Here is a 71870-nt window from a genome sequence, read left to right as displayed (position 1 = left end):
GTGCTACTAAATGTTGTCCCTCACACCTATTTTCCTTCCTTCTGGCTAACACCTTTCCTCTCTCTTCTCCATCTTGCAACCATGAGAATAAGTCATGCTCTTCTCTGTCTTCGTCCATCATAGTTTAGCTAGTCAGTTGAGAATGTTATTTCTGTTCTGCCTAACAAAGCGCTCTGCCTAACAAATCTTACCTTGGTTACAAGAAGTGGAGGGTAGTTCTATCCAAAGAGCTAAAAGCCCCACAAGGAGGAAGGCAGACAGAGTCTTCATGGTGCAGAACTACTTGAGAATGACCAGAACTGAATCAGGCTGATATTTAAGTAGATGTAGGGGAAGGGTTAGCTGAGGGAGTATACATTTTCTAGACTTGCTCATACAGTGGCATTCCAGTATGAACAAGTTGTAAAAATCACATGCCAGACAGTTTGCAACAGCACCAGGTACTTGTGTCAGTGGGAGTAGAGTCCTGCAGCGATGCAATAAATGTTTCTTCCTTCCAAGAACTTCTGGGAGTGACACCCTAATTACAAAATCAAAAAGAGTCCAGTAGCACCTTTAAGACTAACCAATTTTATTGTAGCATAAGCTTTCGAGAATCAAGTTCTCTTCGTCAGATGCATGGTACAGAAACTGGTCAAATATAGAAGAGGAGGGGGGAGAAGGGGAGGAGAGAGAAGATGCAGTTAGGGGGGAAGAGAGAGGGATGTAACCAAAACATTCCTTTGCTAGTAAATGTAAACATCTCCTCTTGGTATGGAGATTAATTGGCTTGTGTGAGGCTTCAAAGCCAATTAATCTCCATACCAAGAGGAGATGTTTACATTTACTAGCAAAGGAATGTTTTGGTTACATCCCTCTCTCTTCCCCCCTAACTGCATCTTCTCTCTCCTCCCCTTCTCCCCCCTCCTCTTCTATATTTGACCAGTTTCTGTACCATGCATCTGATGAAGAGAACTTGATTCTCGAAAGCTTATGCTACAATAAAATTGGTTAGTCTTAAAGGTGCTACTGGACTCTTTTTGATTTTGCTACCACAGACTAACACGGCTAACTCCTCTGCATCTATGGCCCTAATTACAGCCTCCTTTAATATATGAAGAAATCTTATCACCTTCCATGAATGAAAAATGGGTGGTGCTTACTATGTAAAAGTGTAGGCTTCCTATGTGCTAGGGGTTAATGGGACACAATTATGCCTGTCCAATTTTTCAAGAAAGAAAGCAAAGCATCCTTGGGGTAGGGCTCATACAGGCCAGGCAGGGTTGCCAACAGGCCTGGAGAAAAATGACCTTTCCTTTTAACAAAGGTTTGATCTATGTAAATTGGAAGGTGAACTTTTCATGCCACAGAGGTAACGATCACCTGGTAAATAACATCTTATTAAGTATCTCTTAAAAGGGCAGGATATTTTTTCCCAGTCCTATTGGCAAACCAAGACAGGATTCAAAACTGTATTGGGAAAGCTGGGTGGATGAATAGGGGAGAGAGCAATTAACCCAGTGCCTTAATTACTATAATGGGAGATTCCTAAGTTACACCTGCCTGAAAAATCACTTCCTCCAACCTAGAAATGATTGCTAACATCAGGCAGATAAATGTGTCTCATTACTGTCTAGTGAGGGGAAAGCACTCTGTGCATACATGAAGTGTTCACAGATTTGGCATTCAGAGAACTGATTATTCTCACCACATATTCATTTAGATAATTCTGGGAGATCTCCAGGCTTCACTTGGCGGTTGGCAACCCTGTTGGTGAATAAAAGGCATTCTGCATGTTTTCAGCAGCTTATAGCTGCTGTAAGATAGAAGGTCTGCCATGTAGTGGAGCAGGGCGACTGAAGAAACAGCAGCTGGTATCCCAGGGTTCTGCACTCCCCTCTCCAATCTTGTGACAGGCAGTCTGCTTGCTTTGTGGAGGAGCCTCTGAGCCTTGCAGTCCCCAAACTAAATGACCAGTTTATATATAATTAGATTCTGAGGGTGAAGCCAGGAGCTTGTATTCTTTGGGTTCCAAATGCTGTATTGGTACATTACCCAATGAAACATTTGCCTCTGGAAAAGCCACCTGACAAGTATAGATTGGTAAATAGGGTTGTCGTTGTTGTGAACCCTTTTGTTCTGCCTGTTTTTATTGCTGGTGTTCTTGATTCATTTGTGGCACATAAAATAAAGATTCATGAGCTTGATTCATCCAACAAAGAAGCAAAAGCAAAACAAGTTCAACCAGCAGAGATGAGAAATTCAAAATCCTATGTTTCTGTGTGTATGAGTATTTATTTCCTTTTTCTCCCCCACTAGTTTCTCCCGATGTCTCAATTTCTTCTCCTCCTCAAAAGAAAACCCAAAAAGAATGCTGATTGAGCTCCTGGTGAGACCAATTGGGAGCCCCACTGACCACTGAAGGGGGGAGGAGCAGAGTTATGATATTTGTTTTAACTTGGGGCAGTATGAAGGGGACATCAAGGGATGTTTGTCTGGAAGATGACAAGGATTCTTGGCAGCCTTAGGACTGCATTGTCTGTCAATCTGCCCTTACAAAACTAGATTGTCATCCTGCAGAGAAAGAAAAAATGGCTTAACAATCACTCACAGCCAAACTCTTTTGAGAATGCTTATAAGTTATCTTAAATCATGTTTTAGACAACAATGGAACTGACCCTACAGAAAAGAACCCTCATCTCATCCTCGGTATAAAGTTACTCTTTCCTTCTTCCTAAATGAGACAAAAGATCCTTTTCTGATGCTGTGAAGTTTGTTCACAAAGAAGGAAATTTATTCCAGGAAAAAATGACAGAACATTGGGGAAAGTTACATTCTGCCCATTGTCACTTTGAAAACCATATAATCATTTTTAAAGAGTAGAAATTGGGGTTGTCAGCATGCCTGGAGTAATAAAATTGACCTGCCTCCTTGACAGAGGCTTAATAGGATATTATTTAGCTGATTATATTTACCTCTATGTTATAAAAAGCGTTACCTGTCTATTTCCACATATTAAGCCTCTATTAAAGGGTGAGGGTATTTTTCTCCAGACCTCTTAGCAATTCTAGAATGATTACAAAGTGTTGCATGTTAAATATGCTTATGGTTTGGGGCACACAAAAAGGAATTTGTGTAACAGATGACAGTAAACTATCAACTTATTCCCCCCCCAAACTCCATCAGCAGCAAGCCATCTTACAAAGGAGAAAGTGGGGCCTTTTAATCTACATTGTGTGTGGCTGCTTAAAAGTGTGATGAAATTAATAATAAAGATAACATTTTCCACGCAGAAATCTTTGACAGAATTCTTCCCTCCAACAATAATTTGATGCCTTGGAATACCAGCACCATCTACTGGCTGGCAAGTGAAACAGCAGGTGAGGGCCTTGTTAGGAACCAGTAAGCTATTTATTTATTTAGATATTTATACCCTGCTTTTCTTCCCAATGGGGATCCAAAGGAGTTAGTGTTCTCCTCTACCTCATTTAATACTCACAACAATCCTGTAAGGAAGGTTATACTGAGATAGGGTTGCCAGTAAAGATGGGCACAAACAGGAAAAAAACCCAAACATAATGTTTGTTGTTCATTGCCATCCACGGACAGGGATTCACGAACATCAACGGACATGACATGTGCACGAACATGTTCATAGTTGGAGGTTTGTGGGAGCCAGAACGGCCCCCTTGGGACTTAGCTGAACTTGAGCTGGGGAAAGGAGAGTCCATGGGACCTTCCCAATGTCTAATACCCATCAAATTTGCACGGGAAATAGTCCTCGCTGTCCTCTGAAGACCCCCCCCCAAGTTTTAGAGAGATTGCACCCCAAGAAAGGCATAATCCATGGGTCTCCCTCTTTCATGTCATGTTCTCTTCACAGTGGCAAAAACAGGACTCTCTGCTGGAAGCTAGCTTGAGGGGTTACAAACTGACCTTCCCAATGTCCAATACCCACCAAATTTGCAGGGGACATAGTCCTCACTGTCCTCTGAAGACCCCCCAAGTTTCAGAGAGATTGGACCCTGGGAAAGCCATGATCCATGGGTCCCTCCTCTTCCTGTCATGTTCTTTTCACAGTGGCAAAAACTGGACTGTCTGCTGGAAGCTACTTTGAGGGGTTACAAGCCAGAAGGGAAGCCAAAAGGAGTTCAGACAGTCCATGACTATGTTGCCAGTGGAATTGACTGAAAGGTGCCAGACTGTCTGGCTTTACGAATGGCTGACGAACACAAAGAGGGCTTGGAACAAACACATGTTCACTGGGAACGGGGCCTCACGAACAGCTTGCTCACGAACAGCAGATTGGGCTGTTCGTGGCTTTTTTTGTTCATATTGCTGTTCGTGCCCATCTCTAGTTGTCAGGTCTCCAGCTACTTTGGGATATGTCCTACCAGCTCCTACCACCCACCCCTACATCTGGCCACTACTCTATCAACCAGCAAGAGAAACATAAATTGCCATTGTTTTATCAGAGTTCCTGGCAATCCATATAGAAAATAATAAATAACATGGTAAATAACAAACAATTATTTGCTTCACAAATGATAAATATCCTTTCTTTAAAAGACGGGGGAGGAAAAGGGGTAGCTGGGGTGGATGCTTTCCCACTAAATGACACCAAAATTGCAGGAGATCTGGTGCTGCCTGTTCAGTAAAGAAACCTCTGCTACAGGCCCCTGAACAAGATGCTCCCAGTAGGGTTGCCAGGTCCAGGCTAGGAAATTCCTGGAGATTTTGGGGGTGGGGCCTGGAGAAGGTGGAGTTTGGGGAGGAGAGGGGCCTTAGAATGGTATAATGACAAAGAGTCCACCCTCCAAAACAACCATTTGCTCCAGGTGAACTGATCTCTGTCACCTGGAGATCAGTTGTAATTCCAGGAGATCTCCAGCCACCACCTGGAGCCTGGCAAGCCTAGCTCCCAGTCATCCTGCTTGTCTCCATTGTTTCTTATGGGAAAAAAATCAAAGACAATAACCAAATATACACAAGTGCAACCATTGGCCAAAAGTCTCCAAAATGCAAACAGAACCAACAAGCCCAACACAGCCAATGTCAAAACAGAGAACTTCCGAAGAACCAAGGGAAACTGACTTCCGGGAATGAAACAGTGATGACACAGCAGTTGAGTTCTATGAGCTCCCTGCTGTGATCTTCTTGGTTCCTTGGGACCTGAGAATTCAGGCCCCCAAGTCCGTCCATTCCCCCCCCCCCCGGAGAGGGGAGGCAGGCTGGAACAAGGTGAAGAGCTCAAGGAGTCTGGCGAACCCCGAGATGTCTCAGCACCGGTTCCGATAGCAAGGACCAACTGAAGGGCCTATGGCCATAAAGCTGTGGAAACCGAAAGTCCAGCAAGATTAAAGCATTTTTACAGTGAATACAGGCAGATTCCAAACAGGACAGATACAGCACAAAGGATTTATGACCCCTTCTACCAGTAAACACATTGTTTTTATGGCTTTATGAGGGCTTCCCAGCCTATGTGTGAAGTAGCTGTTGGATTGAAGCTGGGAGGAGGAGGGGGAGATGGAGAGAGTGTAAAGAGATCCTCCCAGCAGACGGCTGGAAAGAAATAAATTTTCGAACATAATTAACAAAACAAAACTTTTTACCACTGTGATGAGAGACTAGCCATAACTGAAATGGCTTCTTGGGAAGAAGATGTATTTAACAAATTACAAGAAGCCTCTAAGCTAATGGCTGAAATATTAAATAAAGCAGATGGGATATTTGGAGCAAATCACAAGCCTGATATCTGGTGAGAGCCAACTAAACACAGAGGAGAAACCACCCAGATGGTTTCTCCTCTGTGTTTAGTTCGCTCCTGATTCCAGCTGGGTGAAAGGGGGTAGGCATTGCCACCTGCTCTGCTCCTGATCCTAGCTGGGTGAAGGCAGGGGAGGGCATTGCCACTTGCTTCATATCTGATCCCAGCTGGGTGAAGGCAGTGGGTGGGTATTGCCACCTACTCTGCTCCTGATACCAGCCAAGTGAGGGGGGGCTGGCATTGCCCCATGCTCCATGCCTGATCTCAGCTGGGTGAAGGCAGGGGGAGGACATTGCCACCTGCTCCGCACCTGATCCCAGTTGGGTGAAGGCAGGGGATGGGCATTGCCATCTGCTCCACTCCTGATCCCAGCTGGGTGACAGCGGGGGGCAGGCATTGCTGCCTGCTCCATGTCTCATCTCATCCTAGGTTTCCACCATGACACACTCTCTGGAGGGACTGGCTGCCTCATCTGGGCTTCCCTCTATGACAGTGCCCTCTGGAGGTGCACCAGGGTAGGAAGTGAGTTGTCAGGAACACACTTACCCTTTTATATAGTAGGATAATTCTAGAATTCTAAGAACCTAGGAAAACTGATGCAGGCCCAACACAAATTTCAAACCAGAGAATCCCATCACAATCCAAGGCAACACCAATAGAACCAGCAGCCCTTCATCATTGGTGCTCCTGTTCCCTCCCACCCCTTTAAAGAAGAAACACAACAGCAACACAGCATGCATGAAGTTCATTTTTTTAGGTGCTTTTCTGGGGTCTGCTTGTGCTTGTTTTAAATTGATATACACATCTACTTTCCTAACATCTCTTGTTCCAATGATATTTGTGTGTGTGTGGGAGGGGGGGTTAATTTATGACAGTAACAACAATTTTGGCACCACATTTATTTATTTTCCGTACAGAAATTCTCTCTCTATTTCTCATTGCCTGGAAGGGCTGCCTCCATCTCCTCTCCCTCCCATTGCCTGGAAAATGTATAAAATTGAAGAAAAATAACCCTGGGAGCCTTAAAATGTCAGCTGAATATTTTTGGATATTCTCAAATAATTCAGATTTTTTTCAGGAATCAATATCCTGAATATCCAGTATTCCTGAGAATCTTGAATATCTCCTGGATTACCCATATATACCAAAAATACCAATAAGGTATTCAAATATAACAACAACATTCAATTTATATACTGCCCTTCAGGACAACTTAACATCCACTCAGAGCAGTTTACAAAGTGTGTTATTATTGTCCCCCACAACAATCACCCTCTGAGGTGGGAGACGGAGAGAACTCTGAGAGAGCCATGACTGATCCAAGGTTACCCAACTGGCTTCAAGTGGAAGAGTGGGGGAATCAAACCTGGTTCTCCAGATTAGAATCCTGCTGCTCTTTTTTTTTGTAAATTATTTTTTATTAGATTTTTATAATGGGGAAAGGGATTACAACAAACAAGAACAAAGATTTCAATAGCAGATTCGTGAACAAGGCATATATCCATCAGTGCGTTTTGGAAGACTGGCTGCTTGCTTTTAAAATTGGGTGGGGAGGATTTTATCCCTGCTTTTTTAAAAAAGCTGGCTGAAACTTGTTGACGGGGTGTCTCTCTCTCTCTCTCTCTCTCTATTTGGAGAGGCAGGGACGGGTTAAAAACTTTTTTCCCCCTCTGCTCTAAGTGCGTGTGTGTGTGCGTGTGTGAGAAAACGTCCCCTCCCTGAGGGGAGGTGGCTCATCGCCGGGTTAAAAACTCCCCCCTGCTCTAAGTGTGTGTGTGTGTGTGTGAAAACGTCCCCTCCCTAAGGGGAGGCGGCTTGTCGCTGGGTTAAAAACTCCCCCCCTCTGCTCTAAGTGTGTGGGGGGGCACCCCTCTGCTTTGGCCTTCCCGATCCCAGATCCCAGATCGGAAACAGGACTTGATCAGAGTGAATCGGAGATCTGGAGTCGTCACCAGCGCAGATCCACAATTAGCTTGATCAGTATTTTTTTTTGGATCGTGCCCATGTCTACTCATGATTTACCTTGATGAAATTCTAACGCTATTGGTCTATGGTACACTGATAAATATCCATTGAAGGGCACGTTGGCCATTTATGCCGCATACATTCCATATCTATTCAAACTTGTGGTGAGCCAACAGCTGCTGATAAGTATCTGTTGTTACCAAGTAACATTTCTTCTTACATCTTATAATGACTCATTACTAAACCTTTGTCCAATTTTAAATATTAACAAATGCTTCTGATTAGATAAAATATGATTCATAAACAAAAGCACAGAAGTATCTTTGGGACCTGCTCTACCATTAGATGAATTGAAACTTTTATCTCAGGTGGTGGATTGGGCAAGGCAATACCTATCCTGTCTATCCTTACACCACATTTGCCTGCCACTAGCAGAGGAACTCTTAGACAGGAAGATGTGAATTTCCCAAGCTCCCCACCCATATCAACACCATTTCCCCTCCCTATTCCCTCATACCCAATATTTTCCCCTCCTGCCACCAACAGGATATTTTAAAAAAATAGTAGTCGCTATATTACTAGAGTGTACATAGCTAACCTGCCCTGGATAGCCCAAGCAAGCCCAATCTTAGATGCTAAGTAAGGGTTGACCTTGGTTAGTAATTGGATGGGAGACCTCCAGAGAAGACCCAGGTTGCACAAGTATGCAAACCACCTCTGTTAGTCTCTTGCCTTGAAAACCCCAGCAGTGGATTTTCCATCATCACCACATATAACTACTAACATTTAAAAAAATAAAAAACCCTCTCTAACATTGTGTGAGAGAGGAATAGTAGGCATACCAAGAAAAACTCCGAGAATACCCCTATGAGGACTGTACGGATTCAGCTTCAAATGCCGGGATTACCAGACAGTAAAGAGGAAAGGATGATTGACATGTCCCCCCCTCCCTTTGTGGCTAGCCTGAAATGGCAGTTGGTGACGGAATGTTGAGGTGACAGTTGGTGCTTCCAGAGGGAGGAGTTGTGAGACGGAGAAAACTGATGAGTGAGAGGAAAGTTGGAGTCTGGCCAGAGAGGGTCATCCAGAGAGTCCTTTGTGTGAGGAAGGAAGGGGAAGGTGTACCCTTTAAGGTAAAATCCTTATGTTCATGAAGCACTTGTAGTCCTTGGACTAAAGTAGGAAGACAGCACTAATGTCGGTGTAGACACAAGAGATCTGGGAATTGTAGTGGGCCAAGGAAGTGGGTAGAAAGGAGTCTCCCCTTTGGCCACAGGAACAGGGTTATAGCTAGACATAGGCGCGAACCAAAAAAATTTAACGAACCAGCGATTCTTGGTTCGGTGCTGACGATGATCCCGATATCGCAAACCACAACGAACATTTTCCGTTGCCGAACCGGTTTGCGGGTCGTGGGGCGCCAAACGGCCCACGGGGCACTTACAGAGCCCATATTCCCGGGGAGTCTTTTGCAGGCTCTCCCCTACAGCCATCACCCAAGTTTGGACAAGATTGTAAAAAGGATCTTGGAGTTATACCCTCTCCAATCCAAGGCCCCCAGGAAACTCCCATTCGACACAATTAGAGCCACCGGTTGACATTGGCCCAGTGTACAGAAGGTGGGTGTTGATGGCGGCCGCTGGGCCTGGCGGGCATGGGGAGGCAGCGATGAGCTACCTCCCTTTTAGGGGGTGGGGGTCTGGCCGCTCGCTGGCAGCACCCCCATGTGCCCACCAGGCCAAAGAGGAGCATGCTGGTATTCCCGGCATGGGTGGGAGAGGACTTGTAATTTGGATGGGGGCCTGATCCCCCAGCAAGCAAGGGTCCTCACCCGAGGATCCCACTGAGGAACAGTGTGGCAGCAGCCGACAGCACCCACCTTCCTGCCTTGCCGGAAAGGATGGGAGGGAGAGGAGATGTCATTTGGAGGGGAAGTGGGAAGATCCACCAACAACTGCGAGGCGTCCTCCAAAACTCCCACTGAGCTACTCTGTGGCAGCAGCCAACAGTACCCACCTTCCTGCCTTGCCTGAAAGGGCGGAAGGGAGCGGAGATGTCGTTTGGAGGGGATGGAGTGCTCCAGAGAGGGACTGGTCGAAAGAGGGTCTGTGAAGTTGGAAGATCCTAACAGCCACAAGGCCTCCTCCGAGGATTCCACTGAGGAATTCTGCAGCAGCAGCCATCATCAACCACCTTCTTGCCTTTGCGGAAAGGATGGAATAGGACAGGACCGGAGAGGTCGTTGGGAGGGGACTGAGTGTTCCGCAGAAGGCGAGGTGAGAAGAGGGACCGTGTACTTGTGTGGGAGAGGAGGGCCAAGCCCGAGGCTTCCTGGCCACATTGTGCAGCAGGATCGGGATGGAGGGATCCCACATCTTCCCTGAAGGAGTGCGCAGACTGCTGTGGCAGAGGCTTGTCCGCTCCCCCTGTGTCACAGTGGAGGCATCACTCACCTTCCTGCCTTCACGGAAAGGATGTGACTGGTCGTGGATGCATTACCCATTCACCCCTGCCCAGAGGGGACCGCCGCTGCTGTAGGAAGGGGCGACCATGACATGCAATTTTATAAGCAACAGCAGTTGACCTGTCCCTCGTGGCCCAAAGCCGAAGCATCATACAGCACTTACCATCCAGCTTTCACGGAAAGGGTGTGAGGATGAGGGACCCATTCCCCCCTGCTCAGAGGGGTCAGCAGATGCCCATGGAAAGGGGAGGCACCATGCGGCACCACACTAACACCAGCAACAGCTCCTGAGCTGCCTCTTGTGCCCAAAAACAGCAGCAGCAGACCTCAACCACCTTCCTGCCTTCATGGAAAGGACACATGACTGGCCGTGGGTCCCATTCCCCCCATGCATAGAGAGGACAGCAGGCACACATGGATAGGGGTGCACCATGCAGCTCAAACCTGTCAAGCTCAGCAAAAGCTTCTGAGCTGCCCCTCGGGGTCCAAAGCAGCAGCAGCAGACAGCACCCAACTTCCTGCCTTCATGGAAAGGGTGGGAGGGACCCATTCCCCCCTGCTCAGAGGGGACACCAGATGCCATAGAAGGGGGGGTACCGTACGGTGCCACTCTCACATTGGCAACAGCAGCAGAGCTGTTCCTCGTGCCCAAAGGCGGCATCAGCTGGCAGCACCACACCTTCCTGCCTTCGCGGAAAGGACAGAATGGGAAAGACAGGAGAGGTTGGGAGGCATCTGATCAGATCCAGAGAGAGAGAGGTGTGAAGAGGGAACGGGAACTTGTCTGAGAGAGGAGGGCAAAGGGTCACCAGCCATGGAAGCAGCCCCGAGAAGTGAGGGAGGCTTGAGCCCGCTGTGGACGAGCTGGGTGGCTCAGAGCCCAGGTAGGTCCAGGTCCATGGGAGGGTGCCCCAGTAGGTTGAGGTTCACCTTGATGAACGTCAACATGTCCACCAGGTCTGGGTGCAGACGTGTGTGGCGGGGACGGAGGAAGTCTCCCAGGTGGGAGAACACCTGCTCGCTCTGCACATTGGTGGGAGGGCAGGACAGGACGTTGGTGGCGATGATGGAAAAATCTGGCCATCGGTCAGATTTCCTCGCCCAATACTGCAACGGGTTGGCATGAGGGGACTGGGGGGGCTCAGAAAGGTACTTGCGCACCATTGCCCCTGCCGAGTCCTCCACTGAGAGGGATATGCCCACCATGCAGCGGCCAACCACGCAGCCCACCAACAAGGCCCAGAGATCAAATGTGTCCATTGGGGCGGCTCTTCCCTGGCGTGGCTGAGCCCTTGACCTCACCCTTTTCAGCGGAGCCACCCCCGACCCCAATGGAAAAACTTCCCCCAAGGCGGCCTGCCTGACCCTTTTGCTCCCACTAGCCGCACCCTCGAGGTGAGGCTTCTTGCTCGGGGTGCATTCTGGAGACCCTCCCATCAATTCTGGATCAGATGAGCTGGTGGACCTCAGTTTCCCCCTGACGGATGTTATGCTGGCCGAGGACGGAGAACACAGGCTCGGGTGGTGCCTCTTCAGGTGCCTCTTCAGGGCCGTCGATGACAGGTGCTTCGGGTCATTGACCCTGTGCACCAGGCCCTCACAGCACCTCACCACACGGGGGTCAGTAGGAAGGGACCGAAAGTGCCTCCAAACATTGAGGTTGAACCATGGCCCACTAACGGTTCCAGGGGAGGGAGGATAAAGGGTTTCTTCTGGATGTGCCACGGAGCTGGCAATGCAAGATGGAGTGATGGGTGGACTGCAGGCAGGGACAGCACCACCGGTAGTTTGGGATGGGGACGGGCTGGATGTTTCCTTGAACCCCAACCGTTCCTCCAAGGATCCCTTGGCCTCCTCCTCCCCAAAAATTTTCAGGAGTTCCTCTTCCACCACCTGCAAGAGCTCTTCGGCCTCCTCCACAACCGCAACTGGTGATTTTGGGGGAGCGGGAGTCTCTGCTGCTCCAGAGTCCTGCACAGCACTGCTTCCCGTGCTGCAACTGGCACAATCTCTGCACTTCCCCCCATGACCACTCTTGTCCTCCACCCAAAGTCTCATCGTGCCAGCAAACAACAATTGAGAAAAAGAAAAGAGATGACTCTGTGAACCCTCAGCCGAGGTGCCCACAAAGCTTGGCCCCAGGGCCTGGCAGCAGCCCTGGCACCAGAGGGAGGGAAGGACTAGAGCCCTAGCCCACCACTCCAACAGACCTGAACAGATCAGGCACTAATGTGAGCCCTCAGCCGAGGTGCCCACCGAACTTGACCCCAGGGCCTGGCAGCAGCCCTGGCACCAGAGGGAGGGAGGGTCTAGAGCCCTAGCTCACCACTCCCACAGACCTGACCTGATCAGGCACTAATGTGAGCCCTCAGCCGAGGTACCCACCGAGCTTGGCCCCAGGGCCTGGCAGCAGCCCTGGCACCAGAAGGAAGGAGGGACTAGAGCCCTAGTTCACCACTCCCACAGACCTGACCCGATCAGGCACTAATGTGAGCCCTCAGCCGAGGTACCCACCGAGCTTGGCCCCAGGGCCTGGCAGCAGCCCTGGCACCAGAAGGAAGGAGGGACTAGAGCCCTAGTTCACCACTCCCACATACCTGACCCGATCAGGCACTGATCAATAATCAGGGTGAGCCCTCAGCCGAGGTGCCCTCTGAGCTTGGCCCCAGAGCCAGGCAGCAGCCCTGGAACCAGAGGAGATAGATCCCTATCCCCCAAATCCAAGCTGAATTATATGCTCAGTCTCTCTCCCCAAAGGCTAGCAAGTGGCAAGCAAGAGCTCTGTCCCACTCCACTACTCGCTGAAAGCGAAACCCAGCCTGGGAGCCCATGGCTATTTATAAGCGCAGGTCCCATTGAGCAATGCAGGAGGTCTATGTTTGGCCCTCAGAGCTGCCTATCAGGGTTTGCAGGGATGAGATTGGAGTGCCCGTGGCTACAGGACACCCCCTTCCCCCTCCCTCCCCTGGGTGTCTTCTCCCAACTTGTAACCCCTTTGCAGCTCCGTGGTTGGAAGGAAGACCTGCTGTCAGTCTATGGAAAGCAGGATACTCTGATTTCATCTCCCACCCCTTGCAGCAAGAAATCCAAGGTCTCTTGAGTCAAAGGTTATTTATTGAGCGAATATATATATTCAGAAAGTAAAAGTGTCCATAGATAATCCAAAGGCTAAGAGAAGCTTTGGCTGTACACAGATCCCTTGTTGAGAATGACGTGTTAGTGATGGGTTACAATATATCAAACCCTCCAGTCCACCCCACCCCCCTTGCCTGCCCAGGGAATGTGAAAGTATCTGCTCCAAGGTCGCTGCGGCGAGCCATCTTAGATAAGACTCTCTTGAGAACCAAAGCTGCTCCTGTGAACCTGCACTTAAAAACAATACTGGAAAAGTACAGCATGTAAGAGAGCAAGATGGAAGTGCTGTGGGTCACAGTCCTCCTGACACCTGCCGCTCAAGGTAAGCTGGGCTTCCATTCAGGTTTCCAGGGCGACAGAAGGAGTGCAGACAGAGTTCAGGCATCCCCCCAGCTCCGTTGCCAGGGGAATTGATTGCTGGCGCCTGAGTGTCTGGCTTCCTGAACCGCGGCCGAACACACTGAACCAGGCCCCTTCCGAACGCTGGTTCGTTGGCCATGGCCAATCATGAACCGCCGGATCGCGATCACACAATCGCCATTTTTGTGGGTTTTTGAAGTTCGTAATGCGGTTCATGTCCATCTCATAGCTGGGGCATAACTATAAAGCCTGCCCAGTATCTTGAAGTACCCTAAGGTCTGCAGAAAAGGGGAAGTCATGCTGTGTGTGTGAAAATAGGAGCACATAACTTGAAATAGTGCCAACCTCAGAAAGAGCTTACTGTAACAACTTTTAAGTCTGATAGCACCAACTTCTCTCATACAAGCCAGCAACTTAAGAACCATACCAAAAGTTTTGTGCCTCACACCAGTGAAGAGTTCAGTTCATTAACCTCTCCGTTACTTCAGTTTTAAACATCTGCCTACATGCCTTCTTATTTTACCTACTTGTAAATAAACCTTCTGTTTCATTTTGAATCTCCACGAGCCTTGTGTGCCTGTTTCTGTTTAAGGGAAGCGCAAACCCCTGATCTTTCCCCTACTTGGACTTGGCTGGGTAACCATGCCACTTATAGGTTCCTAAAGGGTGGAACAAGAAAGAAAGTTGAAGCTAAATCTCAACCATGCTACTAAAGAATTCCCAGCCCAATATTCAGCTTCATAGGCTTAGAGAGGAGAAATTTTGCCTCAGGGTAGATGTACTGTAACCACAGCTTAGAAAGCCTCATATCTGTGTAGTCAGAACTATGTGCCGTCCCTTTAACAATTGGTACTCATGGGAATTGTAGTCCCCCCTCTAATATAGAAGTTTATTGTAGGCTTCCTGTGAAGGTGTTAAAAGTTTATGGTCCTCTTCCTCCCTTTGTTCGGACCCTTTCCCTCAAGCCAGGATGCAACAGCTATAATGAATTTACCGCTTGTCTACAACAAATCTGGTCCAATAAAGATGTATCTTGCTTATGACTGAACCATGCCTCGTTCACTGGCTCCAACTGTAAGTAAAGATTCCTTTACGATCTGGGTTGAGAAAGGCAGCGCGTTAGAGCTATCTGGAAGCCAGCATCTTTCTCAGCTGTTTCCAGAATAGTAAATTCATTAAAAGGCTCGTCGTGCTCCTTCACAAAAGTAAATTCATGAAAGGGCTCGTCTTGCTCCTTCAAAGATCAGCTACAGAATGTTTGCTCCTACAAAGACAAAAATTACATGTGTGCATGTCTGCATGAAGACGGGAAACAAAAACAAAATCTCAGCTCCCTCTTGTCCTGGCTGCAAAGGCTTCCCCTTTGTCCTGTAAACGCTGCTACTGGAGCCTTTCAGTTGCTAATTGACTGATCAGCCTAGGAGCTCGCCTGGGAGCTCACCTTCGCTAGCTGGAGAAGGAGACTAGCAACTTAAATAAGAATGTTTCAGCCGCCTGCATGCTTTATTCTCAAGCAGAGAAAATGTTTCATGCCTTTCAACCTGTTGTTTGTGATTTGAATGCTTCTTAACTCAAAGTGGAGGAGAGCTCCAGTACGGATCACCTCTCTCACAGCGCTTTGAATGTACCTCATGCCTTTGAATTGCAAAACAACAATATTGCTCAGGGCTATGCTTCACGCCAGCCTGCTCTTGTAATCCAGAACGCTTACCCACAACCCCAAATGCTGAGCACACAAAGGAATTCAACCTCTGAAGAGCACACGTGTTTGAAAAGCATCTCCAGAACCCAGCCAAAGCTGGGAAAAGTTGTTGAGCGCAAACAGCTCCTCAACACAGAATCCTGATTTGCAAAAGCTACCAAGGGGAACCTGCAAGGCGTTCAGCATAAGAAGAGTAGGCACGGCTAAGGAGCACACCCACACCCCTAGTGGTCACTTAGAGCAACTACAACTGAATTCTTATAAAGCTCACTCACTGCACCCCCGGTGGCCAACCTCGGAAGTGCAGCCAACAATTCTGTTCAAGCTATACAGAAGTCACATGCTTGCACTACCACAACAGTGCCACCGCAACAGCGCCACCCTAGTGGGCTGAAGTAGTACTGCCGCTTAAAAAAAAATTATTTTTTGCTGCAATGGAAATTCCTGTGGGAAATCCGGCAGGTGAAGAGGATATCACGGATCCTGCCAATGCACCCACTACTCCCTCCAATGGCAACGATGAAGCTGAGTCCAAACGTCCACCACAGAAAGGAACATTGATGTTCACGTTGCAAAAATTTTTACGCTATTCTCCTTCCATGACTTCCTCATCCAAGCACAGCAAGTCAGCCTCAAAATGTAGCAGCAGTTCTCACCGGTCTACAGCCTCCTTGCTCGCCTTGGAGGTAGCCAAAACAAAGGCAGAAGCTGCTGCAGCAACCAAGAGGGCTGAATTTGCCAAGAAGGAAGAAGAACTGATGAAAGAAGCTGCCAACAGGGAAGCTCAGCTACGGAAGGAAGCTGCTGACAGGGAAGCTCAGCTATGGAAGGAAGCTGCTGACAGGGAAGCTCAGCTATGGAAAGAAGCTGCTGACAGGGAAGTTCAGCTATGGACACTCCGAAAGGAAGCAGAAGCAGCAGAATAACGCATCAAGGCGAAGGCCTTACAAGATGGCCTCCGAGATTTGGATTCAAGCCTCAGCCTACCAGAGCTGGAGGAGCTGGATCCAACTCAACAGGTACTGTCCTACATAGAGGAACATAGTGCCTTCACACTGGACTTCACCACACCAGTGTTCAACTCCACTGCTCCAGAACTCAAACCAGAAGAGTCGACTCATCCTGTGCCTTCCTCAGCTGTCTGGATTTCGACTGTACCTGCAGAGCCCCTGGGTACTCCACCGGTTCCTGCCACTCCAGCCTCACCAGCCGCACCCTGGCATTCTCCAGTGGAGTCGCCTCAGCCCAGCCTGTGCCTTCTTCACCTGTCTGGATTTTGGCTGTACCTGCAGAGCCCCTGTGTACTCCACCAGTTCCTGCCACTCCAGCCTCACCAGCAGCACCTCAGCCACTGGCTTCTGTCATCCCAGTCGCATCTGCAGAGCCTCAGCTCACTCCTCTGGCTCTTGCTGTCCCAGACTGGAATCCAGTTACACCCATTGCATCGACCTTTTGCAGGGCCGACATCAAGTGCTACGAGTGCAGCAGTGACACACATTTGACTGCCATGCACACGGACGCCACGCCAACACAGCCAGTTGTGCCTGACAACCCTGCCTCCCAAGGGGAGAAGCCTGTTTCGGCCCACTGCACTCAAGTGTGCGGCATTGGGAGCAACAACCAGTCCTGCCATCAGATATGTCTCATCAAAGTCTTTCCGGCTGGCCAACCAGAACAGGCCATCAAGATGTACGTCATCCTAGATAGCCACAGTACCCGGTCCCTGGTCGACCCAATATTCTTTGAACTCTTCAACATATCAGGTGATGAACTGCCATACACCCTCAGAATGTGCGCTGGGGTCCAGCACACGGCAGGGAGGAGAGCCATTGGGTTCCAAATTGAATCTCTTGATGGCAGTATCCAGTTCTCTCTACCTCCACTGTTGGAATGCAATGCCATACCAGATGACCGTGAGCAGATTCCAACGCCAGACATAGCGCTCCACCATCCTCACCTACAAACAATAGCAGATCACCTTCCTGCCCTGGATCCAGATGCACAAATCTTGCTTCTGCTAGGGATAGACATCTCTGATCTGCTAGTTTGCCATGAGGTAATCATTGGGCCACCTGGCACCCCACATGCCCAGAGGTACGACCTAGGATGGGTCATAGTGGGGAATGTGTGTGTAGATCGCTTACAGATGCCAAACCAGATGAGCGTCTTTGCCACAACCATCATGGATAACGGACAAGCCTCACACTTGAAGCCATGTCCAGAACACTTCACACTAACGGAGGAGGACTATGGCCTTGGAACTACAGTGTTCCGAACAACCAAATTTGATAACATGCTCGTCCCATCTATGGAAGACAAGCAATTCCTACAACTAATGGAAAAGGAACTTCAGCAAGATGACTCTGGAAGTTGGATTGCTCCACTCCCTTTCTGCACACCTAGACAGCGATTGTCCAACAACCGCGAACAAGCCCTATCTCGACTCAACACCTTGCACAGAACCCTGGCAAGGAAGCCTGAGATGAAGGCCCACTTTGTGGAATTTATGGACAAGATGCTGCAAAATAAGCATGCAGAACTGGCACCTCCACTGCGAGAGGGAGAGGAATGCTGGTACCTGCCATTCTTCGGGGTATACCATCCCCAAAAGCCTGGCCAGATCAGAGTGGTCTTTGACTCCAGTGCCCAATTTCAAGGATTCTCATTGAACAAGGCCCTCCTAACTGGACCGGACCTGACCAACAGCCTACTTGGTGTACTCATCTGCTTTAGGAAGGAAGCCGTAGCCGTCATGGTGGACATCCAGCAGATGTTCTATTCCTTCCTCGTCAGAGATGATCACCGCAACTACCTACGCTTCTTATGGTTCAGTGATGAGCAGCATAGCCAGAAGATTACCGAGTATCGCATGCGAGTCCACGTGTTCGGCAATGGACCGTCCCCAGCAATTGCCAACTATGGGTTGCATCAAACTGCACGCATAGGAGAAGGACAGTATGGCCTGGACGCAAGGTGATTCGTGGAACGGGACTTCTATGTGGACGATGGACTGAAGTCCTTACCCACTCCAGAAGAAGCCATGGACCTGCTAAAGAGAACACAACAAATGCTGGCTGCAGCTAATCTTAGGCTGCACAAAATTACATCTAACAGCACGAAGGTGTTGGAAGCATTTGCTCCAGAAGACCATGCCAAAGGACTACAGGACCTAGACTTGGGTGGTGAGACTCCCCTCCTTCAATGCAGCCTTGGACTGAGTTGGGATCTGAAGAGGGACACCTTCATCTTCCGAGCACCAGCCCAAGAGAAACAGTTCACACGACGAGGAGTCCTGTCAGCAGTGAACAGCTTGTTTGATCCCTTGGGGTTTGCTGCGCCAGTGACCATCCAAGGAAAACACCTCCTACGCACTCTCTCCTTAGGTACCAAAGACTGGGATGAGCCTCTTCCCCCCGACCAAAGAAAGGAATTGGAGGCCTGGAGAGGTTCACTCAACTGCCTGCAGGCTATCCAGATCCCACGCACCTATGTACCAGTCTCACCTGCCGCTGCCTCCCGCAGAGAGCTACATGTCTTCTCAGACGTATCAATGAAAGCGATCGCAGCCATAGCATATCTGCAGGTCATTGGTGGGGAGAACCAAGTCCACGTGGGCTTCATCCTGGGGAAAGCTAAGTTAGCCCCACTACAGGGACACACCATCCCACATCTGGAACTATGCGGTGCTGTGCCTGCTGTGGAGCTTGCAGAGATAATACGGAGAGAGATGGACCTTACCTTTGATACCACTACCTTTTACACAGACAGCAAAGTAGTACTCGGATACATACACAATCAAAGTCATCGGTTCTATGTGTATGTCAGCAACCGAGTAGAGCGTATTCGACGGTCCACGTGCCCTGACCAGTGGCTCTCCATGGATGAAAATCTTTCTGCCCACAGAAATGGTGGGGAGGTGGTGTCATAAGTAGACATGGGCACGAACTGCATTACGAACCAAAAAAAAACACAAACCGCCTACCTGGCCTCTATGGGCGCGCTGGCCCTGCTCTCTCTTCCCAAAAAGCTCCCAAATGCTTCCCAAAAAATCTCCACTCTCTCTTTCCAAAAGCTCCCAAGTCCACTCCCTCACTCCCAAATTCCAGCAATAACAGATCCTCCCTCTCCTCTGTCTGTGCTGAAGCTAAAAGCACGAAGCAGAGCTGTGCCTTAAATAAGAAATGTTCACATAGAGCAAACAGGAGCTCTTGTGTTGGCAGACAGACCTGCCCATCAGGGATTGGAGGGAAGCGATTGGTGTTTCCATGGCTACAGAAGGCCCATCTCCTCAGTAGCCATCCCCTGCCCCTTGCTGTATAGGGCAAAATGGCAGAGAGAGCTGCCTATCAGGGTATTGAGGCCTAAGATTAGGCAATGAAAGGTCTGCATACTTTTCTGTCCTCTGTTGCCTAGATAATAAATAGATTGGCACCAGCCTGCCTGGCATTACGAATCAATCACAAAACACACCATCTACAATGAAGAACAATGTTTACCATATAAAGAGATATTGATTATGGAACAGAAAATGATAAGAATTAAATCGGAGGAAGAGTTATCTTCTTGTTATGGATGGTTCCAATATAGACAGATCAGAGACCTTTATAATTCGGATTGTTCAAAAGAAGGAATTAAATGGGAAAACTCAGAGTTGGAAGAGACTATACTACAAGAAAGCAAAAAGAAGATATCTAAGATTTATAAAATACTTTTGAAGTGGTATACAGAGGATGAGACGGTCAAAGTACAGATGGTGAAGTGGGCAATTAATTGTCATAAAGAAATAACAATGGAATCATGGGAATATTTATGGAAAACTACACTGAAGATTTCAACTTGTACCAGTATTAAAGAGAATGTTTATAAAATGATCTATATTTAAATGATCTATATTTAAAATGATCCGTATTTAACGCCAAAGAAGATTGTGCTTGGAAATGCTAACATGTCAGATAAATGCTGGAAATGTAAAAAGCATGAAGGATCATTGTATTATATGTGGTGGACGTGTGAAATAGCCTGACAGTTCTGGGGAGATATTATAGAAGTAATAAATGAGATATTGCAGATTCAAATAAAGAAGAACCCAGAACTATTGCTATTGAACTTAAGCATGGAAGATGTTCCTACTCAATACCGAACATTACTATTTTATATGATGACAGCAGCAAGACTTTTATATGCGCAAAAATGGAAGGTGCAAGAAATACCAACTATTGAAGATTGGATGCATAAATGGCAGAAATGGATAAAATGACAAGGAAGCTGAGAGATCAGAATCCAGCGGAATTTTTTACGGACTGGGGAAGATTGAAAACATATTTAGAAAAGAAGTGGGACGTAAAGGGGGAACTATGGCAATTTGAAAATTATTAGAATGGATTTGTTATTAGAAGAGATAGAGTCTTTACCATATGAAGTGAAGTATTAGCTAATTGTTAGCCCAAATGTACGTGGACTTAGAGTTAATAGATATTGTTAGAATTACTAAAGTAGATATTTTATCTGACAGTTAGTTTAAATTTAAATATATGTGGAGCTAATATAAAGTAATAGGTAATAGATTTTAAGTTTATAACAATATTTTTGAAGTTAATAGATAGGGCTTAGTTGAATAAAAGAGTAAGTAAACATGAGATAAGGAGTTACAGAAAAAGGGGACAGATTGGGAATAGATTAGGATATAGGGTTGGAAAGCTGTTGGAAGTCTTGGAAAAGGGGGGAGGGAAAGGGAGGGGGAAAGGATAATGAGATGCTATTTGAAAGTTGTATATTAATATTCTCACCTAATAAAAATGTTCTAAAAAACAAAACAAAAAAAAACACACGAAACAGCCCAAAAGATCGTGGATTTCATGAAACCTCCCCCCCCCCCCCACGAAATGCGTTTCTCAAAGCGTGAGAAGTCCAGTTTCGTCACAATATTTGTTTCAATTCATACCCATATCCAGTGGCTAGCTGACAACTGAGCCAGGGAGGCTACTGGAAGGGGCCCTTTTCTCTCTTTTTTGAAAGTCATCTCATGTTGTGAGCTGACTAGATAGCTTTAAAAAGAAATTATAGAAATTGATGGAGGGCTGCTTTATTGGTCGCTATTATCCTCAATAGCCCTTGAATTCTAGTTGCTTAGGGGCAAACACATTCATAAATGCTGGGAGATTTCCTGGATAAATCTGGCTGGCCCCTATGAAAAACATGATACAAATATGGCGGAGAGGTGGTATATAAGTTATACCCACACACATAGATACGGATACATCTATGTATGTTGGGGTGAATCTAGGAGGCCCTTCCTAGGTTCTCCCCATAAAAGTGCTCTTAGTATGAAGATCATCTTAGCTTCTCCATTTACAACTTTTGCTGGTTAAGAGTTTATAAGTACAAAGATAAAGCACAGGAAAGAGAGATGATCCCTTCTGGGAGTCTGCAGTAGAGATGGGCCCGATCTGAATCACGATGTCAAAAAAACCCCGATAATTGCATTTGCGCCATCGTGACTCAGCTAATCGGTTCCGTCCATGGCAACTGATCCAGCGGTCGGGGGTTTGCTTGTTCGGTACTTTATCAGATGGATCGGTTTCTGTTCGTGTTTGCAGACACCCTGGCACCAGTAATTTATTCCCGGGGCAACGGAGCCAGGGAAAAGTCTGAGCTGTGTTTGCCCTCCTTCTGTCGCCCTCGAAACACGAATGGAAGCCCAGCTTTCCTTGATTAGCAGGCTTCTTTCCAACCACAGAGCAGCAACCCAGGGGAGGGAGGGGGAAGGGGGTGTTCTGAAGCCATGGGCACTCCACGTTTTTTGCTTTTTAAAAAAACGGGGCTTTGTAGAAGGAATGAGTTTTTTCTGTCTGTCACTCTCTGTTTTTAACCTGCTTTTAAAACACTATATTTTGTGGGAAAACCTCATTCACGGTTCTGTGTGTGAGTTTAAAATATGCTTTTGGAACACTGGCTGCTTGCTTTTAAAATTGGGGAGGAATGGATTGGAGGATTCTGTCCCTGCTTTTAAAAAAAAAAAGCCCACGCGCCCCATGTCCTGCGGGAAAGACAAATGGCACAGGTGGCCTCCCAGCCACCCAGACTGCCTTTTGCCTTTCCCGCAGGAAAAGGGGTGTCCGGTTTGCGGAAAAAGCAAAAGGCAGCACAGGTGGCTGGGAGGCCACCCGCGCCATTCGTCTTTCCCCAGGACAAGGGGCGCGCAGGCAAGCCAGCCACCCCTTGTCCTGGGGAAAGGCAAAAGGCAGTGCGGGTGGCTGGGAGGCTGCCTGCACCGTTCACCTTTCTCCAGGACAAGGGGCGTGCGGGCAAGCCGGCCGTCCCTTGTCCTGGGGAACGGCAAAAGGCAGCATGGGAGGCTGGGAGGCTGCCTGCGCCATTCGCCTTTCCCCAGGACAAGGGGCGCACGGGCAAGCCGGCTGCCCCTTGTCTTGCGGGACAGGTGAACGGTGTGGGCAGCCTCCAAGCCACTCACGCTGCTGCCAGCTTCGCAGCACACCGGGACAGCTGGTTTGCTGTGGGGAGGGGGTGGGCGACCCACCAGCATGCGCGCACGCGCGCGCAAGAGCCTGACTACTGTTGCCCTGGGTGCTGGCAACCGTAGATCTGGCCCTGAGAATGTCCCCTCCCTGATGGGAGGCAGCTCGTTGCCGGGTTAAAAACTCCCCCCCTACTTTTAAGTGTGTGTGTGTGTGAATGTCCTCTCCCTCCCTGAGGGGAGGCGGCTCATCGCCACCTCCCCCTGCCTGCCGGGCCTGGCGGCCGCTGCCACCAACCACCATTCCTATATCTCTGGAAACAGCGGGGTGCCCTCCCGCTTTGGCCTCCCCGATTCCCGATTCTGGACTGGAAACGGGACTTGATCGGTTAGAATCAGTGACCTGTGTTCGGCGGCGGCCCAGATCCACGAACGGCTTGATCGGTATTTTTTTTTTGATCGTGCCCATGTCTGACTAGATCTTGTGACAACTGAAGTAACAGCACTTCTGGGCATCTGGACATTCCTTGTCACTATTGCAAAGATCCTTTCCTGATATAGAACACTGGAATGGACTTGATGGGCATACTCCACATTTTACTAAAGAGGAAAAAGAAGAGTGTTATGTTCAAACAACTACATAGATTTTTTTGTTATATTCCCTTTTAGTTGTAGTGAAAATTGTTGGTATCTAAAGCCATAATTGAATGGGAAATAATCAAGGGCTGACCACTTGGTTAATAGTCTACAGGTGCCAAAAAAATACTTATGTAAAAGCCATCATTTGTCATTAAAACAATCCACTTCCAGCACTGATTTGAAATTTTGCTACCCATGTGTTATCACAAAAGCAAAAGGAAATACTTTCCACGATCTTCCTTTTAGCTAATTCCCCCCTCCCATTTTGTCAATTTAACCCATAAAAGATGCTTTAAAGGAGATATTCCACTCTCAGCTTCTTACCTTCCTACAAAGATGACAGCAAAACAGGTACTGAGGAATAAAATTAACACACACACCCCACACACATGCACACACCAAATAAACTGCATCAGGATGTGGCTTAAACAAGAGTTCTGAAGCTAGATTTCTTCCAGGCCTTTTCCAAACCTCTCTCATCACTCAAAGAAAAAAAATGGTCCTGATCGTATGGAAGGAAATGCTGGGATTCAGCTGTAGCTGCTATGAATGGAGTTCCCTGTTCCGTATTCAGCAATCCCCTTTCAAGTAGCAGCCTCTCTTCTCACTTACCTAATGGGATGCTGGCACAAGCGGTGGAGGGGAATTCTACCCAAAGTGCTAGAAGCCCCACAAGGGGAAAGGCAGTCACTTTGTTCATGGCTCCTTGGAGAATCAGATCTGAGTGCCCAATATTGGACAAGGCCGTCATTTAAACTGATGCATAGGTAGGGTTGGATGAGACTTTCCCTATTTCTGCATACTTATTATCAACTTATCAGCTGTGTTGCTATTTTCAAGGATGTTAAATAATTGTAGGGCTCAGTTGTCACAGACTAACAGCACCATCCTAAGTACAATTACTTTTTTCCAAGCCATTGATTTCAATTGGCTTTAGAAGGGCTTCACTCTATTTAGGATTGAAATTCCTATGTGCTGTTGCAACAGCAGGAAATTGATCCCAGCATTAACCACCTTATTTCACTTTCTGTGAGCCACAGCATATCTCTAGGTTAATCTCTTCTAATAAAGGGGGAGCATGTTCAAGTCTGTGTAAAAAGTAAAGGCATGCCAAGGCCTGGAGATCTCCCAGAATTACAACTGATTTCCAGATTGCAAATATCAGTTCCCCTGAAGAAAATGGCTGCTTTAAAAGGTGGAATTTATGGCATCATGTCCTCCTAAGGTAGCTCCCCTCCTCAAACCCCACCACTCCCAGGCCCCACCCTTAAATCTCCAGCAATTTCCCAACTCAGAATTGGTTATCTTCTGTAAAGGACACAGCCCTCACTACAGGATAGCTAGAAACAGACCTAGAAGGAGCCCAACATTTTTGAGAGTTAGTACTGGTTCAGTAGTCAGAGCACTAGTGCAAGGCATATTATTAAAATATCACCTCTCGAACCAAGCATTTTGTCACTGGGAAGCTGATATTCAATGGCAACCCCATTTCATATTAACAAAAATATAGGGGTACCCAGTACACAGTATCATCCAACAGTTAAGTGTAGCCTGGGTCCATGGACCAAGACATCAGAACTAAGGGGGCCACAGTAGAATTCAGTATTGTGGAAGCATGGTTCCCCCCGCCCCATTGCATGATAAAGTGCCCAGACATGAAAACAAATGGATTCCGCTGGTCTCTCTCCTCCACCTTTCCACTTTGTGGGCACAGCAATTGTACTTGCTGTTCAATGTTGTTAGTTGCATCACTTTTATACCTGTTCAGCAGAATGTGTTCCCCTACAATGTTACCCTAATGGCTACCCAAGTTTATCACCTGGCCTCTAGAGGTATCTTTCTGTGCATGTCCAAAGTGTAAACCAAACACAACAACACCAGATGAATGTTTTATTGGGATCCTTCCTGTGTATACTAGGGTCCCGTGGAAAGGGATTGTCCCTAGTTATTGCAGGGAAAACACCATTTACAAGCAAGAGAAAGATCTCATAACTCTTCTGAGTTACAAACTCGCTATCGTGGGGAATTAATATCACATTGCCCTGATCAGGATGGTCCAATCTCATCAGATCTCAGAAGCTCAGCACTGGTTAGTATTTGCATGGGTGACTGCCAAGGAAGTCCAGGGTTGCTACACAGAATCAGGCAATGCCAAACCACCTCCGAACATCTCTTGCCTTGAAAACCCCTTGATAGGTTGCCACAAGTTGGCTGTGTCTTGACAGCCAACACACCCAACATCACCTTACCAACTTTAAAAGAAACACTTAGAGCCAAGCTACAAGTGACGAATTACACTTGCCTGGCAAGTGAAGAGATTCACATGTATTCCTCCCTGTTCACTTGCCATTCACTTGCGCTCCACTTGATCAAGTGGAGCACAAGTGAATGGCAAGTGAACAGGGAGGAATACATGTGAGTTTGTTCACTTGCCAGGCAAGTGTAGTTCGTCGCTTGTAGCTTGGTTCTTAGACAGCTCATGAGTTTCTGGCATAAAGATGTTTACTAACTCAATGTAAACATATATGGAAATGAGAATGAATGTAATAATAAAAACTCATGTTACAGCAAACACTGAGCAACAAAAAGACCAGTCAGGAGTCAGTTTCCAGACAGATATAAATGCCACTCTCAACCTCTAAGATCTAGTTAGAATTAAGCACAGCATCAAAGGAATAGTCACTAAGACAAAGACTAATAAAAATGCTACAAGGAAAATACAAACAAAGATAGAAAGGTTAACCTGCATGCATGCACGAAATAATGAAACCTTGATTATTATTAAACGATTTTATGTTTTCTCCTTAATGTTTAAGTGTGGGTGCTTAATAAAACCATATGACCTTCCCGGAAGAGATGACAATTGGGAGGACTTCCTCCACTATCCTGGCTAATGAGTTCTCAGATTTGGGTGGTGAAAATTAAGGAAAGTTAAGCATCACTGGCTCAGGGATAGGGAAGGATAGCATTGGACACCTTGAAAGTGATGTGAGGCACACATGCACACATGCAAACTAAAGCATACAGAGCCAATACGAGCAGCCCGATCTCTCTCTCTCTCTCTCTCTCTCTCATGCAATAAAAAATGAGTGGAGAGCACAGGTAGAAAAGTAAGGCAAGAAGAACAAGAAACTTAAAGAGCAAAGGTCCTGACAAGTGATGCATGCAAAGGGCACAGACAACTCTAGGGAAAAGGGACAGAGTGAGTCCAATAGGACTCAGAAAATATTAGAGCACGAAGGAAAGGAACGGAATGGAGTGGAACAAAACACTAAAAACTATTTTTCTAAGGATTACCATTATATATTGTCGAAGGCTTTCACAGCCAGACAACGATGGTTGTTGTGGATTTTCCGGGCTGTATTGCCATGGTCTTGGCATTGTAGTTCCTGATGTTTCACCAGCAGCTGTGACTGGCATCTTCAGAGGTGTAGCACCGAAAGACAGAGATCTCTCAGTGTCAAACACAGAGATTGCTGTCTTTCAGTGCTACACCTCTGAAGATGCCAGCCACAGCTGCTGGCGAAACGTCAGGAACTACAATGCCAAGACCATGGCAATACAGCCCAGAAAATCCACAACAACCATTACCATTATACATTTATGGTTAGCAAGCCATGTGGTGCTGGAGAGTGCCCTCAAGTCAGAGTTGACTTACAGCAACCTCTGGTGGGGTTTTCATGGCAAGAGACTAATAGAGGTGGTTTACCATTGCCTGCCTCTGCAGCCCTGGTCTTCATTGGAGGTCTCCCATGCATTTACTAACCAAGGCTGACCCTGCTTAGCTTCTGAGATCTGATGAGATCAAACTCATCTGAGCTATCCAGGTCAGGACAGTATGCCATTTAAATGATACTAATTAATATGGACTCTGTATGTGTCTCCATTGCAATTGGATACCTTTATTAATTTGCATTGAGATTGGAGATATCTATGTTTAATATGCAGTGGGAAGATTCAGAGGCTTTGATTTACAATGTTTGCTATTTGTTGGAGACAAGGTGTACCTATCAGACTAAATTGAATGTTCGATGTATTGTTGAAGGCTTTCACGGCCGGAGAACGATGGTTGTTCTGGGTTTTCCAGGCTGTATTGCCATGGTCTTGGCATTGTAGTTCCTGACGTTTCGCCAGCAGCTGTGGCTGGCATCTTCAGAGGTGGGGCGGGGAGGAGGGCGGGGCTGGAGTTAGTCTGCTCCAGAAGCCCCTCCAGAAGCGGGAACACTCACAGCGGCGCAAAAGAGCTATGGAAGAAGAAGGCGTAGCCCATAGGCGTGGACGAGCCCTCCTCTCCGCACCCAATCACCGGTGACCGCGCCCTACAAAACATCCAGCCAGCACCGCCCAAACCCCTCAGGTAAGTGAGCACATGGCCGGAGGCTCTGTCCATGTGCTGCGTGGGGGAGCCACTTTGAACTCCAAGCGGGGGAGAGGGCACTCATGGTGGCAGGCACGGAATGTACTTTGGGGACTTAGTGAACAAAGCGGGGGAACTTCCTGTCAAAGGGAAGAAGTGCAAAGTCTAGAATGTCTGGCTAACTAACTGCAGCCACTCCTGTTTCCTTGTAGGTATCCTGACTCAGGAGTTCCTGCCTGGTAATGAGTGATGGAGCGCTGACAGGTGAGGAGGAGGTGGGGCGACGGGGGACCCATTTCGCTGATTAGTGCTGTCCCTTCACCTGAACCCACCCGCTCACTGGCCGCTTCGGGTGAGGCCCAGCAGGGGAGGGGGTCGATGGTGGCCGCCCCTGCCCACCCCAGAGGCAGTTGCCCATAAAACTACTCTTGACCAGGCATTCGTAACTACCAGCTAATTCCCTCCCTTAAAGGTAAAGGCTCCCCAAGGCAGAGTGCATCCTCGCCAGATGGTCGTGCATCAGGTGGTCACTGCCGCTGCCACCCTCGACTATGTGCACCCTCTCAGATGGCGGAGTGTGGGGCTTGCCTCAGCACTGGAACGAGGCAAAGCCCACATGTATCTTTTTCTCCCGCAGGCACGTCCAGGGCATGGCTGCTCTCCTGCGCCCCGCCCTCCCCAAATCTCCACGATGGGCGGTTGGCTCCAGCCCAGGAAGCAGTATCGCGCAGCGGCCTGCATCTCAGCCCCGCCCCCGGGAGTGGGAAGCAGGGCTGTGTGGAATGCTCTGGCTCCCTTTCTAGCCTAGAAACAATGCTGCCTTTTCTAGTTCAATAAAACGAGTTGAAAAACAACTAACTTCTGTGTCTGCATGCCTGACTTTGTCCATAGCCCCTCCCCCAACACCCCCCATCACATATTTCCACCCACACATCACTACAAATGTATCAGACAGATCCTGTTCAGCCTCCCCGCCCCCTCCCTCCCCTCACTGTAACGTCAGGCAGAGGGCTGGGACCTGAGCCACGGGCCTGGCATGTCTGCAGGGAGTGGGGGAGCCACCAAGGCCATTCAATCCCTGGTAGGCTGAGCAGCTGGCATCTGATAAGCGAGGAAGAGTGTTGCCGCGCAGTGGGGGGAAAGGCTGCTGCCAGGGGGTGGGAGATGGCAGGGGAAACAGTCTGTTCACTCGAACCCTAGTCCCATCAGCAAAGGAACGAGGGCAGCAGCAGACGGATGCCATATCCCGGGCAGGAGGTTCTGCGCGCCCGGGGAGGGTCGCTCCCATTGCAGCTGGAGCCTCAACAACACAGTCCCATGAGCAGCCGCCTCCCAAAGTTGGCCCGCCCCCCACCCCGGGTGCCTGCGGCAGGCCCATTGGTCATTCCCACACCCTCCGCCCTGTGGAGCCCCGCCTTGCATCCAATCCTGCGGGGCAGTAGCCAGGCCCCTGGGCCAACATGGTGTCATTTTTGGAGGGGCGGGGTGTGTCTGAGGCTGCGAGTGGCTCCGTCCCGCCCCGGCGCTGTCTACTGCTTTCAGCATCTGGGGCCGCTTGCGTTGCCCTGCTGGGGTGTGGGAGCCACTCGTAGGCCGCCAGCCCCACCAATCCTGCAGGGGAGGCTACAGGCCCCGCCCACAGGGGCAGCGGAGGAGCGCGCCGACCCCCCCAAGTGCCCAAAACCCGGGAGCCTAAGGCCCCCCGGCTGGCAGCCACCGTGCGCACCCGTCGCCCAGGGCATGTAGGCTGGGCGGCCACCCATGACCCCGGGAGAGCCCCCCTCCACTGGCAAGCAGCACGAGCACCCCAGAGCAGGGTGGCATGCCAGGCGGGCCAGGTGCCTTAGGGCGGTTTGGGAGACATGCGAGAGCGGCCCCTGTCCAGTCCTTCTGCAGCCTCCATATCCCACCCCTATCTCGGATGGGATGCGCTGACAGCGCGGGGCCGGTCATCTGCCCATGGTGCCAGGCCGCTGGTGGCAGGATATGGCAGGCAGATATCTGGATCATTGCAGCAGGACATGGGTCCATGGGCAAATGAGCTTTATTTCCAGACCCGCAGCACGCCATAGGCACAGGCCCAAGGGGTTGGGAAGAGGCAAGGCCTGCCTGGGCGTGGCTTGCCTGTTGCTCTGGGGCCTGGCCGGGATTGTGCGCTGAACATTGGCTGTGCCTCTCCTGGCCCCTCCCCCTGCCATTTGTCAGGAGCAGCACCCTTTGGCTGCGCCTGGCGGTGCCCGTGCATCAGACCTGCCCACAACACTTTCTGGCTCTCCCGATTTGCATCTCTGTGCTGTTGCCGCCGCCGCACTTTGCTGGCACAGGATCCGGCCCGGCAGTGGCGCCACTCCGCCTGTGCAGCCATGCTGGCGTTGGGGCCAGCCATAGGATTGTGCAGTAAAACGTATAATTTATCATGGAATTGAAATACAGAAGCACCCTTAGTACAGTATTTCCTACAGCAACATAGTAGTGAGAAGGAGTTACATTTTTCTGTGATACAGGTGGTAGAACGGGGAGCCCACAGACATTCACAAACAGAACTCTTGCAGCTAGAAGCCCACTGAATTTTTTATTTAGATTGCTTAGCCCCAAGAGGTCTGAACAATGAATCGGAACAGACATGTTTCTTGTAAAGGGGTTTCTTAGCACTGTAGCTTTAACGGTGAAGTAGGCAGACTCTGAGTGTACCTTTTAAAGATTGATGAGTTTGTTGGTAAGTCACTATGATTACCATTGCCAACCGACCAACATGGTTTTGAGCAGAAGTATTAACTGAATAAATTAGTATGCTAAAGACAGACAGACGAAAATAACTATCATGTATTGTCGAAGGCTTTCACGGCCGGAGAACGATGGTTGTTGTGGGTTTTCCGGGCTGTATTGCCGTGGTCTTGGCATTGTAGTTCCTGACGTTTCGCCAGCAGCTGTGGCTGGCATCTTCAGAGGTGTAGCACCAAAAGACAGAGATCTCTCAGTGTCACAGTGTGGAAAAGATGTGGGTCATTTGTATCTACCCAGGAGGGGTGGGGTTGAGCTGAGTCATCCTGTAAGAGTTTCCCAGGGTGTGGAATGCTAATGGCGGGAGGCTTCACTGTATCCTGAGGAGGTTCTTTTGCATATGGATTGGTACTTGATGTGCTAATCTTCTCTGCAGGGCTATTGTCCGGGATAGAATGTTTTGTTAGCCTGGTGTTTTTCAGAACTGGCAACCATGCTCGGTTCATTCTTAAGGTTTCTTCTTTCCTGTTGAAGTTTTGCTTATGCTTGTGAATTTCAATGGCTTCCCTGTGCAGTCTGACAAAGTAGTTGGAAGTGTTGTCCAGTATTTTGGTGTCCTGGAATAAGATACTGTGCCCTGTTTGAGTTAGGCTATGTTCAGCCACTGCTGATTTTTCAGGTTGTCCAAGTCTGCAGTGTCTTTCATGTTCTTTTATTCTTGTCTGGATGCTACGCTTTGTGGTCCCGATGTAAACTTGTCCACAGCTGCAGGGTATACGGTATACTCCTGCAGAGGTGAGGGGGTCTCTACTGTCTTTTGCTGATCGTAGCATCTGTTGTATTTTTCGGGTGGGTCTGAATACTGCTTGAAGGTTATGCTTTTTCATAAGCTTTCCCATCTGATCAGTAATTCCTTTGATATATGGCAGAAACACTTTTCCTGTGGGAGACTGTTTTTCTTTGGTTGTTTGATTCATCCTGGGTTTGATTGCTCTTCGGATTTCATTTCTGGAGTAGCCATTTGCCTGAAGTGCGTGGTTTAGATGATTAATTTCCTCATTGAGAAAGTGCGGCTCACATATCTGTCTTGCACGATCCACTAATGTTTTCATTATGCCTCTTTTCTGTCGGGGATGGTGATTGGAGTCTTTGTGTAGGTACCGATCAGTGTGAGTTGGTTTCCTGTAGACCTTGTGACCTAACTGAAAGTTTGCTTTGCGGATGACCCAGGCATCCAGGAATGGGAGTTTCCACACATCTTTTCCACACTGTGACACTGAGAGATCTCTGTCTTTTGGTGCTACACCTCTGAAGATGCCAGCCACAGCTGCTGGCAAAACGTCAGGAACTACAATGCCAAGACCACGGCAATACAGCCCGGAAAACCCACAACAACCATAACTTTATCAGTTAGCATATATTTATGGTGTGTTTATTGTGTGGATGTTTTTTACAGTTGAAATGGATAGCCTTTTGTACTACATTCATAGACCGTGAGGAAGCAAGGCAAAATGAGTTGTAATCAGCTAGCAAACTCGTAGGCTGTAAAACAGTGGATGCAGGAGGAATTGTAAAGATGGTTGCATTGTGAAGCTTGACATCTGTAAAAAAGAAGAAAATAATAGAAAACATCTAAGCACAACAGTAAAAAAGAAGATAAGAGCACTTATCAAAGACTTACCTGTTGGTTTGTCTATTGCACACCTACCTTGCTGGCTAAAGGGACTTGATTTCTCTGGTGTTTAAGATTATAAAAAAGGACATATTTGATGTTAACTGCTGTATTATTGGACTGTATTTATTGAATGACATTTTTGTAAATTGGAATATTTATAGGTATTTATTGGGGTTTGTACTAAGAGCACATTAGCACATGAAATCTATAAAATTCCATGATAAATTGTACATGCTTTAATTGTGGTATTTCCTCAGTGGGGGCTTTTCCTAATTGTAGTTTTGGCTATAATGTCAGAGCAAAACCTTGAATAGGCTGATAGAGCTCCGTGTCTGATAAAGATCATAGTTCCTTGCAACTTATGGTAATGCACTGATCCATTTTTGTATATCAGCGCTACAAAAGGAATACTTCTTTTCCATAGAATCCACACAGAACTACATCTCAAACACTGTTTTAGCCTTGTTATTAGCCATCAAAGGGTTATTTAGGGAATCTGCCAACCCAGTCCCCAAGGTACCCAGATTCCTGACTCTCAAATCTTGTACTCAGTCAAGCACTCATCCCTTGTTTCCCCCCACATATTCAAGTGCCCCATCTTCCAATCCTAGTTCAAATTGATATATACTGCCCTTCTGAATGAAGACATGTACCAAGTGTTCATTTTAATTAGCCTCATTTAGATCTTGTATAAGCAATCTATAACAACAACAACATTCAATTTACATACCGCCCTTCAGGACAACTTACAGAGCAATCCTAAGCAGAGTTACTCCAGTGTAAATCCATAGAAAACAATGGGCTTAGACTGGAGTAACTCTGCTTAGGATTGCACTGTTAATGGGTAACTTCTCCTTTCATGGGTTCTATGGGGCTTAGGAAGCAACTTTCACAAAATTTTAAGAAATAACTTTTTTTTCTCTTTTAAACTTTTTAACAATTAATAAAATACAACTTTTTTAAAAAAATAATTAACTCTTAAGTGCAACCATAAAAAAACCCTCCAAATCAACAATGTCCTTGAAAAGGCAAACAGTTCATCATCCAAGAAGTGATGAGTCCTCTCTCATCCATTCGAAGCAGCTGTACCCCAGGCTTCGGTCTTCTTGTTGGGAATTATAGCCCTGCAAAAAAATAATACAATCCCAGTAACACCAACTAAACACAATACACAAACACCGCTTTAAATCATATTTTACATACAACATTTGAATACCTTATTCAAGGTGATAAGAGCTTATAATTTATTAAGCTCCCCAGCAAACAGCCTCCTCCTCAGCAGCCTGCCTCTAGCTTCTGACTCCACCCCACTGGGCTAAACCAATTAACCTCGCAGGGGTTACAAATGCCCATTCAGAGTGGTTAACAAAGTATGCCATTATTATCCCTGCAACAAAACATCCTGTGAGGTGGGTGGGGCTGAGAGAGCTCCAGAGAGCCGTGACTAGCCCATGGTCCCCCAGCTGACTTCAAGCGGAGGAGTGGGGAATCAAACCCACTTCTCCAGATCAGAGTCCTGCGCTCTTAACCACTACACCAAGCTGGCTATCAGTTATATAGTATAAAGCTAGCATTCCAACAGGTGTTGGTTGATTCACACCCTTTTCTGGACTCTTTTTTGTCAGCTTTTTGTCTGTAGTTTTTTCCCCTTTGACTTCATGCTGCTGGTGTCTTTTCTGTACCCTTTTAACAAGCTTCTACAGTGCCCTGTGCACTCTATGTGTCCATACATCAGGCACCTATTCAGCTTGTGTGATTTATGTCTGATCCCTCACATTTACTATTTCTGGAATTCTTTTGGGGAATCTTCCACCTTGGACCCATTGATCTTAAGGCAGGTCATATGTTTTATTATTACACCGACACCTACACATTCCCTAACATATTCAGGAACATTTAAAATATCAGCTTTCTCAACCAGACATTCTGTAGCATCTTGTTGGTTATGGCTGTATATGATCTATCATTGTATATATTATAAACAATGATATAGAATTGTGTACAAGTGAATATTCTGTTGTTCTGTTATGTTTTTCATTGTATTCTTCCTAGGTTGTGCTTTTGTAGCCATGCAACTGTTGGTTTATTAGTGGTAATAAAACCCCAGTATCATACTGGAGTGTCAAGTCTCTTTAATGCCTCATAACTGTGTTAAAGGGAGACAGCATATTGCCTGCCTGTCCTCCCCTCCCCCTTTCAGTTCTCTTTGGTGCTGGTGAGTTATAGTGCAGGTTCACGCCACCCATGGGGCTCTAGTATAGGAGTAGACTCTGGTTTATACATTTGCCCTTTTAGTGCCGGTCTTTACCCCAAATGTGCTCAGAGGGGTGTCTCTTAAGAATAGAGGATAGACATGTGTGGCCATTTGAGTAACAATACCATTGTGCATAGTATGTATTATCTGTTTGTTGTGCTATGTTGCTCTCACTGCATTGTTTTCTACTTTTGTAATACCGTTTTGCATTTTTAGTGTATTATACTTTATGCTTTGACTTAGATTTCTGTAATCCTAGTCTTATTACATTACTTTTTAGACATCTTTTGTACTATATAATCTACCTTGGGTCTCAGTGAGAAAAGTGAAGTCAATAAATACGTTAATAATGAGCACTGGCTTGGATCCAATGGAAAGTTTCTGTGGGCAAAAACATTTCCACTTGCCTCCTTCTACTGCAGCCCCAGATGCCCCCAAATCCTGTCCTGGGGTTTGGGGGTGGCATTTGGGGAGCTCTTTGTGTTGCAGAGGGAAGGGGAAGGTGATGAAGTTGCTTTCCATGCGTGAAAATCTTTCTGCCCACAGAAATGGTGGGGAGGTGGTGTCATAAGTAGACATGGGCACGAACTGCATTACAAACCAAAAAAACCCACAAACCGCCTGATCGTCTGTTTGCGAACCGGTGGTTTGTGAGCATCCTTGGCCAATGAACCAGCATTCGTTGGAAGCCCAGTTCATTGCGTTCACCCACGGTTCGTTAGGCCAGACAGGCACCATCAATCAATTCCCTTGGAAATGGAGCGGCGGGAATGCCTGAACTCTGTCTGCACTCCTTCTGTAGCCCTGGAAACCCGAATCGAAGCCAAGTTTACCTTGATTGGCAGGTCTTCCCTCCAACCATGGAGCTGCAAATTGGTTACAATTGGTTACATGGGAGAATACACCCGGGGGGAGGGAGGGGGAAGGAGGTGTTTTGTAGCCATGGCACTCCAATCTCATCCCTGCAAACCCTGACGGCCAACCCTTTGTACACTGGGCCAACGTCAACTGGTAGCTCTAATTGTATCGAATGGGAGTTTCCTGGAGGCCTTGGGTTGGAGAGGGTACAACTCCAAGATCCCTCTTGCAATCTTGACCAAACTTGGATGCTGGCTGGAGGAGAGCCTGCTAAACACTCCCTGGGAATATGGGCTCTCTAAGTCCAACAGGGGCTATTCTGACACCCATGAACCATGAACCTCGAACCAGTTCATCAGCAAGAAAAGTTCATTTCGGTTCATTGGTTCAGGTTCATTGGCGGCACTGAACCACGAACTGCTGGATCGTTAAATTTTTTGGGTTCGTGCCCATGTCTAGTCATAAGTAAGACGATGTCACTTCCAGTGAAAACCTGGACATGATATAGAGTAGCTCCCAGGAAATGCCAGAAACTGGGGTAAAAACAAAGATGTTCTGATGATTCCTAGAGCTATCTGCTATCACTTCTGAGTTTCCCCCAAGAGACATCATTGCACTTGCAATGCCACTGAGTTTTGTATTTTTTTTTTTTTAAAAACTCTCCCTAGCAGGTAACAGGAGCTCAGGGTGAGGGATTCCTCATCCCCACTGTGGGCTTATAGAGGTAAGTTGATTGTTTCTTAATGTGCTGGGATTTTGGTATAGTCTTTGCCCCCTACCCTCCCTATCCAATTTCCAACTTATATAGCAAATAATGAGAAGGAATAAGGGTCAAAGCACAGTTCTCTTTGGGTCACATGCTAATCACATTGGAAGTGTCAGGATGTGACCTGGATATAAGCCATAATGGACTACATACACAAATTTATTTTAACCAATCTGTAACTATCATCAGAAAAGTGCTCAAACAGAATATAAACAACCATTTTGCAACACAAAAATATATTGCCACTCACAAACGCTAGGCATTTGGGGGTGGGGGGTAGTGCATTGCAGTTACATGGAACTTTAGCCTAAGAAATCAAGGTCAAGTTGTTCAAAGGCCGATGATCACTATTTAAGATAACTGCTCTACCTGGGCAGTTTTTCCTTGTTTGGTAGAAAGCAGAGTGGCAAATTTGGCTGATATTTCCTTCATTTGTATAACCTTGAATGCAATCAGAAGGAGAACAAGACAGCTTATGAATCCTGCCATTCCAATTTCATCAATTCATAGATTTTTGATCCATTCCTCGTCTAGATTTCCAAGAGAGTCCCATCCTCATAAGCAAAATTAGGGTTTCAGCATCATAACATGACACAGTGTTGGTGTGTGGTCTAAACAGAAAACTTAACAAATCAGTTCACTTCGTCTAGTCCCAAGCAGTCCCCAGGATATTAACCCTAAACTGCTGCACTATACAATTCTTAGAACACTTCCCTGGGAGAAAGCCCCATTGAATACGATTCTGAGTACTTCCTTAAAATAGCACTGTTAGCTTCCTTTCATACCACAGTTTCTGAGAGGTTTAAATATTCTCGTGGAAGTTCTGCACAATCCAGAAGTGAAGGGAATTCCCCTCCTGAGTTTCCCTCCCAGTTGTTAAGTACCAGGTCAAAAGCCTGCAGACATCTCCCATGGAACATTTCAAAGGGGAATATCCCAGTGTTTCTTGCGGAACTGCCCTATCCTACTATATAATTCCCTTAGCGTCTTCTCGATGACACACATTTATGCTGGTGCGCCTGCACAGGGTGCACCAACATAAAAGGGCGCCGGGGAAGGCCACTAATGGAGGGTGCGGGCTAGCTAGCCCAGCTGGAGGAAGAGGGCGGTGCAGGAAGAGTGACATGCTCAAGCCCCGGTGGAGCCCATTGCACTTGGAGCCCCGCCGTGCCCGGAGCCCCACCGCACCACGCAGCTCTCGCTGGGGGCTGGGTGGAGGCAAAATGCCTGTGCCCCTCGGAGCCCTGCCACATCACGGCGCTCTCGGTGGGGCCTGGGCAGGTGAAGTGCCCATCACCCTCAGAGACCTGCCGAACCATGCCGCAGCACTCTCAGCAGGGACAGGGCGATGGGGCGTGAGCAATGCGCCCATTGCCCTGTGAGGCCCTCTGGAGCCAGGCATGCGGAGGGAAGAGCAAACCTGCTCTGCCCTCCCTCCCTGGCTCCACACCCCGCCTTCCAGCCCTCCCCAGACCCCTCCTGCTTCTCCACCCTCCCCAATCCCCCCTTGCCCTTCCTACCTGCCATCCCGCCCCAGACCCCTCCTGCCTTTCCACCCTCCCCAAACCCCCATTGCCTCCCTACCTGCCATTCCTCCCCACACCCCACCTGCCTCTGAGCCCTCCCCAAACCCCACTGCCTCCTTACCTGCCATTCCTCCCCACACCCCACCTGCCTCTGAGCCCTCCCCAAACCCCATTGCCTCCTTACCTGCCATTCCTCCCCACACCCCACCTGCCTCTGAGCCCTCCCCAAACCCCATTGCCTCCTTACCTGCCATTCCTCCCCACACACACACCTGTCTCTGAGCCCTCCCCAAACCCCATTGCCTCCTTACCTGCCATTCCTCCCCACACCCCACCTGCCTCTCAGCCCTCCCTAACCCGCCATTGCCACCCTACCTGCCATTCCTCCCCACACCCCATCTGCCTCTGAGCCCTCCCCGAACCCCCATTGCCACCCTACCTGCCATTCCTCCCCACACCCCCACCTGCCTCTGGGCCCTCCCCAAACCCCATTGCCTCCTTACTTGTAAAATCCACAAGTCGTTGTGTTGGATCCAGACTAAATGGGCCATTTTCAGCTGATTCACTTTCTGCTGCAGATCCCCCTCATATGATCCATCAGCGTCCCCTGTCTACCAGGAGCAGAATTTCATGGAGATCAGTAAACTGCTGTGGGTAGGGGAAAGTTCCCTTCTGCCTTTGGAAAATTGGGTCTGTATCCAACCCCTTTTGTGGAAATATGGTAGGCCCTTATGAACAGAAGGTTGGAGGTGTCAGGTTAATATTTCCCAAGAATCTATCAAAATAGTAATTGAGCAATTCTCCCTCCACCCTTTACATGCATTGTGATATGTATTAATCTGTATTAATCGTTATAAATGTGGATTTTTGAATGCCTTTGGTAATGCCTTAGTTCTAGCTTATATCCAAGCAAACAAAATACACTGCTTAGACATGTGACTATAATTTGCATGTGAGCAAAGTTTGAGTCTGTTAACACCTTAAAGACCAACAAAAAGTTTCCAGAGTATAAACTTCCTCAGATACAAGTAGGAATGGAGATCAGAATCTTTTTATCCCTGTCAGCAGGTAGAAGGTGGGCTGCTAATAAGTAAGATAGGATGTGAATGTACAATGAGAAAAGTAAGTAACTTGATTAGAACAGGGGAGGAAATGCAGAAAATTAGCATCTTTAGTGAGAGAAGAATCTTATGTCCCTATTCAGCCCTGGCCAGGGGTGAGGGTGTCCATTGTTCTGAATTTGTGGATGAGCTCAGTTTCTGCAAAATGACAAAACAGAGGCTATCGTACCTTGGTCACATCAACAGAAGACAACCTCCTCTGGAAAATACAATATTGCTAGGAAAAGTGGAAGACCCAAATTAAAACGGCTTGACTCAATAAAGGAAGCCACAGCATCTAGTTTGCAAGCCTGGAACAGCAATGTAAATGATTGGACATTTCAGAGGACTCGCGTGACCCAGATGGACCAGCCCCCACACCAGCGCCATGAAAGGTGCATGGCGGACATGCAAGGCTCCAGTTGTGGCAGCAGTTGAAGCACTGGTGCAGAGGCTGGCCCAGCCGGGTCACACGGGTCCCTGCACAGCTGGGACAGCATGCACGCCCTCGTTCCTGACTCTCCTGGGCAGAAGGGTGTGGGGATCCGGCCGGCACTGCAGCTGCTTGCAGCAAGCACACAGGAGTGGGGCTAGGTGCGCGAGGCTCCAGCTGGGCCATGGCCCGCCGACTCGATGCTTTGGCGCCCAGCTGGAAGGGCACAGAGTGGGTGCGCGGTGCAGCCAGAGCACAGGAGTGGTACCAGCTCCCGTCCTGCGCTACTCTGGCTCGCCCTGGAGTGAGTGGGCAGGGAGTACCTGGAAGATGGGCTTGAAGATTGTCGGAGGTGGGGGGAACCCTTCTTACCAACGGAGTGAAGGGATGTGGGCCTGGCTGGCTGCCACCTGCATGCTGCAGTCTGGCTCTGGAGAGTTAAATGCCCCTTCCTCCCTGCACAGTTCTGAGAGCTTAATAGTTAAACGAGACGCGTACATTTCCTGTGAAAACTTTTGGGAAACTGACACATGTTCTACTCGTTTCAGGCATCACTTGTAGCTTGGCTCATATTCAAAAAGGCTTTTGTATTGTAGGGGGGGGTCTCAGATGCTCTGCTAACCACAGACTTCACCCATAGACTTCACCACTATGTTGCCTTATGTACTATCTGTTGCTTTAAATATGTGCTCCTGTGTCAGCCCTAGAATTGCTTATGTTCTGTTTCAGTATTTCTTCAGCTCTGTATTGGATTCTTGCTAATGTTATGTCTTTGTAAACTTGTGTTTATTTACCCTATGACATTGTTTATGAAATTGTCCTTGATACTGAATGTACTAATCTCATACTGTGTAATCCCCCTTGAGTCTCGGTGAGAAAGGCAGACCATAAATGATATAAATTGTGTCCTGACTGACTTATCAATGCCCAGCCCAAACCCCTGGGCCTAGAAACGAGAAATTTGGACAGGAAGTTCCTTTTGTGATGTAGGGGCTCACTAAGAAAGGATTTTAAGAAATTTGCCCCCTAAGGGGGTAAAAAAAGGGGTAAAATGTGTGTTTTCCCATAGGGATACAGCTTCCCTGTGTGGCTGGGAGGCTGCTCATTCTCCCCCCCCCCTCCATCCCTGCCAACTGCCAACTCAGCCACTCTGCCCTGAGGTCATTTGCATATGCTGCCTTGATTGGCCATCAGCCCAACATTCTAAACAGCAGGCAGGATACATGCAGTACTCGGGACACGTTCAATGATGTCCCAGTCATTGAACATGTCCTGAGGTAAAAAATACACCTCCCCTCTAGGGTTGCCAATCTCCCTGTGGGGCTTGCCTTTCCTGTGTGGCTGAATGTAATAAGCTAGTATGACTGCACTGTTTGCACATTAGATAAATTTGAATATAATATTGTTATAACTTTGCATAAATGTTGATATAGTTTTTGTGAATATCCGGGTGGTTTTCCACTTTGTGTGTTTCTGTTCTTTCCTGTGTGGCTGGCAGGCTGATGGGTCAGCTGTGAAACTGTGTTCTGAGGTAAAAATTACATCAAGGAAACTGCAGACAGTTGAAGAAAGACAGTACAAGACTCCTGAAAAGGGATTTTATATAAAAGTCAGTATGGCAGCTGAGTTTTTAAATGTTCATTGGGAGATGGTGCACGACCTTTCTAGGGGTCATTTCAATGTGAACCTCTCACATGAACCTGCTGAAGGGCCCACCACACCACCCCTCCCTCAGTCCAACTCCACCTCACACGCCTTGCAGCCATCACCTCTTATTACCGCCAAGAAACCTCCTGGCAGACATGGTGCAAGATATACCCATGCTAAAAGTAGGAAGCAACTTAGAGATGCGGCAAAGAAATATGCACATCGTACTCCTATGGTGCACTTAGCAACAGTGGGCAAGTACCAGCAAGTCCTCCTGAGTCCAAGGGAAAGGTGACCATCCCTGCAGGCCTGGGCACAGTAGTGATGACCCTAGCAGACCTAACAGCCACAATATACTGTGATATCGTCACTATCATGAAGAAGTCCATGGATGGGCTGTGCAAGTGTGCCACTCTGACCCCCCCAGAAAGACAAGGCTGCCATCATTAATGAAACACAACATAACTCCCTCGAAGGAGCAGAAATGGAGTACAGATCTGTGGACTCAGTGGTGCAAATGGATGAGGCAGTCCACTACCCTGTGGAGTTCCTCAACATGCTCAACCCTCCTGGCTTCCAAGCCCACAAGCTTCTCCTCAAAGTGGGGGCTCCAAAGTGGGCGAAATGAGGTCTACAAAGAGGTCCTTCAGTAGAAAAAAAAGTTGTACGTATTTTTCACTTTATTTATTGCACTACACTCTTTTCCTTTTAAAAATCTCTTCAATAAATGTTACATTTTGAAATTCACTTCATCAGTTTTAGGCATCAACATGCTTCGCTTTATTCAAACACTTTTGTGAAGCTCGGGTACTATGCTATTATACTACAAAGCCAACTCAACCCCCGCCCCCCCCGCCAACCAAAAAATGTTACATACCCAAGTATTATAATGGGATTTAATTAAATACCGTAGCAAAGCCCAGGATCAAGAAAATTGCCCTAAGAAACACTAATTGACCACAAATGTCTTCTCTTTAAAAAGTGGTCTTCCCTCCCTCAGTCCCTCCTATTCCCCAAAAGTCAGATAACAAATGCCAGCAATGAATTATATCTTTGTGCAGACAACGTATAATTTAGAATGAATGCTTGTTGTAGAGAGAGTTCAGGTGATGGCTGCAAGTTCCACACAGCCATCCAACCTTCTCTAATGAATATAAAAATTATGTACACAGGCACTGTATGGTAGGCCAGATAAACACACAGAGATTCAGAGGAAGGGTCAGCAACTGCAGTCTGAAGGCATTCTACATGACATGTCAGCTACACAGTGCTGATGAGTATGCAGCTGGGTGGGAAGTGACAAGTGATGCAGGGGATTCTAGCCACTGAGCTCCTGTTCTGTCTTGATTCTTCTTCCGGAGACATCTTTGGCCTCTTGGTGCAGTAGGGAGTTATGCTGGGGGAAGGAAGAAAAAAGGAAAACTGATGATCGAGAAGAAGCAGATGTGGGTCAAATGTATGTTTAGCTGAAAGCTGAATGCATTGTCAGGTAAGACACAAAACTTGGGGGTTTGATTTAAATCCCAATGTGTATAATGGTCGGAAATGCAGAAAATCTCCAGTTGTTTTCCAGCACTGAACCTGCCACGTCACAGCACTGAATCTTCCCGACTTTGGGAATTAGGCAATCTCAATGAGTCGATCCTGTGCCACTGTCTGCTATGGAAATTTGATGCACTTGTTTATTTTTGCAATTTGTTCCTAAGTAAGGTCACTAAAGAGATCATCTGTTCACCCACCCTCAAAACAGAGCAGCTGAAGCTTTCTTCTTTGAAATGGAAGCATCACACAGATTATGGAAGGATGCCTAATAAACTATACATAAAATGGACTGAACCAGTTCAAATTGTAGATGAGGGACACCCAAACTTTTAATCCTTCCCTTTGTTAAAAATGCCTTCAGGCAAGCAGAAATTGCAAATGGTCCAACACTTTTTGTTTTAAAAGGTACCTTATACGGGGTCTTTACATTGCACCACACACTCATAGGAACAGCACTTTTGAGATCCAGGACAGTCAAAGTCACCATAACAAAGAACACGCCCTCCAGGAAGGCATGCTGTTGGATCAAGTGGACAGGATCCAGGCTTTACTGAAAGAGGAAGAGGCCACAAATTAACATTACCAGGTAAGCCATCATTAAAAATACTTAGATTGAGAATGCAGGACACTTCCCATTAGCATGGCCCTTGATAAAGAGAAGAAATATTTTCATTTGCCATTGTTTGGAACACCACAAAGTTCGGTTGACTTCACAGGGAATGCACTTCCTCTGCATTAGGACCACAAGTAAAACAAATTACAGGCTTTCAGTTCAGGTACCTTTCACGGGGAGTACACAACGCTTCGCACATGCGTTATAGCAGCATTTCTTCTGTCCTTTGCAATCAGCATCACTTCTACACAGATCATCCTCGTTACTAATGCATACTCTGTTATCTCGTGGACAAGCTCCAGGTTTCCCTGTAAATCAGTGAATTTAACAATATTGTTATGCTTGAAAATAGCTAATCCTGCACTCTTGACACAAAGGCCTGGAATGGAGTGAGTGGTCTATAGAACTTTTAATTGCAGTTATAGGAGAGAGAAAACAAAATACCAAAAATGGTTCCTTCTGGCACCTCCCTTGAGCAGCAGAGTTTTTACAGCAATTATGACATCCCTAAGTCATAGGATGGCCTCTTGGAAAAGCCCACCATGACATAGGAAAGCCCAACAGGACAGCAGCAACATGGAGAAAGGCTGCAAGAGTAGCAACACAGTATTTACAGCCCCAGATCAACCATAGCCAACAGTATGCATGCATGAGTACACATGCACGCACACACACATTCTCTCTCTCATGCAAGTTGCCTACTGGTTGCTGCTGGGCCTGACCCAATGAACCCTCTCTTTAAGACAAAGACAGCCCTGGAAAGGGACCTGCACTCTCTATCTGCCTTTTACTGACAGAAACCAAGACTTGAAGTTTGGCAATGCTGTTGTGGTTGCCTAATAACAGCCACTGAGGGAATTGTTTTCCTAAAGCTTGGGGTTTGGGGTTAACCCAAACCCCATACAATGTTTTGTTTTGTTTTTTAAGATTTCAGATTTTCCTACAAACCTGAGGTAATTTTTAGTTTTGTAGAAAGATCTGTCTTTTCTATTCATGGTTCCATTCTCCAAATTTAAATATCCACAGATTTGACAATGCTGAGATTTAGAGAGATTGATGTGTGTTGCTTATCTGAACTGCAGGGAGACTGCCTTTAGATATGATAGACATGTATGTTCTATGCCTCTGTCAATTTTTTTTTGTACTCACAAATACTCTGTCCAGATGCAGATGGAAGCTCTACCCAAAGAGCAAGAAGAGCCAGGCAGACGACGATACTGTATGTCTTCATGGTGTTGTCAGAGGCTGGCTTTGTAAAGTAAGACAGGCTGGGTTTTAAAGTCTTCAGGGGTAAGGCTAAGTAAGGAAGAGGAGGAGGTCTCTGCAATTAGGATGGAGCCAGCTGGTTCTCTGATCTTTAAAACTCATCTCTTTGTCACTGTGTCCCACTTATGTGTGGTTCATCTGGCTTGAGTGGGGAGTTTCTGTCCCTGGACCGGAGCTGGGCAGTTCCGTCATTGCTTAAGAGTAATCTGAATGGCATGTTACTACACCTCTCTTACTACACCTGCATGCCATTTACATGAACCTAAAGCTTGTAACGACTATACACATCAGCAATTATACAGATTAACAAGCATTTGAGACACAAGAAGCAGAAGACAGAAGAGGTTGGAACACTTCTTTTTGAAGAAAAGCTGAAGAGCATGGGACTTTTCAGTTAAAAAAAAAGACAACAGAGGGATGACATGAAAGAGGGTTAGGAATACATGAAGCTGCCTTGCATTGAATTGGACCATCAGTACATCAAGGTTAGTAGTGTCTACTCAGACTGGCAGCGGCACTCCAGAGTCTCAGGCAGAGGTCTTTCACATCACCTCCTACTTGATCCTTTTAACTGGAGATGCTGGGGATTGAACCAGGGGCTTTCTGCATGCAAAGCAGATACTTACCAAATTTAGGTTTATAAAATTATGCATGGAGTGGAGAAAGTGGACAGATAGAAAATGGTCTCCATCTCCTACAATACAAGAACTGAGGTTCATCAATTGATGTTGATGGCCAATACATTCAGGGCAGACAAAAAGAAAAACAGGCAGCGGACACAAGCAGAGAGAACTTTAAAAGGGGGCAATACAGCTTCGTTAAGGATAGGACCATCAACACTTACTAGTCATAATAACAAAGCTATAATGACTAAGGGGAACCTCTGTATTCAGAGGCAGCAGACCTCTAAATACCAGTGTTAGGACTGGAGGCAGTATCGTACGAAGTCCTTAGCCTCCAAGCCCTGTTTGTTGGTCCCCTAGGGCAATTAAAGGGCTACTTCATGGGACAGTATGCTGGACTAGATGGGCCACTGGTTTGATCCAGCAGGGCTCTTCTTATCAATATATTTAATTCTCAACATGGCCCTATCTGTGGTTACTTAAGTCTGGAGATTGGAGTCACGAACAGAAAATATACATCTTTCTAACAAAGCCTGAATAAAGACACAGGCTTGCACAAAAATCTGAAATGTTAAAAAAAAGGTGGATTAAACCCACCCCCAAATAATAAAAGCAGCACATATAGCTTTGAGAAATGAATGCCCTCAGTGGCCATTGCTAGACAACCACAACAGTAGCCTTCAAACCTTGGTTTCTGTGAGGAAAAGTTAGAGAGGGGGCAGGCCCAGCAGCGGCAGCTGCATGACTTGCTACCACCTGATTTGCATGACTCATCTGGGCCTGGCTGCTTACTACTGTTCAATAGCAGCTACTCCACAAAAGCCAGTGTGGATGTAGGATGTAGGTTCAAATTTCCAGGGGATTTGACTTTGGGCCAGTCCCACACACTCAGCCTAACCTACCTCACATGCTTGTTGTGAAGATAAAATGGAGGAGAGGAGAATGATGTAAGCTGGTTTGGGTCCCCATTGTGGAGAATGGTGGGACATAAATGAAGTAATAAAGGTGGGGCATAAATGACAGTGTGGCATAAATGAAGTTAAGTATTTATATAGCTGAAGATGAAGGGCAGGTAAAACAATGTGTGGATGGGAATAACAGAAGGAAGCAGGGTGTTGCCAGGAGGAGGAGGTAAAGTGTATATACTGGAGGGAGGGAATACAGAAGACAATAAGGTGGCACCACACAAGACTTTGTGTGTTTCTCCTTATGCAACTGAGCCCAGCTTAGTGACTGGCACTGTATAGCTCACCTGGAATTTCCAAGGGAGATGTTGTAAATTGGATGGTGTGTGGGAAGGGAATAAGGATGGAAGCTGGAAAAGGGGAGAGGCTATGGGGGCTTTCAGGGAAATGAAAGCGGAAATAAGGGGAGAGTGGAAAATGAGATGTTCCCTACAAGTCCTTGTGGGTCCCCTGCTTGTTAATATATCTAATTCTCAACATGGCCAAATGTGTGGATACTTAAATCCAGAGACTGGAGCCATGAACAGATAAGACAAATATTTTCATAAATGAGAAGAGGGGGGTGACTCAAGTTTGCATAAAAATCTGACATTTTAAAAATTTGGGGGTTAACCCCCTCCCAAAAATTATAAAAGCAGCACCTGTAGCTTTAAGAAATGAAGAAATGTGGGGTTTCTTAGGTAACCACAACAGTGTTTGTTTGTTTAAAACATTTTTAGCCCTCTTTGTACTTTATGGCACTCAAGGCAACTTACAGCAGACATCAAAAACCATAAAAAATGCAATTTAAAATCACTACATAAAACTGTAGGTAAATAACATTAATTGAATGCTGTTCTAAATAAAAACTGTCTTCAGCTGCCTCCTAAAGTTTGAGAGTGAGGCAGCCAGGCGCACTTCCCTGAGGTAATTGTTCCACAATCATGGGACAACCACTGAAAAGGCCCTCTCTTGTGTACCCCCCAATTGAGCTCCTCTGGCTGATGAGATAATCAGGAGGGCTTCTCTCTGTGATCTTAACTCCTAGGCAGGAACATATGAGAGAAGATGGTCCTTCACATACCCTGATTACAAGCTATGTGGAGCTTTAAAGGAGAGAACCAATGAATTGGGCTTGGGAACAGATTGGCAGCCAGTGTAGTTGCTGTAATCTTGGAGTCACATGCTCTTGGTAGTTGGCTCCAACTGGCAGTCTAGCCATAGAATTGTGTATTAGCTGCCATTTCTGAACACTCTTCAAAGGCAGCCCCGAGTAGAGTGTGTTGCAATCAGAGCCTCTGAGAGGAATTTTATGAGGTGGTGCAAAAAAATTTCAGCGCTCCTTTCCTGCTCCATTAGCCATCGTTTTTTTTTAATCTATAATGGTTTTAAGCATAAGTTCAAAAAAGGTAAAAAAAAAGCTTTGTATTTACTTAAAAATGAGCTTTCCTTGCCTTTTTTTTGGTGAAGAATTTCTAATGCAGCATCAAAATTAATTGTTCTAGCAATGTTTGATTCAATACTCAGCCTGACCAAATCTCTCAATGTTCTTGAGACATTGTAGACCTTGTAGGCCAACAACATAAGATATAAATGCTAGTCTTCATACGTAAACATTTTATGGGACTTCAGGAAATTCTTGGGCCCCCTTTGGGCCTCTTTGGGGCCCCTCTGGTCCCATGGGCCCTGGTGCAATGCACCTGCTGACCCCCACCCCCCTCTCATAGGGCCTGGTTGCAATAGTACAGTCAAGAAGTAAGGCATGGAGCACTGTGGCTAGATTTGACAGAACCAGGAATGGATAGAGCTGACACTCCAGCTGAAGCTGGACAAAAGCACTCCAAACCACCGCAGTGACGTGGTTTTCTAAAGTGACTGTTGTGTGTCAAGCAGGGGGCAGAGCTGGAGTCCTCCAATGAGCAGGAGTCCCCTGCCAATGGTCAGGGGGCAGAGCTGGAATCCTCCAACACTACCTTCTGAGACTGATCACAGTCTGTTATTCTGGATTCCACAGTAAAAGTAGAAATAGAGTTTTCTCAGTTTAGATGTCCTATTTGTGTACTACATGATGTTTTGAGAATAATAGCATAATAATAACTTTAGCAAATATAAGCATGAAACTCAGAGGCTCAAACTAGTAGTCTGTTGCCAATGTTCTTGGTTGGAGAAGAAGCAATTCCATTTCTTTAAAAGCTGTCTACAATGTCCTTATAGTGGTACTGGCTGCTTCAAAAATGCACAGAGATTTAATTAAACATGTCTGGCACTTGTTTAAATGCATCAAAGGGAAATACAGAAGGATTGAGTCTGGAAGGCCATCTTAAGCTCAACAATTTCAGCTATTTCCTCAGGCACTGGGAACAGATGTTGTGGTAAAACTTTCTAATGGCTTGTATTATGGATTTTGTTTAAACTGCTGTGTTATTTTATGCTGTTTTAATAGCTTGTTTTTAATATTTTAATGATTTTACTGTATTGTTTTTATTTGAGATCCAAATCTTCCTCCTCAATTATATCCCTCGTACTAGCCAAGCGCTTCCCTGTGATACCATGAAGGCATAGATATGAGGGCTGATATCACTTTCCTTGCTCTTCCTCTGGCTTAAAATAAATCTACATCCTCGTGGCCTCCTTCCACTCATTCTGCTAGATGACTTTCGATCCAGCTGGCTGAAAGCTACCCAAGTGACAATTGCACAACTCGGATTCTACTCTTCAGTTCTCCTTCAGATGGTTGGAGACTTAGCCAGACAAGCTTTGAGGCAGAGAGTTGAAGATACTGAACGGCAATCTGATATTTCTAGATCTCCCACCTATACTGTAGCACCTCACAAACACTACCTTTCTACCCCGGCTCCTTATTTATACACGCTGGAAAATAACAACCAAAGAAGAGCTTTCACCCTGGCTAGATTTTCCGCTCGGCCATCTGCAGTCATCGAGGGCAGATACCGTAAGATCCCTTGGGCAGAGAGACTATGCCCATGCAATAGTGGTGAGACAGAGACGACGGCCCATATGTTCTTTTGCTGTCCTTTCTATAATGTGATCCGTGCTGTGCATATTCTTCCATTACTGGAGCATTCTATAGACACTTCTGAGTTGGTCAACATAAATAGGCTTCTGTCTGATGAAAGTACGGAGACCACTCAGCAGGTAGCCAAGTTTTGCTCCCAAGCAATTAAACTTCGATCTTCTCACATCTTGCCTGGCAATGTTGATGAAGAATTGATTGTAATATCTAACACATCATCTTAGCCATACATTGTCTGGAGTTGTGCAAACCCTTATCTCCACTTATAGTAAGTCCTAATTTAAATTGTTAGATGTTAGTTGGCATATTCTGGCCTTTTAGTAGTATTGCACTAGTATGTTTTAGTTTTTGATTGGTCCTGATGGACTTCTTTTAATTTTGCAAGTTAGTGTTTGTTATGAAATTATGTATCCACGTATAGACTTGTTACACTCTTGCTGTATTTTATATATGCTATATTCTGGTCGCTTTTATCTCATTCCTCTCTGGTCGCTGGCTGTAATAAAGGAAGAAGAAGATATGAGGGCTGTATAATTCCATTCATGTTGCATTCTAACATGTGTGAAGTCAGCATGTTTAAAGATTTGGGAAATCCCACCTACCAGATCAAAAGTCTCATAAATTAATCAAAACCCAATATGAAGTAAGCAAAATCCATGCCAATTAGACAGAATTCTTATCGACATATGATGAGATAATCCATACTAATAGAAACAGGAATGGATCTCCTATTTCAAGGACTAAATACACAGAATGAAACATACATGGAGACATAAAATCCTTCAAGGAATAGTATTTAGACTTTTATTCAGAGATGTGTGAAAACAACATGAACAACATGATGAAAACAACATCAGCGTGAAGTGATGGATTACTTTTTCAAATGCAAATTCTACCATATATCATCTGAAACAGAAGGAACAGAAAAACAGGTTAAATAAATTGGCTCTGGTTCACTTATATCAGCTTAATATCATCTATTAAAACACACGATAAAATTCTTGAAGACACGTATCTTAGACAGACATCCCTGCATTGGTATCCCTTCACTTATGTAGATTTTCTCCTTTGACTACAATGGGTCAAGTAGCATTTATTTTGCATTCAATATTTTAAAAATTGTGCTTATAGATCATCAGGTTATAAATGATTATCTTACAGGTGGAAAGATGCACATATAGCAGCCAAAATACTTTAAAAAGGAAAACAAGCCATGTTTGAATTTGAAAATAAACCAGGTAAACAATTGTTCCAATTATTAGCAGAGAAATTATCAGAGAGTTGGAGAAAGCATCATGCTATGATGGACAGTGTCAAGTCAACCCTATTGCCAATCAGGGTTGCCAGTTCCCCCTAGCAACCGGAGAAAACAAACCCTCAATTAATAAATGGCATGGGAGAAATTCTTAGAATAGAGGAATCAATTGTTGAAGATTTTAGATCCCCTCCCCCCAAATTATATCAGGTAGTGACAGTAGAAAAAACAAAAATGCAAAATGATTAGGCCTTCCATAGTTGTCAAAGGAACGTTACCATTTTAATTGAACTATTCAAATAGAAGAAATTACAAATTAAATAAATAATTTAAAGTTGGAGAAAGCATCATGCTATGATGGACAGTGTCAAGTCAACCCTATTGCCAATCAGGGTTACCAGGTCCCCCTAGCAACCAGCCGGAGGAAACGTACCTAGCTGGGGTTGGGGGTGAGGGTGGCTTTCCTGTAATGTCATCACATCGCAGGGACTGCGGTGATGTCACTCCCCACGCACCTGGAAGTGACATCATCATGTTGTCAGAGCCACTGGAACTGCTCTAGTATTGGGACGAAAATCGATGTTTTTTCCCCAAACACCAGGGCTTCACCTGGCAATGTGATGATGTCCTTTCCAGGAGCACAGTAAGTGATGTCTGTGCCTCACCAACAAGTTCCCCCACACTGCTTATGTTCCCCCCGTTTCCCCCTCTTTTATCCCCTGCAAGACAGCTGAACAGCAGCAGGAAGTGCCAGCTGGGGTGGGGGATCCTCCACTTCCAGTGGGTGCTTGGCAACTGTATCACTGACCTTCTTCCTGTATGCATGTTTTAATTATGTATTTTGCTTTAATGTTTTTGATTGTTAGCTAACAATAACCTGTACAATTGTCAAAGAAATGGCCAAGAGGCTTTGTGTCTTCGGTGCCTACTGTTTTTGGCCAGTTGGCACAGTGTTTTCCTGCGAGAATGGAATAAAAAAAGGCGGTATTTCTCGAACTATTATTTAAAGTGCATTTCCTCAGATCCCAATAAATAAACTCCAGAGGAAGATCCCTAAGGACAAAAACAACCAGTTTCCATGTGTACCTTTTCTAGGTCGCACACACTTCTTCACACAATTAATCATGCAGCATATATTTTTGCCAGGACATGCATAATCAGAAGTACAGTGATAAAATATATCAAAGCATGGATAAGTAGAATAATGGGGACAGAACCCAGGCTTTCCTGTAACAGAAAGATGCCACAAATTAGAACAATTTTTTAAAAATTAATAATACTCCTGATGCTACTCCTGATGCTACAAATTAGAACAATTTTTAAAAAATTAATAATACTCCTGATGCTACAGTGCAAGTATCTGGTTTGGTAAAAAGGTTTTGTTTAAGAGCAAAAACCATTATACTTTGCCAAGTTTTTAAAGAGTGCAAAAGCATATTTATTTGTATGGCTCCTCTGCCGACCTGCTCACAGCAGGCCACAATTAAAACAAACAATTTAAATAGACTTTCTTACAAATCTGTAGTCTTTATGTTATTTTTGTATTTCTATGGTGATCAAAATAGGCTGCCTTGAGCCTTTGTGGATAATATCTGCTGAAATGTCAAAAGCCTTTGAGAGCATGCCATTGACTCCCTCCAGTCAAGAGTGTACATGCTTCATTTTCTAGCAGTTCTTTGTTCCTCTCCAGCTGTGAAGAAATGAAGTGATGCCCATTGGTAGCATTTACAAAGGCTGTGGATTTATGGAACACAATTTCCATCATGATGTTGCAGGAAACATACTCCACAACAATAACTAGAAAAATATGTGAAACAAATTTAAGTTCCACGTCCAAAATGCTTTGGCTTTGTACTCACGTTGCAATACAGAGGGCATCACGGTCGAAACAGTGAGGAGAGCCACAAAGAGGAAGATGCCCCAAGTCTTCATGGCGATGTCAGAAGTTGGCCTTGATCTGCAACTGCTAACCTAGTCAGGCTGGGCTTTAAAGTCTCCAGTGGCTAATTATGGGGAGATGTCCTTCTAACTTGGGACTCTGCCAATTCCCTGACCTTTAAAATTCATCTCTCTCTCATTATCTTGATCAATTTGTGACCCATTCATCATTTGGGTAGTGAAATTCCAAAGGCAGCTTCAGCAGTGCTCACTGAGTGTGACGGATGCAGCAACATGAACAGGGGGAAGAGTTGACATCTGGGTCCCAGAACCACTGTGTGCCATTCCAGACATGGAGACAGAGTGGGAGGAGCACCCACAGGGATAGGCTTGGGTGCAAGGCCATGGACTGATGATGACATGTCCAAGAGCAGCCCCTCAATGTTCACCTTTTGTCCCTTACAACAGTCACCAGCCACTCAAGGTGGCCAGTAGCCACCCCCTGAACCTCAGCAAAGCCACCCAAATATTACTCAGTCTGGGACACAGCATCCTCCCACTCATGCCCAGCATCTACCTTTTCCTCTCAATGGCTGCTCACATAGAGGCCAGGGTAGCAGGGAGGTGTTGAATGGCCACAGACCACATAGTCTGGGCCAGGGCACTGGTCCATAGACACAAGCCCCACCAGCAGCCACATGGGCCACTGCAAAAGGGACCATCCTAGGATGCGATGTTCCCCACCAGCCACCCCCATGCCCCTTGGACCCTGCCTCAACCCCATACAATGAAGTCAAATCGTCTCATGGCATCAGCCTGGCCATACTTGGTCACTCCAGGATGTCATTCATGCCCAAGGCATGGAGGATACTTGATGCACAGGTATTTGCCATATTCAGCCTGCACCATGTACTGGCAGGTAGGCCAGAGAGCAAATGTTCGCTGCTAGGCAGATGCTTTCACCAGGGGGTGGGCCATCTGCTGTGCTTTGGCAGGCTAGGGTGGGAGCATGATTGACCATTGTTTCCCTGTCCCCTATAGAGAATTGTGGTCACCCCCTCTCACAGTTGGCTCATTGGCCGGCTTAGAGTCACCAAACTCTTCACCATCTGTGCCATACTTCAAACCATTGTCATCTGACAACCACTGTCATTCCATCCGGTGGGGGTGGAGTGGGATACTCCTAGCCAAGTATATGGGGACCAGATCACCTGAGCCACCACGGATGAAGCAGGTGTGGTCCCTGCATGGTGGGGCACTCCATGTGCCCATGTGAGGTAAGTACCTCCCACACAACTCCACCCCATGCCCTTATTCATCTACAACCAATCCCTCACGGCCTCCAGGCAAACCTTGAGATAGGCCATTTACTGCAAGAACTGTATAGCCTGCAAAGAATAAACACAGTGGCAATGATGTGGTTGGTTTTTTTTAACTGCTAGGGGTCTGTTACTTTTTGCATGGGGAGCATCAGTGGAAGTATGAATATTATACACACTCACACACATTAAATAACTAAATCAAATACAATTTGTATTCAGGAGATGGAAGAAGAATTTACTCAGACTCTCTCACAAGCTCAACATTTTAGGGCGGGGGGACCACCTAATGCCAGGCTTTTATCTAGTCCAAGCAGACAACATACACTTTATAGAACACAATAGGCCACCAAGACCTGAGTCTTGCTGCAGAACAGCAGGATGAGATTGTGTGGTGCTAGAAAAAAGACATGGCAGGCTCAATATGGCATGTGAGCACTGACATCAATGTTAAGGAAGAAAGGAGTTGATGCAACTGTTACCCTATGGGATAGTCTTTGAAAAATTAAAGCTTGATAAAATAGTAAGAAGACAACAAGGAATAAATGCTAGTCATTTCCAACTTTATGGAGAAGTAAACTTATCATCAGATGCCAACATTCCAAAAAGACAGAGTGTCTCCATTAAGATGGAATCTACAGTCTAGGCAGCCCCAACAAGAAGGATCTGTCTCTCCCGTCCTCCCTCCAGAGGGCAAATGGGAGTGGGTGGGAGTACTCACAGCAGGGCCTCTGAAGAACGATACATATAGGGGTAGGTGGTTCTGAAGAACATGTCCTGATGCAGCCTATTTAGACATTAGCATTTTCAAGCATCATCACCTCCATCTTATGATGATTCAGTTTCAGCTTGTTCACCTTTAGCCATTCAAGCATAGCAGCCAGGCATTTTTGGTACTGCAACTCCCATGGTCACTCTGAGCTGGTGTCCAGTTTTGAAACTCCTAGCTTCATTTTCTGATGAATTATACCAACACAGACACACGCGCACACACTTTTATTATTATACATGGAAAGATAGAGTACTATTGTGATTCACAGGAATATATATATATATATATTTTGCAATGTGCATGATTTTTGTGGACAATACTTGTCAGGAGAAGAATCTGAGGGGTGGGAATAAAGAAGGTGTGTGCGTGGGGGGGGCATCCTTGATTTTTCCTCATGGCCTCAGAATCACTAAACTGCCCCTATCTGGTGGGGGATCTGCCTGGCAGTGTTGGTGTAGTGGCACTTCATGGCCTGCCTCTTTCTCTGCCTTCTGCTAACCCTTGCCAAGCCACGTGGTCCCCACTTGGTCAACAATTTTTTTATCAAGTGTGTCCAGTATTTTTATCTAAATCATCTGGCAATCCTAGCAGGGAGACTGCAGCTGAGAGCTAACAGCTTGTGTGGGGTGGGTAGCAGCTGCCAACTGGCAGCCAGTGCAGGGCAGGTGGGTGCCACAGAGAGCTGGCAGCCTCAATCCCATGCAGGGCAGGCAGGAGCAGCCACAAGCTTGTGGCTCACTCTTCCTACCCCCCCCCTTCCTACCCTGTCAGGCAGATGAGGCCTTTTTCCAGGGCCGTTTTTGCCTCCCAGTTCACCCCAGAAGCAAAGGCTGTAGTCTTGCAACCAAACTGGGAGGAAATGGGAGGCTAGCATAAACCCTGAACTGACAGGTTGAGTGTACTAGTGAACTGCAGTGCAGACAAGCCAGAAAACCTATTTTAGAATACAAGTTGTTTGTCCTTGTGGGAGTGGTGATACTCTAGGGAAATCCGCATATGATCTTTGCAAAAGTCTCCAGTATTCAGAGGGCAGTGCTTCTACCATACAACAGTTTATTTTTTTAAGAGGAATGTCTCTCAGATCAGCTGGATTATCATCAGGAGCTAGGCAGAGCATGCATATTACTCCCATGCTGCAGTCACTCCATTGGCTACCCATCAGTTTTCTGGCTCAATTCAAGGTTTTGGCTATCGTATACAAAGCCCTTCATGGTCCCTCATGGTCTTGGCCTCCTCCCTATGCTCCACCACAGCAGTTTTGCCCATCTGAACAGGGCCCTCCGCAGGCATCACCCTACAAATGTGCAAAATCAGCCACTGGTCATACAAGTGAATTGTCTGTGATGGCCTCCACTATAGAATAGCTTGCCTGATGAGGTCAGGACGGTTCCCACTCTTTTCACAATCTATGCAAAACTGAATTATTCAGGCGGGCTTTTTTACACAGGTAAGAAGTCCTCACTGTAAGAAAAATGCTTTGGTATAGGGACTGTAGACTATTACTGTACACTGTAGCTGTAAGTATGCTCCTACTCGGTAATTTCTGTTTAAATGCTTACACTTTGTTACAGATCTGTTATAGATTCCTGCTTGTTTTCAGATTTCTGCAATCCAAACCTGATTGCATTGTTCATTGGATGTCCCATCTCATTGATCATATTGACTGACACTATGTAGTCCTCCTTAAGTCCTGATGAGAAAGGCATACTATAAATAAATACAATCAGTATCATTTTTCAAGGTCCATACTGGAAAGAGAAGCATTTTAGAAATCTTCAGTGGGTTTATTTGAGATAAAAAATTTACATACAATAAAAAAGATGTTTGTTTTAAAAATACGACTGCCCAGCTTTCAGAAAGAAAGATATATACAAACACACATATATAGAATTTTCTTTAAAAAATTATTTGATAAAAATAAGAGAATAAATGACAAATTCTCCATCAATAGTGTTAAAGTAAGGCCAGAGTTGGGGAGAAAGTTTCCCATCAGAAATTTTGCAGTTCATTTTGGGGGGGGGATTGGGAGCATCTTATTCTAGATATCGTTTAAATTATATTTCCATTTAAAATCCATACTGAATTTATGTAAAACTGAAGCAAAAAAGCTAAAGATGCTGCAGGCACTGCCACTCACAGTGAAGGATAACAAAGGAGAGAGGAGTATTGATCTTCTTCCTAAGAACGTGAGAAGCCTGCTGTTGTCCCTCCTTTCAGGGACCAACACAGAACTGAACAGAAACTCTCTTTTCTAGCAAGGCATTTCTTTCTTTGGTGTTCTTGGATTTGTCATGAAGTTTCAGGACAGAATCCATGAATGTCAACTGTTTCCAACAGCTCTTGAAGATGCTGTAGGCCCCACCCATCTTGATTCTCTAAAATGTCCACTTGTTTGAGCTAAACCCACAGCATAGCCCAACTGCCCGTTTCGGGCAAAGGAGAAGATTATTCCGTCATAAGGCGTTGTTCTGTTTTTTAACCCAGGAAGAAGGGAGAGGTTTCCCTTCCCCCACTGGATCCTGCGAAATAAGAACAGACAGCCATTTACAACAGGTCTAGGAATGCCAACAATGAGCTACATGACATGTCTGAGCTCCAAATCTTGAGAGGATGTCTGTCGTGATCACTTTTTGCCAGCAATCTGGTTTTCCAGCTGCTCAAGTCTGGTAGTCATCTGAGAGAGTAGATTCATTAAGGAAATCAATATTATCAAACATTTACTGCACATGGAAAGGGAACTGAAAGCCACAGCTTTAGATAAGTGCCAGCACAATGGAATATAGGGAAAATGGTACTTGGATGATTAACAAGCACATTGTCGTTCATCTGACAAATATCTTCTGGTGATCCCTGGCCCCAAGGATGTTCACCTAGCTTGGAACAGGGCCAGGGCCTGTCTCTCTGTCGAGACTAGGGCCATGCGGGGACTTCTTACAGTTCCGCTAGGGCTGTAGGAGGTGTTCCACCAGGCCGATGGTTGTGGCAGAGTCATGGACGAAGTGCCTGGTTGGCCTCTCTGCTGTGGCCTTTGGTCCACCTGTTTAGTTAAGATACTTTTGCCATCTGCCTGCCCTACCCCTATGATTATTGAAGGGGTGGTATTGTCTGTCAACATCAAAATGCCACCTCTTGGTTGTGTGGTTTTTAACTTTTATACTGTGTTTGTTTATTTTACTCTTACTATTGGGTATTGGGTATTGTCATTTTAATATTATTGTAATATTATTACTGTTGTGACTCGCTTTGAGCCCACTGTGGGGAGGGCGGGTAAGAAATCTAATATATTAAATTAAATTAACAACATCTTCCCTTTCTCTGGAGAAACCTACTTTCTGTGGAACTTTGACCCTTTTATCATGCTTCCTTTGGTACCAGTTGAAGATTTCCTTCAGACTTACAAATTAGGGCCTCTTCTTGTATTAAGTTTACCACAAGGGAGCCACTGAAGCATAGCTCCTTTTAATGCTGTTAAAAAAAATCTCTTAATTCCTCTTTACCCAATTTCTTCCTGAAGAAGAACAATATTTTTCTTCTCCTCTTTTAGGAATACGGAGTCTCATTCAAATCAATTCCTTTTTGATCAAAAGAGAAATCAGAGGAGGGGAAGGAAGGGAGGCTGTTCACAATTTCACTCTGCAGATACTCAAGTGGCAGGCATTGTCTTCCCAAACTTTCCTGTCTGCCTGTTAGAGCACCACCCTGTGGTGTGTAAAATCAAAAACACTTGCTCTGCTTGGATGCAACTCAGCCCAAGCTTCGTACACTTCTAATTGTCCGATTCTGAACAGTTCACCACACATTTGGCTTTTTTACGTCCAATCCTTCGTGTCATATCCCCAGGCTTCTCAAAATAAAAAATCCAAATCCAAACAAACATGAATCTTAGAAACATTCCTGTTTAGTCAGACTCCTGCATTCCATGTTTTATGCAGGTTACATCAAAAAGGATATGTTTTTCAGTGAGGTCTTCCAAGATTGCAAGAGTGTTTGACTGGAACTGTACAAGGGCCTCACATTCACATGGGTTACGGAATTCAGTTTCCCCTTTGCCTTCCTCTGAAATATCATAAAAGTCCATTACAAAGATGAGCAATAGTCCTCCATCATTTCCCAACATCATTAGAGGACCATGACTCCATGGAAAACCTTCTCTGAGCTGATATGAGGCAAACTTTTCTTTGCAGTTCACCTCTGTGCAGTGCCTACAAAGAGTCAAACTAATTCAAGATCAGCCTATATTGGAAGATCGTTAGCTCTCCATGGGAAACACTTTCTAAATATCTAAATAAATAAAATAAGAATCTAGATATTTGCCTGAGTAGGTAGACATGAGCTCAATCAGATTCAATATTCAATTTTAAAAAGATAGAGAAAACTGGAGAAGAAAGGCGGGTAGAAGCCAAAATTAGAAAATACTGCAAAAATGTTGATTCACATAATGGTCCATATAATAAGGCAACGTTTATGTTCTGCCATGTCTTATAAGAAGGAGACATTATATATGCTCAATTAGTTACTAAGTAAGTTCCCTGAACAGGATATGCAAAATGCATGGGCAGTTTTCTATTGCACCTTACTGACTTTGCCTTCTATATCTTTTTCATAGTGATAAAGGACACCACAGTAATATTAGCATCTTCTTGTAGGAGGATACCAAGTTTAGAGCTAAAAAATCTGGACGTGGGCAGCTTAAGTGTTAAGAGTATTAAGTACAGACTAAACAACTTATACATGAAGGGATTTGTTAGAACACTTTGTGCAATCTTGAAACACAAGCCCAGAACCTGCCATTCACTTACCAGGACAAATGTTGAGTTTTAGATTGTCAACAATATGAGTCATAGTGTTGAAATCTGCCGAATATGAGAAGTGCTGATCCACTGGCTCAGAGGCAATTGCTCTCAGTTCACTCTCAACAGCTTTGCCAACACCAACGGCAAACATGACAATTCCTGCAGAGCCAGCAAGACACAATAAACCAAAATTTAGATTTCTGCAGAATGGGGGAGTCTAGTCAGCAATGCTGTTTGGACTTTTGTAGCATTCCAATATTCTGAATGGTATTCACACACTTTGGGAGGGAAGGCAGCATGGTATAGCCTGAACTTGTCTGATCTCAGAAGCTAAGCAGGGTGGGATGGAGGACCACCAAGGAAGACTCTAGAGAGGAAAGCAATGGCAACCACCCTCTGCTTCTCACTTGCCTTGAAAGCCCCTTGCTAGGGTCATCGTAAGTCAGTTGCAAACTTGATGGCACATACAGACAGACATATTCATATATATTGCAGGATGATCCTGACAGCAAAGCTTGAAATATAGGTAGCAATCACAAAAACGTCAATGAAGGCTCTAGGAATCATTCTGGTGCTCCTAAATGCTGGTTTAGGAGAATCCATCCTGAATTGGAACATCTAAGCCCCTAATTTTTAACAGAAGTCAAATTTTGATTCAAACAAGAACTAAGAGCCAACAATATTGGCTCTACCATAACCATAGCCCTTTACCTCCTTCCTCAATATGAATAGGAACAGATGTATAGATGGAATTCCCCCTCAGTTAACTACTCTCTCATAAAGGATCTCCCGGTATACAGTTCAGCAGTCAAACTGCTATAGAAGTGCGCTCAGTCACTTTCCCATGTACAACTTCTTGGCAGGACTGAGGTTAGGAAAAAACAGTTCTGGCTGAGCACAGTAGAGATTGCCTACAATAGCAGGCAGACCCACTAACATACATTTCTTAGGCAATTTCTCAACTTTTTAAAAACCTATTTTTAAAAAAAAAATGTTGAGAAGGGTATGATGGTGTATAATGTCTAAATGCATATCTAGCACATTAACAATTAAAAAAAGGTGAATGGCCTGCCTGAAATACAAGAGTAGGAGAAAGACTGACTAGTGAATTGGTATTCAACTTGCTAGCCTGCACATTCATCACCTGTGTAGCAAAGATGTGGAGGGAGCAGTAGTGAGCGTGGTTTGATATGCATTTGTCTGTACCCAAAGTCTCTGAATAGAGCCCCCAAGTACCTATTCTTAATCTAGGCAATTAATTGGAATGATACAAGAGAAGAGATTGCTGTAGAACGGACAATGCATGATAAAGCAACATCTCCCCTTTGATCTGGTCCATTTTTCATATCACACCTTACAAACTGGACCTTACCTACTTATTCAGGTGTGATATGAAAGATCATCCAGTTTGATCTGGATCCAGATGATTGAATAACAAAAGAACACAGTTTAGCTGATAATTAAGCAAGAAATTCCAAAGATTACACTGGCAAAGGATTATCCCCTCCTCCTTTCTTTGTTTCATATTTAACTGAAAAACACAAGCTGCTTCTATTTTTCTGGGATGAGATCATAAAGGCTGCTTTTACCATCATGTATCCTCATCTCTAGGAGTTCCATAACTGGCTAGAAAGCAGCATAGTGGCCTCATATTTTTCTAGGCACTGTAATCTGAGAGTCTATGCATTTTCCCTCTGGTAATAACAGGAGGAAACCAGAGAATTCACTAATTAGCCATACATTCCTGACACTGTCCAGAAACACTGAGATGGCTCATTGGGCTGGCATGCTCTAGCTAATTTTTGCTTCACTTGCCAACAATGGAGGCGTTCTGGACAGTCAACATCCTTTAAGGCAGACACTAACCCTCTTTAAATAACATCCACTGATTTCAATGTACATGGAGAGGGATTAGGCATAAACACACTGCATACACTGGCTCTGGTCCTGCATAATGCACTACTGTCAGGTTGTGAGTATGCCCTCTATGCAAGGAAAAACTAGAGATGCTTAAACTCCAGCTGTTCACTCATTGCAAACAGGGAGATAATTTTTCACGAGTCACATGTCAGTTTGAGACTGTTTGTTATGTGACTTTTCACATAATCTAGCAGCACAACTGGCAGTGTTTCACACATGCACGTGCTCATACCGCCTGATGAGGTTTCTAGTTTCCTTCTCCCTCACAGATCTGTTATCACTGCACATGAATAAACAGTGAGCAAATCAATCAACCAGAGATTATAAACACTATTTAAAAAAAAGAAAGTTTAACCATTTGCTACTTGTTTAAGACCATGTTATAGGGGTTATTTTTCCACAGACACATAGGAAGTATATTCCCGCTGCTGTGTCATTTAACACCTGATCCAACCATCCATGACCCTGGGGGAGAGCTGATTTCACCTACTGTGCAGATGCAAAATCACCTGCAAGGCACAGAAACAAAACTCTACCACCACAAGGAAACAAAATTCCACTACCACAATTACTGTGTAGCCACAAAGACATCCAATAGCTGCTCAGCCCGAACAGTGGTGAGCCGAACAGATCTGAGGCTTGGTTCATAAGTGATTATGGCTGCCAAACATGGAATGTTCATTTGCTGAATCTGCTTGCTACAAATTTCACAGCAAATGTCACAGCTTTCAGGTGTGGACTTCGTATGTCCTTGAATAAGCTGACACTGATTGTACTTCCCTAAAAGATGTAATTCCAAGGAGGAGCTGTTTGGAGAAATGGAACTGGTCACAAGCATATATCAGAGAAATGCCCTATTCACGTTTGAGACTAAACAGATTGGGTGGGGAGTTCCATTCAAGCCACTCTAAAGGTATTTTTTTCAAGTCTGATATGATTTCTGAGGGCAACAATTGGCAAATAATTTAGTTAGATCGTTGAGCGTTGGGCCATTGCAGCATTTAAAGTACTTAGCTTTAATTCTGGCTGGATGACTATGCTTTCATTAGCATGAACAGTCTCTACATTAATATTTTTAAATGCTTGAGTTGTGCTAATAAGTTTTTTTAAAATCTGCATTTATACCAGGCTTGTAAATAGTCACTGGCCTAATCATCTTTGGCAAGTAAAAATTACCTCCACATCAAGCAGAGAGCTTTTAACAACAATTGGTTCATTTATCCCCCCTCCCCCCATTTGCCACAAATGGCTTACAAAGATGCATGTGGGGCTGACAAGCTAATAACCTTTGTGGCCTAGTTTGCAAGGGAAATGGCAGAGATCAGCCACTGGCTGAGGTGCAGAGTCATGGATAAGGCTCCGCAATATGCACATATATTCACTCCCTGCTCCTCCAATCTTTCTATGAATCCTCACCTGATTCCTTTGCTCTTTTGGCCCACTCGGTGATATCATCTTGAGAGCGTCCATCAGTGAAGACCAGGCCAATCCTGGGGATGTTCTGGGAGAGAGGTCTAGCCCCTTCTGCATCAGAGAAGCTGTGCTCCAACATGTGCTTGAGGGCGAGCCCAGTCATGGTTCCCTTCTCCATGTACTGTACTCTCTGCACTGCCTTCTTGACATCTTCTGCAGTTGTGTATTTGTTGAGTGGGAATTCAGTGCGCACACGGCTGGAGTACTGGACCAGCCCCACTCGAGTGCCATGAGAGGAGACATCCAGGAAGTCCACGATCTGATTCACAAACTGCTTCACTAGCTCAAAGTTCTGAGGCCGGACACTCTTGGAACCATCGATTACCAGCACCAAATCAACATGCCCAGTTTTGCACTCTATAAGCCAAGGAGAAAGAAGAGGTGAATGGGGATAGCATTGGCCTTGCCTCCAAAGCAAAGCATAGACGGACATGGTGAAGAACAGGACAACAGCATCAAATTCTCAAGTGGTATTGCCTAGCTTTGAGAATCTCTGCTCCACAAGTCTGAAAATTGTCTCCCAAATCCTCCCTCCTCTTCCTCAGATATTGGTGATAGCAGGTCAAAATGATTTCCAGATATCAGGGATATAGGCAGGGTTTCATGAGATGCTTTGACTGACAACAGTTTGGGGTTCATTACAAAGCCATGTTCCTGGGCATTCTATAATACGCACATCCTTTGATACTCACTGTTACATGTCTTCTTATCTGCCTGGAGCCGTTGACCCTCTGGGCAAACACAGTGGTAAGAGCCTGCGGTACTGACACATTTAAACTCACATCCATGCTCAATGGTATTGCAGAGGTCACTGGCTGAAACACAAATCACATATGTAGTCTCACCAACCCTACAGAGCACATCATGTTGAAGGGGGTAGCCCACTGAGCATGCAGGGGGAGAGCCCCTATAAAACAATAATGCAAGAGCCGAAAGCTATGGGGTTGATGAGTGGGGTGAGCAGGTGAGGTCTAGTGTACAATGAAACTCAACTACACTCTTGTTTTGATCTAGCAAGCCTAGCTGTTACTCAGCATCAGAATTCTGGCCCATCAGTTTTTTCTTTGTCACTGCTGCATATGTGTCACTTTGTCACAGCTGTCACTTACCCTGACACGCCTTGCCATCAGACTGGAGAGTGTAGCCATCACGACAGCGGCAATAGAACCCATTCAGGATGCTGACACATTCATGCTGGCAACTGTGGTTACCAAAGTTGCAGTAATTGATCACTGAGAAAGCAAGAGACCCAAAAACAATGCTGTTAAGGTCACGTTTGAAAAAAGATTATCGCACCTCATGGGTAACCGTTCACTAACACAGTGTAGCCTAAGCACAAGCTTTTTCCAGGACCTTTTGCCCTTCCCTCCAATAACACATTTCCTTTTTTCTTAGATCCCGATTTTTGTAAGCAGCAAGCATAAATTGTGAATGATACTTTTAAAATGTTTTGCTCTAATATGAAACCTACCTTTTTGCTATTCTGTACACTAACATGCTGTGAACATTTTATGCCAAGAATTCAAGGTAGATTCAATTATGGCCATGAGTCTGTTGCCCTGTATCCTACCACTACATTTGATAGTCCTCCAGTTTAGGCTGACATCCTCTCAGACTTGTTTGTTCCTTTTTCCTAATCTCATTGTCTAGCTTCTGTTACAGTGGCCTTATATAGCCTTCTGTCAGGATTACAACTACATCCGTCCTGATCAAGCCTGAGGCAGTAGAGTTGCTCTCAACTGAGTGCCTCCCCAAGCCCACTCTCAGCAATGGCTCAGATAAGTTTATTTTATTTATGTCTTCCAGCTAGTAGGGATGTTTTATCCCTTTAAAGGCAGTCTCAGGCCTTTTCCTTAGGGTCAGAGCCCTTTCCGTGATTTGTAGCTCTGCCTCACCTAAGCTAGCTCCAATTAGCTGCAAGCATCTTTGGCCCAACTTTCCCTCACCTACTCAGGATTGTTACGTTAGCAACCTCCAGCTAGCAGAACCTGGGTTGTTGTGAGAGGGGAAAAAACAGAGGAGGAGAAAACTATGTATATCGCTCTGATCTCTAGGAGGATGGGTAAAATCAACAGATACCTAGAAAGATACTATGCAGATTCTTTCAGGGATGGTTTCCTATCTCCATCTCAAGATTATCACATCAGAGTTTTGGTCAGGGGATGGGAGAAAAATATCTCTGTTATTGAATGATTTGGGTTGCCTGGTGCTTCCACACACAGTGATTCACAATGCAGCAGGTGCATGTTTGCACCTCTTAAATTTTCTCATATACTGGATTCCATGCCCTCAAAAGGTGCACTATTTATATATTGTGATAATTTTTATGCTGCACTTCTAGGCAGCTTACAATATAAAACACAATGGAAACATAAAACATCCTAAGAGTTATTAAAACCCCACATAAGTCTGTTCTTGTCCTGTTAATAGATTTTACATCCAGAAACAAGTATGTCTTGCTGATTCTCGCTGTACACCAAAGTTCTGGTATGTCCTGTGTCACTCGTTTCTAGATGCCTGTTGCCAAGTTTACCCATTTCCCCATTTCAAGGACCTAAAACATCTGAAGACATGAAGTTCCTGTTTGAAGGAAATCAGGCTTTTAGCAACTATACCACACCAACCAGCACCACAATTCAAAAGTGCATGTGAATTTTCCTTACTTTCAGGACTGGGGCTGAATTTAGACAAACTGTTCCTATTGCCAAATGACACACTGTCCCTTTTCACCAATCCCTCAAAGAAAGAGTTCTGTAACATGCCATTTTGTTATTATTTGTTGGATTGTCTGGCATGTATTCTCTCATTAATCCATTTGGTTTCATATCTGCTGTTAAATTTAATTTTTGCATTTTATAACTTCTGATCAGTTGCACTGTTGTTTCTTTTTAAATGATTGCTGCTGCTTTTATGGGTTTTGATTGTTTTGGTGATTATTGTGCCATTTTACCTTGTGCATTGCCTTGACAGTCCTGTTGCTGACAGGTTGTATGATATCAACCTTAATAAATTAGTAAGTAAATAAATGATCCTTAATATCTATTCTTGAGATGATGTGGATAACTGGCTCTCTCTGGAAACTCGTGTTGGTCTTTAAGGTGCTACTGAACTCATTGGAACTGGTGCTCGAATGTAATGGCTGAAAGCAATGGAAAGAAATAATGCAAAGAGAGGGACTTCTAATATGATTAAAAGTGATTCTACCTGTGCATTCTCAGTAGTGGCTGACCCCATGGAACAAAGATAAACCGGACAACCAGTGCAGAAATTAGAAAACAGGCTGAAGTAACTTACTGGTACATGTCTTTTTGTCCTGGTTGAGGTAGTAGCCTGTCCGGCAGCGACAGGTGTAAGAGCCGAGAGAACTGACACACAGATGCTCACAGCCGTGTCTCCCATCAGCACAGGCATCAATGACTACAGGGGGGAAAATCATGTAGTATGAGCCTCAAACCAAGGCAACAAGGTAAGTCTTGTATAACTTATTCCTGCCATTACATATAAGGAACTCAGGCGCAGATATTCGTACTTGATAGAAAGCCAAAGTCTGGCTCAGTTCTCTGACAAGTTTACCTGTATAAATCAGGTGCTCTCCAATGCTACTTCACATAGCTGTACACTTACAAGGGTGTGCCTAAACAACCCATAATATATGAAGAAAAGACCCTTAACTGTGTCCTATATTTTGGCAGGGAGTGAAGAAGGAAAGCCTGAAACATCATGACAGGGCTTCGCACCTAGGGTTTCAGTTTAGGCTTTTTTGGTGTGTTTTGTTCACCTGGATATGCACTTCCATTTCTGGGCCTCCTTTGGCACAGGGATATCTGCACAGCATGATCTAGAATGGTCCGTACTGTTTTTGTTACCAGCAGTAGTTCTACATGGGCCAAAATTATATAACAAAATTACATAATACTACATTGTTGATTCTTGGGTGTCGTTCCCCACTCTGCAACATAAACGTAGTAAACTTGAAGCCAATCTATGTGCAATTTTATTGTAAATTAGGCTCAGGAACAATGATCATTATTGTTTGTGCATGCCAGATTCATGGCTGACTGACTGTATGATTTTAAGTGTGTGTGTGTGTTTCTTTAAATGCTTTGTGTGTTACAGAAGAATGGGGTTTGAAAAAGCGGGATGAGTGAGTGAGATGATTGGTTGATGACTGAGAGTATAGGCGGAGTTGAGAGGTGTGAGTGGAGTGAAATCTGATTGGATAGTAGCAGTGCTCTAGGGGCAGAGTAAACTGTAGGCTTTTTTAGTTACTGAGCAGAGGAAAAAGTATTCAGTCTGGGCAAAGCAGGCAACCTGTGTGGAAACCTGAAAAGATTCTCATTCTAGTTCAGTCAGGCAATCCGTGTGAAGCCTGAACTGTGTGTTTCTGAGAGAAAGTATTCAGTCTGTCTGAGTAAGGCAAACTGTGTGTGCACCTGAAAGAGAAAGTCTGTGTATATCTGAGTGAAAGATTAATCTATCTGGTTTGTGCAAGCTATGTAGAAAGGCTTGAATGAATCTAAGTCTGTGTGGGGTTTATTCTCTTAAAAAAGACCTGTGTGGAAAATTACTTTGTGTGACTGAGCCTATGTAAAGAAACTTTAAGAACATATAACTATCTTTGAAACCATCAAGCTTAAGAAATAGTGTGAAACCAATATGCTTCAATATGCTTCATGCCCAGAGCCCCTGGGATGGGCGGTATATAAATTGAATAAATAAATAAATAAATAAATGTAATAATAAAAGTTTATTGGGGGGGGGGGGTTCCCCACCCCAGAGTATATGTGATTTCTATATATCCCAGTTGTGTCTTCAGGGCCACATAGTCCCATGAAGAAGCCTAACTCCTGGGCACATTATTCAGGGAAAAATTAAATTAACTAGTTTAATTCCTGGTGGCAGCATTATCTACCCAGAGGATGTAAGAACAAGAGGATTTAAGGCACAAAATCTAACTACATGATAGAAAGGGAGTTGTGACACTGACACTATCCTTTAAGTTAGGAAATTGGTATACTTACTGGAGCATGTCTTTCCATCAGCATTGAGTTTGTATCCTGAGTTGCACTGACAATAAAAAGAGCTAGGGATGCTGACACAAGTATGTTGGCAGCCATGGTCCAATTCCGTGCACATATCAACACCTGCAAGATGCAAGTTGGCAACTGTAAACAGGAATTCATCAGCGCGATACACGAAAACAGATTATCAGAGTAAATAAAAGTGTAACATTTTTAGAACACTGAGATCAATTTGTGAGTGAGACCAAAAGTGTCTCTTTTGCTCAGTACTGCCTCTTTTCCACAGTCAAGCACTAAAAAAAAATTGCTTCTCCAAACTGAGAGCATAAGCTAGCTAAGTCCAGTGCAGATTGGCTAGTACCCATAAAGTGACCAAGAAATCTTACCTCCTGTCCCTAGAGCAGTTGATCCACCATTAGAAACAAAATTAAAATATTTAATAAAGTTACAACAAACAGATATGTAGAGACGACACAAAAATGTTTTAAAAGGTAGGCATTGCCAGAAGCAAAGGAAAAAGTAAATACATAAATAAATAACCATACATTAAGTTAAATCTCACAAAGGATTTCCATAGATGGAAAGGAGAATGATTTTCATCAACTGCTCCTTCCTGTGCACACCTCTGGTACCCCCCCCCCCACACTGTTCCCTAGGAGTAGCATTTTGAGTTTTAGTGGTGGGGGATGAGGAAGTTACATGCTTCATGGATATATGTTTTTTTGAAATGCGGGTATTAAGTAATTCTCATATTTGTTTGTAAATTATTCAGCTTATGCACAACTGGACCCTGGTTTAAACTGCAAAGCGAGCATGCAAAAAGGGAATGGGGCAGACATTGACCCCTTAAATAGGTTTCTTGCATGCAACCCTGATGTTACATGTGAAGGCACATCATTCCAGGTTTTCCAGTCTCCTCATCTTCAGGTTGCAGCAATTTCTGCCCCTTTTGCTTGTTTATGAGAAGGCCATTCTGGCACCCTCTCCCTCAACTGAAATTCAGGTGCCAGAATTCAAGTAGATTATGTATGTGTGCATCATCAAGTTGCAAACAATTTATGGCGACCCCAGCAAGGGGTTTTCAAGGCAAGTGAGGAGCAGAGAGGCCTGCCACTGCCTTTCTCTGCAGAGCAACCCAATTTTCCTTGGTGGTCTCCCATTTAAGCATTAGCTTAGCTTCGAGATCTGATGAAATTGGGCTATACCATGTCAGGCCACCACCCTTTAATAAAGACAATACTAATATATTAGCATTTATATAGTAACTTTAAGTTTTCAAAGGTCTTCAAATACATGGACTAGTAGGAACAGAATGGATAATGCAAGTATCACAACACAAGATTAGTAATGGCCGCACCAAAAGACAGCAGCTCCTCTGGCACGTACTTCCCATTCCAGTTCCTACTTAACACTGGGCAAGCTGCATAAAACTAGAGGACACTGTCTAGACATCATTTTAATGAAATGATGTCTTAGGAGGAAATATGTAATAATGGAAATGAAAATATGATCAAGCAAGTGGAAAAGAAAAACAGGAAATGATTTTTTAAAAAATTAGAGAAGAGACTGTGCAAGAAAAGAGCAGGAACAGATAGTGATGTTGGTCTCCCCCTTATGTCGTTCCATCTTTCTCTGCACAATCTGATCTTATATTGGAAGTCCACTGAAATGTCTGAGCAGGCAACACTCACCACACAACTTATCTTGGAACTGCTTGCCAAATTGTTGAATGAGGTCAAAAGACTCCACCAAGAACACATGCTCCTCCAGTGGGGGAGAGGCCATGGCTCGCAAGGAGTTCATGTCTGCCCGCTGCACACCCACGGCATAGATTTCAATGCCAGCTGCTCGGGCCTGAGCAGCCACATCTGTTACGCGGTCTTGGGGCCGCCCATCTGTTACAATCACAGCCACACGAGGGATCTTCTTGTGCAGTGGCCGTGCTCCCTCCTGTGTGGTAAAGGCCACGTTCATGGCATACTGGATGGCCAGCCCCGTCATGGTGCCTTGGGCCAACGGGACAATACTGTTGATGGCTTTCTCCATATCAGCCCGGCTGAAGAAAGACTTGAGGGAGAAGACGTTCTGAACCTGGCTAGAATACTGGATCACTCCAACTCTTGTGGCATTGAACCCTATCTCCAGGTTGTGAATGATGTCAATCATGAAGCGCCGCATAGTTTCGAATTCAAAGGGACGAACACTGCGTGAGCTGTCAATCACAAAGACAATGTCCAGTGGGCCTGTCTTACACTTTGCTCCTGGAAGAGGAAGATGTAAAGACCTGGTTTAATCATTTTTAATCCTGGGTCAAGTCCCTGGCTCTTTTCACTCGTGAACAAGTCAGTGTGGTAGTCGGGCAACTTCAGAGATTCCTGAACAAAACAAGTTGTTTGCATCTTTCCCAACCTGGTTTCAGGCCCAGTTACAGGACTTGGTCCCCCTGGTGGATGACCTGTGCTGGGAGATGGACAGGGGGGTGGGGCATGACTCTATTAATTCTCCTAGACCTCCTGGCAGTTTTTGATATCATTAGTCATGATATCCTTCTGGGCTGCCTTTCAGCATTGGGACTGGGAGGCACCATTTTGCTGTGGCCTACTGTTGGATAAACAAATGGCTGTGGTATTTTTTTTGCCAGCTTTAGCTGTTCCTGGACAGTAAAGATCTTGTCACTGTAGTGCATACCCTGGTAACATCTAGATTAGATTATTACAATCTGCTCTACATGCGTTTGCCTTTAAAACTGTCTTGAAGCTACAGCTGGGACAGGATTGCTGCTCTCAGCATGTTGACTGAAGTAGGTCATAGGGATCATATCACTCCTGTCTTTTCCCATCTACCCTAGCTCCCTATTTGCTTCCGGGCCCAATTCAAGGTGTTAGTATTGACCTTTAAAGCCCTATGTGACTTGAGACCAACATACCATAAAAACCACCTACTTCCATATTTTATTTGTTTATTTATAGTCCACCTTTCTCACTGAGACCCAAGGCAGATTACGCAGTGCAAGTCATTAAGATCAACAGCGAGGACATTCACTGAACAAATACAACTGTGTGTGGATTATAAAAATCTGAAAAACAGCATAAATCTGAACATAGAGATGAAACATTGCTGAAACAAAGCATAAGGAATTAAACAAGACATCTTTGAAGCAGAAACTACCAAGTACATATCTATGTCAATCGGAAGTACCAGAAAAGTCTGCAGTCTCAGTTTATTTACCAAGGCATCTCTCTGAGCCATTTCTTACAAGACAGCACTATTATATGAGTAAAAACTGTATTTATGTGCAATAATTAACACACATCCAATTTAACCAGTATGTATTAAGGATGTGAAATCCAGCTTTCATATACCAGTTAAATACCAGGATTTATGCTGATGTGGCATAATCTGACTATGCTGGTCAAATTAGACAATCTCAGATCAGATCCAGGAAGCCAGATACTGACTGGCCAGATTAGCAGGCTATACAACAAACAAAGAAGCTTTCCCAGACAATCAGACTGGACCAAAGGTGTAAATCCACAACTGAGAGTGAATATAAAGAACAATAATAAAATACCAAAGATATTTAAAAAATTTTAAATTAATGAGCGCAAAGTGCTTCGTGCTATTTCACATAAATACAATGTAGTATTGTATGTTTTCCCTACAAGGACCATGGATTCTCATTCCACCTCCACCCCCAAGTTCTAAAACAGTCCTTCAAGCTGCCACCATCCTCCTTTTAAACTTGGGGGCTTGTCCTCCCGCTTGCTTAAATTTGGGGTTCTCTGGTTTGACTGGTTTCCTTGCTGTAGTTTTGTGCTGTTGGGCTTTGTTGGATCAGCTTGCATTGGGAGTTGGACTTACACTGAGACTGGCTTTTGGCCAGCAGTTGCCTTTGTTTAAGGTTTTTCTTTCTCTGGAAAGCCTTAGAAATGTTTTCCCCATAGGAAACAATGGAGAGTGGCTGAGGACACCTTGTTCAGGGAACCACAGAATCTTCCTGAAATTTGGGGGCGGGGTCTATAGTCAACCGGTAGATTCCCAGCAAATTTGGTGGTGTTTGCTTGAAAAATGCCCCAGCTTCCTGGTTAGTTTTCCCCATAGGGAATAATGGCTGGATAAATTTGGGGTTCTCTCATCTTATTTAACCGGATTAGAGAATCTGACCTGGATTTTTATGGTATTCCTGATACCTGGATTCAGATCAAACCAAAAAAAATGTTTGTTACACACCCCTAGTATATATTGACATGCAAAGCTTTGGCTGGTAACTTACCTAAAAGTTTTGGTCTAGCTTCTAATGTGGTAAAGACCAGCAAAAGAAAAACAGCAACCTGTAGCAGCTTCATCATTCAATTCCAAGTTGACAAACTCCCAGGTGTCTAGAGATTTCCTGAATAAAGAAATACCACCTGGTGAGATTCTGCAACATTTAACAAGGCAAAGGCATGTGCGCAGCATAAGTCTGTTGGACCATGTCACTAAAGTGTACAGATCTCTCTGTTTCCTACACATGTATAAAATGTGGCTGATCCAAACAGATAAGCAATTACTAACATTAATAACATAGTCTTAATCAAACACCAAATGGTAAGACT

General features: G+C 45.4%; 2 protein-coding genes across 2 annotated transcripts; both read right to left on the bottom strand.

The window, feature by feature from the left end:
- Window positions 1–41523: 41523 nt before the first annotated feature.
- Window positions 41524–44338, bottom strand: LOC129330922 (WAP four-disulfide core domain protein 5-like). Its single transcript, XM_054981197.1, has 4 exons — window positions 44127–44338; window positions 43145–43285; window positions 42774–42914; window positions 41524–42218 (listed from the first exon to the last, which is right to left on the bottom strand). Exons 1-3 carry the CDS (start codon window positions 44206–44208, stop codon window positions 42775–42777), a joined length of 363 nt encoding a protein of 120 aa, XP_054837172.1. The 5' UTR covers window positions 44209–44338; the 3' UTR covers window positions 41524–42218; window position 42774.
- An 11499-nt stretch (window positions 44339–55837) lies between these two features.
- On the bottom strand, window positions 55838–71635 carry MATN4 (matrilin 4). Its single transcript, XM_054980759.1, has 10 exons — window positions 71549–71635; window positions 68967–69536; window positions 67276–67398; window positions 65549–65671; window positions 63364–63486; window positions 62947–63069; window positions 62198–62611; window positions 58868–59020; window positions 58022–58124; window positions 55838–56752 (listed from the first exon to the last, which is right to left on the bottom strand). The coding sequence occupies exons 1-10, from the start codon at window positions 71622–71624 to the stop codon at window positions 56692–56694; spliced, it is 1869 nt and encodes a 622-aa protein (XP_054836734.1). The 5' UTR covers window positions 71625–71635; the 3' UTR covers window positions 55838–56691.
- Between the last annotated feature and the right edge of the window lie 235 nt (window positions 71636–71870).

The sequence above is a fragment of the Eublepharis macularius genome, chromosome 5 (genome assembly GCF_028583425.1).
Source record: "Eublepharis macularius isolate TG4126 chromosome 5, MPM_Emac_v1.0, whole genome shotgun sequence".
Classification (NCBI taxonomy): Eukaryota; Metazoa; Chordata; class Lepidosauria; order Squamata; family Eublepharidae; genus Eublepharis; species Eublepharis macularius.
This window is presented reverse-complemented; position numbering and strand designations above follow the sequence as displayed.

Excerpts from the sequence above, each read along its gene's own strand:
- LOC129330922 (XM_054981197.1), bottom strand. The coding sequence starts at position 44,208 with ATGAAGACATACAGTATCGTCGTCTGCCTGGCTCTTCTTGCTCTTTGG. Across the intron at positions 43,286-44,126 it reads TGCATCTGGACAGAGTATTT|GGAAACCTGGAGCTTGTCCA; the intron begins GTGAGTACAAAA and ends ACTGATTTACAG. Across the intron at positions 42,915-43,144 it reads TTGTGTACTCCCCGTGAAAG|TAAAGCCTGGATCCTGTCCA; the intron begins GTACCTGAACTG and ends TTCCTCTTTCAG.
- MATN4 (XM_054980759.1), bottom strand. The coding sequence starts at position 71,624 with ATGATGAAGCTGCTACAGGTTGCTGTTTTTCTTTTGCTGGTCTTTACC. Across the intron at positions 67,399-68,966 it reads GTTCCAAGATAAGTTGTGTG|GTGTTGATATGTGCACGGAA; the intron begins GTGAGTGTTGCC and ends TGCATCTTGCAG. Across the intron at positions 65,672-67,275 it reads TGATGGAAAGACATGCTCCA|TCATTGATGCCTGTGCTGAT; the intron begins GTAAGTATACCA and ends TCCCCCCTGTAG.